Source organism: Natrix helvetica (assembly GCF_964273705.1).
Source record: "Natrix helvetica genome assembly, chromosome: 1".
In the NCBI taxonomy this organism is placed as follows: domain Eukaryota; kingdom Metazoa; phylum Chordata; class Lepidosauria; order Squamata; family Natricidae; genus Natrix; species Natrix helvetica.
In genome coordinates, this window is record NC_138548.1 from 279,780,928 (window position 1) to 279,853,016 (window position 72,089).

General features: G+C 42.1%; 1 protein-coding gene across 1 annotated transcript; it reads right to left on the reverse strand.

The window, feature by feature from the left end:
* Window positions 1–17,198: 17,198 nt before the first annotated feature.
* Window positions 17,199–54,546, reverse strand: PITX1 (paired like homeodomain 1). The gene is made up of 4 exons (XM_081939608.1): window positions 54,497–54,546; window positions 32,851–33,000; window positions 27,700–27,905; window positions 17,199–18,086 (listed from the first exon to the last, which is right to left on the reverse strand). Exons 1-4 carry the CDS (start codon window positions 54,540–54,542, stop codon window positions 17,553–17,555), a joined length of 936 nt encoding a protein of 311 aa, XP_081795734.1. The 5' UTR covers window positions 54,543–54,546; the 3' UTR covers window positions 17,199–17,552.
* Between the last annotated feature and the right edge of the window lie 17,543 nt (window positions 54,547–72,089).

Below are 72,089 nucleotides of genomic sequence, written 5' to 3' on the forward strand. Positions count from 1 at the left end.
TCCACTGTGGTCTTATTCCCTGACTTTCCAGAGCCATCTCTTGACTCATTAAGTGATGAGAAAGCATTGTAAGTCAAGCTTCATCACATGTGAAATACTTATTTACTAAAGGAAGTAAGTCCTTTCAAAATTAAACATGCAAAGGTTTGCACCATATTAATGCAATCCTATGCACATCTATCAGAAGTAAAGCTTTGTTTAATTCAGTGAATAATTATAGAGCTGCAACATAAAGTCCTTAGATTAGTGGTAATATATAAGGTTCTCAAGAACATAAAAATTTGTAAAACAAATTAAAAAGTAATACTGTAATATTTTCTATTGTTTTATTTGGCACATGGTAATGTAGCTTTTAATTTAAAAAATATTGAGCATTCTTATCAGGATTGTGCTGTTTTACATTTGCATTAGTGCAAGCATTACCTTTAAATATATCTTGAAAACTGCTGGCAAATCTTAAGTATTGAGGTTGGATTACTGGATACATGCAGGATGTCCTGATTAGTTTATTAACAGAGTGCAAAATAAAAAGCGATAGAGCTGGATTTCATGTTTCAGCAGTTCTTTTACATGGAGTCTTCATCACAGAAAATTTGACAGACTGTCACTTGAAAAGGCATCAGATTTCAACCATGTAGTACAGTCATAAAAGATCAAAAATAGTAGGGAAGACATGAATGAAGAACTCTTATTTCTCCCCTGCTATAAATCAAGGACCAGGGTGAACATGATGACATGAATAAGTATCAGGTTTAAAATAATTAGGTCATGTAAGCACTTCTGGAACCTACTTTCAAAGCATGTTGTTAAGGCTGTATCATTCAATTCAACACAGATTTAAACAAATTCATAGTGATTAAATGTTTTAGTGGCTGAGAGCCAACATGACTGTGGGATGCAATTTCATACTCAAGTATTTGGAAGTCTCTGCTTTGTCAAAGGGATGAGTGAATGGGAATGGATTATTTCATAATTGTTCTGAAATTTCTGGCACCAACTGTTGCCATATATAGGACACTGAGGTAGATTGTCCATATTTTTTACTCAGTGTGTGATTTTCACTGAAGTGTATATTGTGGCATTGGACCAGAACTGTTCACATGGAATTCTTTTTCTGATTAAGAGAAGTTGTAAAAAACAAAAAGCTAAGAATCATTGCTTCTCCTTTTTCAACCACCTGTAGCATTTTAGAAATCAGGGAATAACTTTAAAATAGCCAGATGGAAGTATTTTTTTTTGAGCAAAAGGGTTTTTGATAAAGACTAAATAAGAGACACAAAACTAATTGTTGAAATGCAAACATACTTGAAATTGCAAAATCCAATCTGGATTTGTCACCGGGATCAGAGATTTTCAGAGTCCAGAACACCAGGGTCTTCCAAGCTTTTGGACTCATGCTGGAGCCCCATCCTTAGGGAACTTCTCTCTCACCAGAATGTCACATTAATAAGACTCCTAATCAAGGATGTTTTATGTCACATTATCAAGAAGTTTTACCAGCCAATTGCATGGAGCAAAAATTTAACATGTAGTGAACAACAACGTAGTTGTAGTGAAAAGGATGAAACAATTTATTATTTGATCAGTGGTTGCAGCAAGCTACAAACTGCTACAAGTAGCATCGTGACCAAATCACCAAAATTACTCACTGATTTTTTTTGCTAGAGGTGCGGATTCAAAGGTAGTAAAAACTACTGAGATATCAAGTCGAGAAGGTGTTAGAGAATCAATGGGTTAAGATTATATTGGACTTTAAGATCCAAACAAACAGGTCTCTGGTTCATAACATGTCAGATATAACAGTTACAGAAAAGAAGAAAGTCTGGTTTATTGATGTTACTATTCCTAGAGAGGTTAGGATTGAGGAAAAAGAATTGGAAACAAATATGAAATATTGGAACTTGCATACCTAAGTTGAATGCTTATGAAAAAAGAAATCCCTCATTATACAATTGTGACTAAAGCCCTTGGAGCACTATCTAAAATATTCCCTTGAAAGCTGGAAACATTGAACTTATCTGACCTGAATATCCTATTTAAAAAACAAACAAACAAACAAACCTGCTTGCAACTGCCTATATTCTTAGACACTATCTTAATAATTTTAGGTCCTTGGTTAGGACTTCAATTATTAAGTTTCTATCAGTCTTAAACTTTGAATCTAACTGTAGATTAACCACACAAAATGATGGAAATATAAAGGAAATAACTGATATGTAATATATAAATGATAACTGAGATATACAAATGATAACTTAGAAGAGTATTAACAGTAGCATTATTGGTCAGCACTGAAACATGCGAACTGACAAGAAATTAATATTTCTTAATTATTTATTTACTTTATTATTATTACCATTAATTTAAATATTTCTTAAATTACCAGAGAAGATTATGGCATATGCAGATTACTAGTAAATAGACAAAGAGTACCACTTTTTAGTGCCCTAAAAAGACCTGGTGCCTATAATAAAGCATGTAAAGGATTAAAATAACACCTATCAAATAGACCAATCAGCTTGACTATTGTACAGCAGTAGTGGTTGCAGAAGAACTGGCTATTTTAATTAGAAAACCAAAACCAAAATCATATTCAAACTCAAAGTGTAAGATCTGACTTGAGGCCAAATAAATAAATAAAGCAAGAAGCAAGTAATTTAAAAAACAGAAGGGAGCAAAAATTAAAGAATGTAAGGATCAAAGAGATAATAATAATAATAATGACTGGAGAGGTGGAGAAAAATGCCAAATCCAGTCTAAACTTCTCACCATCATAATGATAATCACCATCGGCACTGATAAAATCACAATTAGTCAAGTGCAAAAGTTAGCTTTACTTGGAAAAGCTTACATCATTTAATACAATCAAACAACAATTTGGGAAGGACTTGCTAGGTGGATAAAAATGCCAAATCCAGTATAAACATCTGGCTGACACTTTCTTCAAAACTGTAAAACAAGAAAGTGACACAATTGCAACTGCAACTGTGTTATTTTTCTACTGTCTTAAATGTAAGTGATTTTTAGTTTTTTTAAAGGAGATTTTATATAATTATCCATCATCTGTCTGTCTGTCCGTCCATTTGTCCATCCATCATCTATCTTCTATCTATATCTCAAGGCAATTTGAAATCTAGGCATATGAAAGATGTTTTGGAGCAGCCAAAGATATTTTTGTTACTGGACAGATATAAAGCATGTGTAGGAACTGCTTTCTCAGTGTTGTTTGCTAAACACAATTTTTGCTTGCAAAATCACCATGTAATTAAATTTTCAAAATTGAATGAGTAAACCTTGATTTATATGTTAGAATCTCAAGCTGTTTTGAAATTATCGGATTCTTTTTTTCACCCACTATTTGCCAACTAGGATATAACATAACTTCACTGAGTCTTGCTTTAATCAGTAAAGTCTATTTCATTTATATAATTTGAAAATAGAAGCATAAATAGATTTTGAATTGGTACAGTGAGCAGCCAAACCTTCTCTCACCAGATGTTTCTTTTCCTGTTTCCAGAGGTGTTTGGTCCACAGTATTCTTTTTTTTAAATCAGTGCCCTTAAACTGTATTTGCAGAATTGTTTCACATCTTTTGGAGACTACTGAATAAGCAAAGAGTGTGTTCAATAAAGACTTTCTGCTTGTGTAGGAGAAAGTATAATCACAGGTAAATACTTAAGTTTTGTTCCATATTATAATTCAGCATGGAGTCACAGAAGTTCTTAACCTTTACAAAGCAACAATAGAAAGGACTATTTTTCCATTCTACATCTGTTTTGGATTGAGTCACTGTTACTTACCATGCTACATTATTATTTATAATAAAGTATAATATATGAGATGAGGTCTGCCTCCACTCTTTCAGCCTTCCCAAAAGATGTTAAAACCTGGCTCTACCAGTTAGCCTGGGGTCCTGATGGGATCATTCAGTCTGAAGGTTGCTGGTGGTTTAAACTGAGAAGATGCTACCGCCATACCGATCTTGCCTTTTTCCTTCTTGCCTCTGTATTTAATTTTGCAAAATATTTTTGTGTTTATGCTTTTAATTGTAAGCCGCCCAGAGGAACTTTTCAGAGATGGACAGCTCACAAACTTAATAAATAAATGAATGAATGTATATAATTAAAATGGAATTAGTTTTGGTTTCCCTTTAAACAGTGTTTTTTAACTGCAGTGATGCTCACAAATGCTTTTTGAAGGTTTTCAGTGAGAAGTTCAGTTTTGGAAGGGGAATTTTCTGATAATCACTTTTCTTTTCTTTTTTTATACTTTTTTTCTTTTTTTAGTGTAATAATTCCATCTTCCATTAAACAATGTGTCGTCTGGGTACAAATATCTTTGTGCAGTAATAATCAAAATTTACAACAGTATTCATTGTTGTTGTTAGTTGTGAAGTCGTGTCCAACCCTTCACGACCCCATGGACAACGTTGCTCCAGGCCTTCCTGTCCTCTGGAGTCCATTTAAGATCACGCCTACTGCTTTGGTGACTCCATCCAGCCACCTTGTTCTCAGTATTCATTACATTAATATTAATTCTCTGATTTTACAATACGAATGATAAACATTATAAATATACTCACTTCTCCCTCTTAACATACCTTTTAATAAGAATATAATAGTAGTATTAAACATAATAATCTTAATAATCTTAATAATCATCTTAATAATCATCTTAATAATAATAATAATAATAATAATAATAATAATAATAATAATAATAATAATAATAATAATAATAATAGTTTCTGTCTCTCTCTTAACATATTTCTATATTTTGCTGATCTTCTTTTATTCCCCTATTTCTAACTTTCATTCCTATGTCATGTCATATTCAGTTTGTCATTTCTCCTTAATTGCAAGGGTTAATCTATTCGTTTCCGCTCATTCTAACATTTTCCTAATCACATTCTCATCAATAGGGATCTCTTCACTTTTCCAGTTTTGTGCGAATACAATTCTAGCTGCAGTTAATACACGAATAATTAGATATGCATTCCCCTTACTATAGGTTTCAGGTAAAGCTCCCAGCAAAAATATTTCTGGTTTTAAATCAATGTGCTGTTTTATCATCTTTTCCAGGCATATATGTATTTTTGACAAAAATGACTTTTCATTTCTGATTTGTAAAGCGCCAAGTAAAAAAAATGTTATCAACCCACTGGTGGGATTAAATTTTTTTACTACCAGTTCTGTGGGCATGGCTTGGTGGGGTGGCATGGCTTGGTGGGCATGGCAGAGGAAGGATACTGCAAAATCCCCATTTCCTCACAATCAGCTGGGACTCGGGAGGCAGAGAATAGATGGGGGCGGGGCCACTCAGAGGTGGTATTTACCAGTTCTCAAAATTTCTGCTACCAGTTCTCCAGAACTGGTCAGAACCTGCTGAATACCACCTCCATATCAGCCTACCTGGCCTGGGTTGTGCACAACAAGGCCCATTGAGCCACAATAGTATTGATAAGGTGACCAACCGTCCTCCTTTAGGGAGGACAGTCCTTCTTGTTGTATACCGGTGAGCCTGGCCAGCAGAGGGCAGTCGAGAGTAGGGCTCCTCTGATTGGCCCAGGCGCACCGGCCAGCCGGCGGGAGAAATCCTTTGTTCCTATTGGTTCGTCGTCTGACAGCTCCTGATATAAATAGCTGTCAGACGACTAGTTTGCGTTCCTGTCAGTTCTTGTTATAATAAACACGTTGCCTTATATCCGTCTCTGTCTCCTCATTCGAGGCTACAACACTGGCGACGAGGACGGGCGACGTGGAACCCTACACCGTGCCTCCAATGGCTTCTAACGCTGCCTTTTCGCCGTTCCGGCCAGAGGCTGAGGCTTGGGAAGCTTTTCTCGAGAGATTCGAGTGCTTCCTCATAGCCCATGACCTCGTCAGCCTCTCCCAAGAACGAAAGCGCGGCATCTTCCTGAACTACTGCGGGGCAGAGATGTTCGCCACCGCAAGGGCTCTCGCTGCTCCTGATCCAGCCCATTCGCTGTCCTGGGACGAACTCCTGGCTCGCCTCAAGCATCATTACGAGCCTGCCCCGTCTCGTTTTGCCCGGCGGCAATATTTCCGCCGGTGCATTCAAAAGGAGGGCCAAACCATTGCCCAGTACGTTGCCGCTCTCCGCGCTGAGGCAAGTTTATGTGAATTCAGCGACCTGGAAGACGCGCTGCTAGAGCAGTTTATCTATGGGCTACGAGACATTAAACTCCATCGCCGCATCCTAGCTAGACCTGAGTTAACCTTGAAGATTGCGGTCGACGATGCCAGGGCTTACGAAATGGCTGATCAATCCACACCGAATTTCAGCCACCTCAGTCAGCACCCGCATGCTGCTTACTTGCCGCCTTCTCCCTACGCGGCGCCTTCTTCTGCCTACGCTCCATCTACTGCTTCTTCTTTCCGCGCTGAGGTAGACCAAACCGCCGACCGACTCCAAACCCTCTCCACCCGAGATGGACGCCAGTGTCTCAGTTGTGGCGGCCGCCACCAACGCTCCCAATGCAGGTTCCGGCAAGCCCTCTGCCACCAATGCGGCAGGAAGGGCCACCTCGCTGCAGTTTGCCGTTCCGGGCCTCAGAACCGCCGCAGCCCTCTACCTCAGCCTCCTCCGCCCCGTCAGCTGCCTTCCATGGCTTCCCGCCGTCAGCACTCCCTCTCCATGGGGGACCCAGCTGAAGCCTACCCTGAATGGCTTGTAGACTCGGCCTCCTCAACTTTGGAGGGCCGGGGTAAGCTGCACCTCCAAATCTCCATTGAGGGGGTTCCCTGCCCTATGGAGGTGGACACAGGGTCGGCCCGATCTGTAATGTCATGGGCCACCCTTAGCTCCTTACTACCCTGGGTCAGACCTCACCATCTACAACCCCCTGACTGCCGCTTGCGCGACTATCAGGGAAATGTCATAGACCTAATGGGCTGCCGACCCTTTCACGTCTCTTTCGGCTCTCGCAAGGCAAAGCTTCCCTTACTAATTGTAAAAAACCCCCTCGCCTCCCTTCTGGGACTGGACTGGTTTAAGGCCCTCGGCCTATCTATTGCTGGGGTTAACTCTCTTTCACCCCTCCCTCCTGCTTCCCCGCCCTCTATCTCCTCCCTCCTTTCCGACTTCTCCGATGTATTCTCCCCCTCTTTAGGCTGCTACACGGGCTCTCCTATCTCCCTCAACATCGACCCCTCAGTTCCTCCTATCCGCCTGAAGGCCCGCCGGCTTCCCTTTGCTTTAAAAGCAAAAGTCGACGCCGAACTGGACAAACTAATTAGCCAGGGCATTTTAGAACCCGTCGATTTCTCCCCCTGGGAGACCCCCATAGTAGTGCCTTTGAAGTCCGACGGATCGATTAGGATCTGCGCGGACTTCAAATCCACACTCAACAAGGCCCTCCAATCACACCCCTACCCTGTGCCAGTTGTGCAGCACGTCCTGCACACTCTGGGCCAGGGTCGCATCTTCGCAAAGCTGGACCTCGCGCAGGCGTACCAGCAACTGCCTGTCGACGACTCCACCGCGCTTGCGCAGACGATCGTCACTCACCGCGGCGCATTCAAATGCCGCCGCCTTCAGTTTGGCGTGAGCGTGGCCCCGGGCATTTTCCAGGGACTCATGGAGCGTTTGCTCCATGGCATTCCCGGGGTCACACCCTATTTTGATGATGTTCTAATTGCCGCCCCCAACCAATTAGAACTCATCAAAATCCTACGCCTGGTCCTGCAACAGTTCCGTGCCTCCGGCCTGCACCTCAAACCTTCGAAATGCCAGCTCGGCGTACCCTCTGTCACTTTCCTTGGCTTCCTGATCGATGCCAACGGCATCCACCCTGACCCCTCAAAGGTCGAAGCCATTCTCTCCGCCCCCACTCCTTCCAACAAAGTGGAGCTCCAAGCCTTCCTTGGCCTCCTTAATTTCTATTCCTCCTTTATTCCCCACAAAGCTTCCCTGGCCGAACCCCTTCACCGCTTGCTAGACTCTTCCTCTCCATGGGTCTGGTCCAGCCGCGAGGCGCATGCGCTCGCGGCTGTCAAACGCTCGCTCACTGCCCCACCAGTCCTCGCCCAGTATGACGAGCGTTTACCTCTGACCCTGGCATGCGACGCTTCCCCCTTTGGGGTCGGGGCTGTTCTTAGCCATTCTTACCCTGATGGCTCTGAAGCGCCCATAGCCTTTTACTCCCGCACCTTATCCAGAACTGAGCGAAATTACAGCCAGCTGGATAAGGAGGCCCTTGCTGCCGTTGCGGGAGTAAAACGTTTTCATTATTACTTATATGGCCGCCCCTTCTCCCTGATCACCGATCACAAGCCTTTACTGGGCATTATTGCTGGGGACCGTCCCACTCCCCCCATTCTTTCCCCACGCATGTCCCGTTGGGCAGAATTCCTATCGTCCTATTCCTACACGTTGTCCTACAAGCCTGGCGGCCACATTGCTCACGCTGACGCGTTGAGCCGCTGCCCTCTGCCTCTTCCTGTCACTGATCCAGCCCCTGTCCACTCTATTAACCTCCTGGCCGACCTCTCCCTACCGATGTCCGTTTCGGACATCGCTCAGGCCTCCCGGACTGACCCCATCCTTCACCGCGCCATGACCGCTGTCACTCGGGGCTGGTCTGCGGCCTCCAATGATCCCCAACTCTCCCCCTTTTTCCGCAGCCGCCTGGAGCTGTCCGTAATGCAGGATTGCCTCCTATGGGGAAACCGCGTGGTTGTCCCCTCTTCTCTGCGGCCAGCTGTCCTGTCTCGCCTCCATGACGGCCACCCTGGCATAGTCCGTATGAAAAGCTGCGGCCGCGGCTATGTCTGGTGGCCGTCCATGGATGCGGACATCGCCGCCTACGTCCAGCGCTGTCCCCCTTGCCAACAGGTGCGCTCTGCGCCACCTTCTTCCCCACCTAGGGAGTGGGAACTCCCTATGGGCCCATGGAGGCGACTCCACGTCGACTTCATGGGGCCCATTGACGGCCGTGTCTTCTTCCTTCTGGTGGATGCCTGGTCGAAGTGGGTTGAGCTGTTTCCGATGCCCAGCTCAACCTCTTCGGCCACTATCCGCATCTTAGACTCCCTATTTAACACCCATGGCCTTCCGGACGTTATCGTTTCCGATAACGGCCCACAATTTTCCTCCACCGAATTCCAGTCATACCTTGCTTCTTTGGGCATCCGCCATGCCCCAGTTGCCCCCTACCACCCTGCGGGCAACGGCCTTGCCGAACGCGTGGTGCGTTCAGCTAAGGAAGCTCTGGCCCGTATGGCCACCCTTCCCTGGCCGTCCCGCATCTCCACCTACCTCCGTTCCCAGCACTGCACCCCTTGCCCCGCCACGGGCAAAAGCCCTGCAGAGCTATTGGTAGGACGTCGTCTTCGTTCCCTCCTAGACCGTTTCCACCCTCTCTACCACCCATCCTCCCCTGTCGTTCCACCCCCTCCCAGGTCTTTTCTGGTGGGTGAGGGGATATTTGCTCGCAATTACACCGGCGAGCCAAAGTGGCTACCTGGCAGAGTGACTGACATCACGGGGCCCTGTTCTTACAGGGTCCTCCTCGATGATGGCAGACATTGGCGGCGGCACATAAGCCAGTTGCGTCGGCGACCAGAGGGACCTGAACTCAACACACCTGCAGAAAAGCAACCAGGCCCTAACGACGCCGCCTGCCGGCTCGACCGTCCACACGCCACTAGCTCCGACCTCGCAACAGCCCCTCCCGGTGCGCTGGCTCACTTACCATCGGCCGTCGGTGCATTGCCGGGAGGAAGACCCATCCAGGACGCTGCCAGGCCTGTTCGCCACAAGTGCGGAGCCGACACTCCGTCCTCCTCGGGCGAGGCGCCATCTTCTTTGAGACACTCCCAGCGTGTGCGCAGGCGTCCGTCGTACTTAGACGATTACGCCTGCGCAATCCAGGGGAAAGGGGTGTTGTATACCGGTGAGCCTGGCCAGCAGAGGGCAGTCGAGAGTAGGGCTCCTCTGATTGGCCCAGGCGCACCGGCCAGCCGGCGGGAGAAATCCTTTGTTCCTATTGGTTCGTCGTCTGACAGCTCCTGATATAAATAGCTGTCAGACGACTAGTTTGCGTTCCTGTCAGTTCTTGTTATAATAAACACGTTGCCTTATATCCGTCTCTGTCTCCTCATTCGAGGCTACAACACTTCTTTTGTAAGTTCTGTCCTCCCTCGAAAAGTGTCCTCCTACATGTCCTCCTTTTTTATATTTGAAGGCTAATCTGTTGCGCGTTATGTGACGTATTTCATTAAACAGTTTTTAATGGTGTTTTTTTTTTACTTCATCGCAAGTATATTGAACAGATATTGAATCTTGTGTTGAATTTTTATCTAAAGAAATGCTAGACATTAAAATAGACGACAATTGTCTCTTTGAAGAAATTAGAAGACTGAATGTATATTTAAATTCTGAAAAATTAATACAATGGGAAAATCAACATGTTGAAATTGATAAAAGATGGGTGGATATTTTCAGCCATTTCAAAAATGAACATATTCCATGTGAACATTTATTTATACTTGTTCAATTTACGTTGTGCTGCCCTGGAACTAATGCAGCAGTTGAAGGAGTTTTTTTCAATTGCCAATGATTTTTCGACAAGTGAGAAATCGAGATTGAATGTTGATACTCTAGCTGCAGCACTTGCCGTAAAATTTAATATGAAGGATATTTCTTGTTCAGATATTTCCAATATATTGTTAGAAGATGATACATTGACAAAAAATATTAATTCAATGGAAAAGTGCTCATTTAAATAATAATTAACAGGCATGTAAGCATAATTACAATATAAAATGTTGCAAATGTTTTTATTATGCATATATCATATTTTAATGTATTATTGTTGCAATGAATAAAATATTTCTTTTATTTACAATATATTTTTTCCAATTTATTTGTCTTCCTTTTCATTGTAAAAAAGTTGGTCACCTTAGTATTGAGCCATAAACAAAGATTTGCAGGCATAGAGGCCTCTGTGGACTTCACACTGGGATTTCGTAACAGTTATGTTGAGGTTCCATAACAAGTATGCCAGTGCAAGCAATGTGATAGACGCTGAAGTAGTTTATGGTATTCCTTCCTGATTTGCTGCCCGCTTCAGTCATTTAATTAATATAGTTTCTTGGTTAAATGGTTTTTTTGATGAGAAGTTAGATAATTATTTCTTACAATTTATATCATAATTTGATGCTGTAGACTTGACAGAGGTGGAGTTGTAACTCTTTTCTTCTATTAACCATAGAAGATACATTCATCTGCAAGGAAATAAATTTGTTTTGTATATAGTGAGGTTCATTCTTTTGCTAAAATGTGAAGGTTTAAATATAAGTTTCTTCATATGAAGAGCTAATGCTATTTTTTTAAATTAAGCCTGTCCTTTCCCCACCAGCATATTCCCATTCCAAATGTTGTAAATCAATGTCTCTTATTATCTGTCTCTTAATAGCTGAATCTTCCTCCAGTTTCCGCTAGGGGGTCTCCCACCTTGGTTGCATGCTCAGAAAGCTGCTACTGTACTTCAAGTTGGGAATACTTAATTTCTTTCCAAATAGATCAGGCACCCACTTGTGTGTCTATAAAATTGTGCAAAGATAGCCATTGAAAGCTGCCAATATTCTTTTCTTCTTGTTTCATTATAAGCAAGAGTTTTGGTAGAAGAAAACTGTCCTCCAGCAATAAAAATAATTAATTTATATTTATATTTAGTAGCAGCAGTTCCACAAAGCTTATGTTATTATTGCAGATATACTCTGTAATTTAAATAAATGTAACGTACATGTGCACTTAGATATACTCCATATACTTTGAGCTTCCAAATTAGCAATTTTTATAATGTTTGTTTTTATAAAAGCCTACTGGGTAAGCTGGATGTTGGATAGCCATTTGTCTGAAACAGTATAGGGTTTCCTGCCTAGGCAGGGGGTTGGACTAGAAGACCTCCAAGGTCCCTTCCAACTCTGGTATTATATTGTATTGTATTGTAAGCAGGAAATTGTTTTTATTTTAGAGAGAAAGAAGGATCCAAAACAAAAGATCACAACTTGTTCAAGAAGACTTGCTTCTATCTCTATTTTTACCAGCAAAATGTTGAGATGTCTTAGATAGCAAGTAGTTAAAATCTACAAAATATATGAAGATTTCATTTTTAAAAAGTTTCCTTATGTAAAGGACATGTAGTTAAAAAGTCAGTCCAACTTGCTAAAATTAAAGAAAATCTATTTTGTCATCTATTTTATTCTCAACACAATCCTCAACAATAAACTGAAGATGAAGCCACAAGATCATTTCCCACAAGAAATTTCCCGCACTATTGAATTTACTTCTATAGAAAGAAAAAGTATAGGATTACATAATTATTCCCTATTTATTATCCATTCTCTCACTGCTGGGTCACTTTTTATTTTAGGATTATTGGTTTTCAATAATTTTGCCCTATTTGGTTTTAAGTACTGTTATAAATTGTATGTATAAATAGCATGTATGTTAATGAATATATAAATTGCTCTGGGAATAAAAATGGACTTTAGAATGGATCTAAACCAATCTGCCATAAAGTGTTCCATTCTCTTCGGTTCCTTGCTGATTTATCAAAGACATTTACTGCAGTTCTGTTTTATTTTTTTGCTAAAACAACTTTTCAGTGCTTCATGGGAAAACTCAAGGATAACATATTGACTGAAATATCCAAGATTAAGTCAGTGTTCCTTAACACTCCTATCTGTGTGAATGGAGGACCCAGATAAATGTTGTATATGTGGAAGGCCACAAAATAGAAAGATGCACTAAAATATGGGCAGCATTTTCTGTCTTAGTACTAGCTATCCATCAGCACAAATATTTAGCAAAAAAAGGACAAGGCTTCCAAGTCATGCATTTTTCAAAGGAATTAACCATTCACTTCATTTACAATATAAATTCCAGATCACATGTTGACATGTGACTTTTTTTTCCTTGAAAATATTTTATTTTTGTAGAATAGGACAAATATTAACCAGATATGTTTGCAATCATAGTTTGGTACAGAATTCATGTACAGTTATTTGCAGACTCTAGAGACCTTTTCATTGGCGTTTTTTTAAATTGTCTCTTGCAGAACATTAGCATTTCCTCTGCATACAAAAATGTTTTTGTATGTTAAACTAAGGAGAGAGCTGTAAATCCAGGCTATTTTGTGAGCAACCTATTTAGGTCTTAATTGAAAAATAAGAAGCATCTTTTGTGGAAGTAAAAGAATTCATTTTTTATTCTGAGTGTTGTTTAAGTACTTCTCTTACACCTGGGTGGTCTAAAAAGGACTATAATAGTTCTTTGGCAGGCTTCCTCTTTGTAATTGATTTTGTTCAGAAAGAAAACTTTATTGTTGCTTCTTACGCTGCTCACATTCCTCATGACTTTGTGCTTTTATTTTCTTCTGCTTAAAGGGTAAAAATGCATGCTGCTTCCAGTTCTGCTCTTTTGAATTCCCAGGTTGTTTCTGAAGACTTCCTCTTTCCTTTCTGTATCTGTTATCTTAATGCATCTGTTAACTTAACCAGAATACTTTTCTTAACTTTCTCTTTGCTTCAAGGTGGATTCTCGTTGTTCATGGAACCAGGAGTTATTATTAAGAAACATTTGCAAACATATCACTCACCGCCCTAAAATAGAATCCTACTTCAACGCCTTCCCAGAAACCTTCACCAGCCAAACGGCAGCCTTCCCCAGCAGAAGTGGAGAAAGTGCAGCATGCCAAAGGATGCCTGCAAAAACATGCTGGGTCAGTGGGGTGTATCCCAAGAAACGCATTTAGAACTCCCCAGGGAGAAAAGAAGGTTTAGAGTGGGCTAATGGGAAGCGTGGAAAGGATTCTCCCTTTGTTTCTCCACCGGCCTCAAACACCCTTCAGAAATAACAATCACACCTATCTCATGGGCCTTGTGGAAAGATTGCAAAGGCAATATTGCGAAGGATCTGCTCTGAGACAGCAACCTTGAACCAAGATCCTCTGCAAAAAACAATATTGTTTGAAACAAAATAACCCACAGAATAATCTATTCAATGCATTGCAAATGTGTTGTTTCAAAGGTTGGGCAGAGATGGAAAAGGGTAGCCAAAACACAAAAAAAGCAGGCATTGTTTTGGATCTCTCAGATGATTGAGGCCTTGATGGTTGACGCCTTCCTCCGTAGCTCTGACTGAATCGCTTGGCTGCCATTGGTCATCCCGGCGTTTTCTCCTCCTTCTCTTCCCTCCTCATCTTCTCACCATATTAATAATTTGAGGGTGACCAATCATGGATGTGCAGGGCTGCAAAGGTTTAGTTTCTTATTTGAACTTTTAAACTATTTTCTTTTCTCTATGGCATAAGGTTGTGTACTCCCAAATAAGCATGCTCAGTGTCAAGACACAGGCAACTCCCTTGAGAATAACATTCTAATTTACATTCTGATTTACATGAATTTAAAACATGAGTATTTTCTTTCTTTCTTTCATTAGGAATTCCAGTACTTGTCAAGCACAGTTCAGTGAACATGCGGAATAAATCTTGCTATGGGTTTTTCACCAGGGAATAAACTTCACACACACACACACACACACACACACACACACACACACACACACAACCCAAGCTCAGAGAGCACCAAGGACTCTCCCCCCCCCCTTTCCAAGTTCAACCCTGAGCTACAATATTCCATTCTATTGGTATGAATTTTTACCAGTAATAATACACAAACATCTGAAGGGGATTCTGGAAGTCTATTAAATAGAGGAAATTAAAATTAGTTGCATACTGATTGAACTTTTTCTGAAAATACACTTATAGAAGATCCGACAAAAATTAAATAAATCATAATTGTGATTAAAATTTAAATTATGTTGTGTGATTAAATCAAGATTATTGAAAGCCTTACTATCAGGTGTTCATGGATAAAATAGTTCTAAACATGAAATTAGGGTTTGATAGGTGTGTGTATGTGTGTGTGAGGTATGCTTGCTGTATAGTTGACTATACATGCTCACAGATCATTTTGGTTTTTACTAATCTGAATATTTTGTATTATCTTTAAACTTGGCCATCTCAGTGCTCAGCCATAAGTTAAAATAACTTCTGGTTAAGAAGCCCACTAATCCTTGAAAAATACTTTTCAGCTTTGAAAAAAAATATTTATTTCCTTCATCTGTTTTCAGCTTTTAACCAGTTAACAATCCATGACAAGTTCTCTTTTCCAATTTCTTCTAAGTTTACTCATGAGCATTAGATGAGAAACTTTGAAAATCTACATACACAGTCAGTGGAGTTACTGCATGGTCTTCTGCTAAAAATCTGGTCAGGTGGCGTAATCTGAGGCATGCCAAAATGGACCTGGAGAGCCATTTACCCTGGAATATCTCTGCTTCACCTTTCCCTACCTTTCTTTTGGGGCTGTCAAACTATTGAGATCGGAAAGTTCATTCCAGAGACAAATGCTGGATTTCCTTCTTTGAAGCTGGATCCTCCCTATGCTGAGTTTGGAGGGAAAATCCTTGAGGAGATAAGTCAGTATTCTGGCATCCAACCTCATAATTAAATCTATGGTTTCAACAGCAAATAAGTGGATTCACTAGGAAAGTTACTTGACAGCCAGAGATGGGCAACGCACACAATTTTAATATAAAAATAAGAAGTGACCGTATTTTACTTTGTGAACTATCATTTTACTTGATGAACACTATCATTTTATTTCTGTTTAACTGGTAATGTTTACTGTTTGAGATCTCTTTTATGTCTGCATGTGTTGAAAGCATCAAATTATAGCATTAAAGTATCATTGAAAAATATTATCAAAAATGTTTTGTGTGTTTTTAAATTAGATCAATAAGGAACTTCCATCAAATGGAAGATATAAAATATGTATCCTTTATTCATGTCCATGTTCATACTTATACCTGCTATCCTGTATGTTTGACAAACTAATAAATAAAATAAATAAATATGCTGGGCTGTCAACCCCAGTGTCTTCAACCAGCATGATTATATAGGCTGTGGATGATAGGAATTATAATCTGAACACATCTGTTGAGTCCTAAATTGAGGAAGGGTGATCTAGACAGCAATGTAACTATAAAGGAAGACAAAGAGGTTCCAGAAGTTTTTTTTATTCCCATGCTCTTAATTTTCAAAAAAAATCACGAAAACATAACTTATAAAACAATATATATACTGCATCCTCCACAACAGCATTAATGAAACATCCAGCGTAATGGTTACCACAGGTGGGGATACACTGGGAAAGAAGTACCTTGTGCATTTTATATTATGTTTCTTTGTCATCTACAGGTAATAAGTATCAACAGGAAGAAGCAACAAGTATGTCTGCGAGAAAACTTCATATGTGTTTTGTATGCGTATTAATATTTAAAGATCATATTTATCATTTTCATATTTTTTTAAAAATTTCCAACAAAAAAATCCTTTTAAGTATTATCTACACTTAACACATAACTTTTTTTTTAAAGATTTCTTGTTTGGGTTCCTTGTATTGATTCATCTAAATCCAAAGCTGGAGAAACAAAGTAATTTAATCCCCCATCCCAAATTTATTTTACCCATCCATGAGGTCACTTCCTCTCCTTTATTTAAGATGCAGTATTTTCCAACACTCCTTTTCTGTCTTTTTTCTTTCTTTCTTAATAATTTCCCCTATGATTCTCTACGAGAATCCTTTCCTTTTTTAATTTTTAAATAAAAAAAACTCCTTTAAATAAGGACAGACGATAATTTGATTATCAGGGTTAAGACTCTGAAAGCAAAGAAGTGGGGAGGGTCTCTATAAAAGGTCCTTTTTTGTGTGAAGAGAGGCTAGAGGGATTCCGTACTGCAGGCTCGGTAGAGAACGAAGAGGTAGGAAAAGGAACCTTTTCATCCGCGAATTGCTGGGGACGGTAGGATCCCCCCGAAAGACGCTTCCAGCTTGAGAAACAAAATCCCGTCGAGAGTCAAACGCACTGGAGAACCGCGAAGCGCAAGGGGAAAAGCGAAGATAAATAGAGCGCCTCGGAGAAGACGGTTCGCCCCGCGGCTGCGGCGTTGGCTCGGAGGATTCCGTCCTTCCGCTTTGCACCGGCGACCCCTCCCCCTCCGCGCCCAGCCCGAAAGGGGCGAACCCGGAGCCACGCCTCCTTTCCTCCCCGAAGGGCGCTCGGAGCTCCTCAGCAACGTCACTGTTCCATCCCTCTGCCCCCCCTTCCCCCATGCGCGCACACACACACACACACACACGCGCGCGCGCCTCCATCGTTACCGCATCTTCTGGTCGTATAAAGTGGACGATTGTTAGGAAGGAAAGTCCTGTGCAAGTTCAAGTAAACACGCATACAAAACCCGCATCATCCAGAGGAGAAAAAAAAAAAAAAACATTGCAACTCATCCCTGTGTTTTAGGTCCGACCGGGCCCGTCCCTCTCTCTCTCTCTTTCTCCCTCCTCCCCAGCCACGGCTCCTCCGTCCGTCCGTCTGCCCGCTCTTCCCCATTCCTCCTCCGGCGCGTTTCCCTGCCCGAGCGCAGCCGCGGTCCCTTGTCAGGAGGCGGACAAGGCTGGTCAGCTGTTGTACTGGCAGGCGTTGAGAGTGGAGCCGGGGCTCTGCAGGCTGCCGTAGCCGAAGTTCGAGTGCTGCTTGGACTTCAGCCTCAGGCTGGCCAAGCTGGAGTTGCAAGTGTCCCTGTAGACGCTGTAAGGGGAGCCCGGGGGGCCGTAGGGGCAGGCGGGGGTCGACATGGCCGTGTTGAGGGACGAGCCGCTCAGGTTGTTGAGGCCGGAGTTGGCCACGCCGGGCACGGCCGAAGGCCCCATGGAGGAAGGCATGCTCATGGAGGGCAGCGTGCTGGGCGCCGAGAACATGGACTGGGCCGACGACAGCGGGCTCATGGAGTTGAAGAACGTGAAGCTCTTGGAGGAGAGCGGCGCCGGCGCCAGGCTCTTGGCGTGCCAGTAGTTGGACGGGTAGCCCGGATAGACGTCCTCGTAAGGCTGCATCAGGCCGCTGAACTGCGGCACGTAGCCGTTCTTGCAAAGGTCCATCTGCTGGTTGCGTTCCCGCTTCCGCCACTTCGCGCGACGGTTCTTAAACCAGACCTGAGGGGGAAAGGGGCGAGAAAAGACACACAAAAAAAATGGGGCCCGGAGGCTTAGAAACTGCAGACACTGCGCTTGCGCCCGCTCGCGACGCAGACGTTAATGGTGTGTGTGTGGTGGTGGGGGGTGCCTGCCTAAAATGAGCACCTGTCTGCCTAAGGTAAAAGAGGAGGGGGGAGGGGGGAGCCCGCCCACGGTCCACCCTGCAGTCCCTTCCAGGTGAAACTTAGCAAGCTTAGTGTGAGTATTTCTTCAAGGTGGTCCCTGCCCTGCCCCATCATCCTGAAAAGTGTCTGTCTATTAGAACACAACCTGAGGACATCTAAGGTAGGAAGCCTTACTGGAACAGACACCTTGTCATTTCAGCTCCGACAAAGCCATTATGCAATCTGGAGGACCTAAGGAAGCTAAGCAAGGCTGCTTAGTTCTTGGAAATGACATCCCACTCTATAAGGATATTTCAAGACTACTGAGTGGGCCAGACTGGGAAGTTGGAAAAACCTCCTAGATTCAGAAGGCAAAGGCAAATAATTTCAGTGCAGTAATATTGGTAAGGAAACTATCTGATTCACCAGTGGAGTGATGTTGAGGGAGATTTTACCTTTCCTATAGTACGCAAGATAAAAATGCTGGGAAATCATTTGCTATGGTTGTTGGACATTTTTGTGTGTGGTTGTTTTTGTACCCACCTGCCCTAAATTGCAGTGTTGAAATCAATAAAGCTTTGAGTGATCAGGGCTGCATTTTCGTGGGTGCAGGGAGATTTGGGAGATCCCTTCAAGCTCAGACACATAGAGCAAAGTCACGAAATGGGAATTTCTATGTTCAAATGGCACACTTTCATGACACAGTGAAGGGTTCCAAGAAAAACAAGGTTCCTGTGAACTTGAAATTTGCCTAGGCATTATGGCAAGAAACAGAGAGCAATCCCTCAATTAATAATCTGATTAAAGATTCCAACCAGAACTGGGGGGGCCATCATGGCATTGTGGGCTCCAAAGGGCCCACACAGCCAATGGCACAGTCACACTTCCTCTTTAGTTTTAATTATTGTTACTTTAATCTAATTAAGAAAAAGAAGAAGAGGATAGCTAGCTTCAAGGTGGTTAGAGTCTGTTCTAGTAGCAAAGAATACTATACACTAGGAAGAGCCGAAGGACGAGGTTGGGGATAGATCACTGGAGAAAATCTATCTATGTGGTCACTAAAAATCAATCATCACATTGACAGCTGGCATTTTGCAAAGTAAATTGTCCATCTCCAGTATGCCTTAATTTCTAAGAATGCGTCTCCTATCTGTATACAAAATATAAATGGTCAGCAGCTGCAGCCCATTTGGAAATGCTGCTCAAGAAAAAGACAATCTTTTGAAGGAGGCTTTGGGGAAGAGTAAACAAAGACAGTATTCTTTGCCCCCAGTTCTCAAGATTCCATGGCTGCCCACTAGCCCAGGGGCTAGCAATTCCAGATCTACGATCTACATGATTCAGAGATGTCTCGGTTGGCTAGTTAAGGAATCCACTGCTGGATCTTTTGTCAAAACTGAATATGGTACAATCATTTGGAAGGGAAGGGAACCTAATGGAAAAGTTGTTCAGCATTATTTTTCTTTCTGAAAGAAAAGGTGCCAAACTAAATTGCATATCTGTTGAATAGACATTCTTTCTCTTTTTACCATACACAAAGTTGGTTCTGCTAATGTAAGGCAATGTAGCTAATCTAAGGCCATTCTGGGCATCTTTGTTCTCATGTAAATTAAGATCTAGGACTGAAAATACATTCTGGGGTTCAGCCCCTTGAGATTTAAATTAGGTTTGGTGTGTAAAGCTTACCTGAAAATGTCTATTGATATGCTAGATTACCTTAAAAAAATTTATCCATAGAGATGGGGATTTAAAGGATAGGTGGACTGGTGTAAACATAAGGGATAAGTTTGTTACATTGATTTTGTATTCTGTTGCACCATTCTTTGCTTGGGTCTAGATTTCTATTGTCTCTTCAGCCAACTCACCCCTCTGATGCTTTCTCCTAAAAGGTCCTGTAGCAACAAGGGATTGTTGCTCAACATCTCTGATCAGTTTATTTATTACTGGATATCTTAAAGTCCAGATTTTACTCTTTCTGGAGCAGCTATTTATTTATTTATCTATCTATCCATTTATCTGTTTATTTCCCGCCTTTATTATTTTTACGATAAACTCAAAGTGGCAAACATATTCAAAACATCCTCCTTTTATTTCCCCCACAACAACAACCCTGTGAAGTGGATTGGGCTGAGAGAGCTATAAGCAAAACTCTGGTTGCAATCAGTTCAAAGTGATTGACATATAATAAAAAAATGCATTAACTTATTCATTACTCAATACATTAAACAGGCATATTAATTAATATTTCAGTCTGCTTTTGGGGAGTCAATAGGAAAAAGGTACCGATCTTCCTTTTTTTTTTAGCCTCATCCTATGCAACATTCTGGAACTTTTTAATTGTAAGCTATGAGAAATCTGCACTTTTGCACTAGTAAGAAAGACTGCAAATCATTCTAATTGCCTATTTGGGTTATTTGCTGCCATCACAGCTTATACATGCCTGGTCCTGTGTGATTGAAAACAAAGGGATATATTTTAATGTTGATATTAATAAGAATTAATACTTTTAAGAGGATAGTTTTTAAAGGGGGGATAAAATGTTCCAGTCTTGAAAAACAACTTGCCATCATGAAAAGCAACTTGCCATGAAAGAAATTCTCACCTTAAAGACAGGCTGCCCTGGAAAAAGACATCTTAGCAATATTTTCAATAGTTGCCCTTTTATCTCCAAAGCAGATAAAGACTGTCCCAGATAGCATTTAGTTAGATGAATAAGTGGCATTTCTCTCTGGAGATGGCCTTTTCATTTTGCGATTGGGGCCTTGAGAAATTCCTGCTTACAGATTGCTGCCTTGACTTGGCATCTCCTTTGTTTCTCGTTCAAGACCTCTGGATTTCATTTACTTGTTTCCCTCCCATTAACCACTTTCTGGCCAGACCTCTTGCCCAAATTGCTGTTCTCAGACTGATCGTGGTGGCTTTATCCAACTTAAAAAACAAACAAACAAAAATTCCTTACTTCTGGAAATTAGAAATGGATAGGACAAGTATCCCAAAGGTAAGCACAGCAGCAAAGTGGCATCTTCTTTTACACGGAATGTTCAATATTTACAGTTCTGCTGCTAGAAAAAGGGAATCAGATGCCCTGGGGGAAGGGAGGTCTAAGACAGGAGAGAAGCTGATGCAATCTTTGGGAAAATAATCTTTTAGGAAAGGCTTTCAATTTGTTTTCATGAAAAATCCAGGGATTCAACCCCCCCTGAAGAGTATTTCATTCATAACCTGAGGCAGGACACAGTCGCAATCGCAGTGGTTCCACCTCTTCTAAGAGCAGTAGGCCTTAGCTACGCGATTCCTGGGAGAAATGTGGCCAGTGGAACTGCCTGCATTACTGGTAGATTAGGATTTTGATAGGAGTTGGCTACCAACTAAGGCAAGTAGGTGCAAAAAAGTATCTTAAGAGCAAAAACCAGCCAAACTGGGAATCTAACTGCTTTTTCCCCCCTAAAGACACTTTCAAAAACAAAGCAGTGGCCCTGTAATTCTGCAGGGACTACAGTGCAACTCCCCCCTTCCTCTATTGAATCATATCCAGTTCTCAGAAACTCACTGGACAAGTCCCTGAAGTTTCTTTGGCAAAGTTTTTGAGAGGTAGTTTGCCCTTCCTAAGGCTGAGAGGAAGTGACTGGTGCAAAGTGACTCGGTGGGTTTTCTGTCTAAGGCAGGACTAGAATTCATGACCATCCAGTATCTAGTCTGTTGCCTTAAACACAACACCAAATCGGCTCTCAAAAACAAAGCAAGAGCTATTTAATTGGCTATGTAATTCCTAAACCCAACTAAGGCCAGACTACGCTCACAGGATTCTGAAGACCTATTCTGTCCCCTGTTTTAGAAAGTTCTTTGCAGGTCAAACATGCTTGCTAGTTTGGGGAAAGGTTTAACCAAACGAAAGCAAAAATGCAAGTTTCAACAAGAAAGATCAAGAGGAGGAGCTGGGGAGGAAGAATTAGCTGAAACTGCTAGACCTAGAGGAAAAAAATGTGGAAAAAGCCAAAAAGCAGCTTGAAATGTACTTCTAGGAAAGTACTTCCAGACATTAGGGATTTCCCAAAACTGAGGCTAAACATTTTAATGCTGCCTCTAGATATTTTCAAACAAAGTCCTCTTAGCATATTTGGCTGAATTAAAGTTTCAGAAAAATACAACTACAGAAGAGTTTGAGCTAAGATTTGGAAGGAAATGGAGTAATTTATTGGTTTTCCCCTACTTTATAAACAATGGGGGAGGGGCTGAAGGAGGGAATGTGGACTATTGGATTGAACCTCTTGGTGGGGAAATCTAAATTAAAGAATCTCAACCAGATGGATGCCTACCCTTCTGCTTGAAGATATCTAACATCCTACTTTAATTTGGAAGCAATCCTTCCCTACTGAAGCCAAGTCCGGCCTCCACATTAAATGCTTAGGGTCAATAACTTTGTATGAAGTGCTCCTTCCTTACAGTGCAAACTCATTAGGCATCATGGCACGTCAGTGAAAAAACAAAATATACACAGCAGGATTTTAGTTCTGTAGCAATTAATTAGATCATATGCGGAATAATTTGGGGATGGACAGAATGGGCCAAAAGACATCAGTTGCACTTTATTATATAAACTTTGGCTGAATTGTGCCAAAATTAACCCCAAAATGCACATTGCTGCAGTCTTTGTGGAAGTGTATCTCTAGGGATGTACTCCGAATGGGAATTTCTTACTTATCTTGAGAGCAAATGTGATTAGAAGTGTGCTTTTAATTTTTTTGACTTTCAATGTACGTAAAATTTCTTTCAGCATACTAAGTCGTCCCTCCCACCCACCCCATCTTTTATCACAAAAGCACTTTTCCAGGCAATTTTCAAAATGCTTCATTAAGGGGCAGCCCTAAGGCTATGTTAAAAGAGGAATTAATTTAGGCTTTGAAATGATCTGATAGTTTACTATTTTTCCTTTAAGGCAGCATAACTAATCAGCTGAAATATAAAGCTAAACTTAGCGTTTCAGATTTCTCTGCTGACTTCAAGGTACAGAAACAGTGCAGAAAAGAAGATACATAGAATAGAGGTAATGAAGAACTGCTTTGATACGACTTCTGTCCTCAAAGTTTCAGGAAAGTGCTGGGCAGATCCTGAGTTCCCACTAATTTCCTCCCAGTAAGCAGCTGCAGGATTGAAAGCCAAGGTTGTCTTTTTCAGGAAGAGAAAAACTTTATGGAACTTGGTGGATCTTGAAAGACACAGGAATAAGCTAAGGTTCTACTTTGCAGATGATAATAATGAGGAGCCTCTTGATTTCCCTGCAGCCTGATGCCTAAAGCCACTTAAGTCTCTGTTTTCCTGCTAGCATTTGGGGGTGGGTGGGTTGAAGAGGCCTTCTTGGCAAAGCTAAGTTTCGGTAGATCCCATTTGGGGGTGAAATGTGAGGATCATATATCGATTTTAAATAGATGTGAACAACAATCTTAGTGGACTTGATAAAGCTCTGATTTCCTTTCAAATCTAATAAGATCTATGGTATATATAAAAAAGCTAACACTAGGCTGACCTTGGATAACACTTCAGTAGATCTTTTTCCCTGTGGGGCCCAATAAATTATTGGGAATCCTCAATAACTTTTTATCTCTGGAATATTGTCATACCTTTAGGGTAATCTCCATTTTAGAACCTATAAAATCAAGGACTGCCGCATTCATCAACTCAATAGGAATTAAATACACCCACACCTTCAGGAGCGTAGGATTCATTCACCCTCCTGAAAGCATAAAGCAAACTATGACGTTGAGGGAAGGAGACCCAAAACCAATAAACCAAGAATCCAGCATACAAAACAAGCAAAGAGAATGACTAATAAAATGTCAATCCTGTTTGTCTTGCAGGTTATTTCTGACACTGGACCCCTTGAAACAAACTCAAGCAATTCCTGCCATTGAAGGCAGGAAATCCCTGACAATCAGCTCAAGCAGCCATGTCTATCTAGAAGCCCTTAGCTGATTTTGGAATCTCAAATAATCCCATCTCTGATGAATTTAATCTTTCCCTTGTCTATTATTTGGAGGGTCTATTGATTTTAACAAAACCTATTACCCAGCAATTGTTCAAATACAAGTATACACCACTCCATTGCATTGCAGTGATGTATCTTTGTATAATTCATCTTGGCATGAATTGAGGGGGGACAAAAATTCATATATAATAACTGACTGTTAGTATTAAAATGTTCAGTGTATCATTGTTAAGAAGTAGCTAAATATCATTCCAAATACCTGTCTCTCCTCCCCCCCCCATATTATTTTTATTTAATTAATCTTTCTTGGTTATTTTTAAACAATTGGTGCAGTTCTTACACTTGTACAGATAGATAAATTAATACAGCTCTCTGAAAACAACATACCTAAAATGATTTACTTCCATTATAGGGCACAATTCTGCCCAAATTATCAAGTTTATATCCATCTCAGACACAGCAAATTGTGTTTTATTGTATTATTCACTGTCGCATGCATTTGCACAACAGCAATACACAAATCCGAATGATTAGATGTGAACAAAACATTCCATTTCATAGAAATGGAGTTTAATGAAGCATGTTGCAGAAACCTGCTTATACATGTATGACCAGCTTTTCTGTGATTGTAATGGAATTTGTCTGTTCCTGCCTTTACAATGTATGCTGTTAAAGGCTCACTGATTGCTACTCTGTAGTGTAAAATTCTCATTTAACATGGGATTACTATTCAGTGTCACCATGAATAAGATTGCAACTTAACCTGCTCACTGATTTTTTTTTCATTCCAGAACTAGGTACAATTCTTTTGAAATTAAGCCCTACTGACCTCAGAGGACATCTGCTAAAGTGCTTAGAAGTGGCTGGATAACTGCCCAGTGTGTGTGTGTGTGTGTGTGTGTGTGTGTGTGTGTGAGAGAGAGAGAGAGAGAGAGAGAGAGAGAGAGAGGCGTGGGTGGGTGGGTGGGTGGGTGGGGACTGACTCTGCCTGTCAAATCAACCCCAATACTTGCATTTGTTTTACAGCTACACTATTGGCCTTGTCTGGGGTTCAAAAGTTAAAGCCTTGCTATTATAGCTCCATTGAGGGGTCAACCCTTCAGTCATGATGGGAATTTTGGGCTTTTTCTAGTTCTTGCTGACCGTTTTCATGTAACCTGGCCCATTTACCTCTGGCTCACACATAGCTGTTTATTTAACCTTTTCCTATTCACGCTTCTCCCGAAATTTACCGTTTATAGTCAGAACCAATAGAAAGATATCAAAGGCTATAGAAATCAGGGGAGAAACACATTCGCTTTCCCAAAGCTTCCTTGTCAGTTTCCAGAAGTAAGAAATGGGACCAAAACAGTTTCATCCTTCACCCGGCTTTGGGGGATGGGGAATCTGGGGATTTTACACATTTCCACTTCCTGCGAAGCACCAAAGAATTGAGCAAAAGAATTGAGGCCTTTGAACTCTGGTGCTGCAGAAGACTCCTGGGAGTCCCTTGGACTGCAAGGCGATCAAACCCCGTCAGTCCTAGAAGAGGTCAACTCTGACTGCTCTTTAGAAGGCCAGATCCTGAAGATGAAACTCAAATACTTTGGCAACCTAATGAGAAGGACTCATTGGAGAAGAGCCTAATGCTGGGAAAGATTGAGGGCAAAAAAAGAAGGGGATGACAGGAATGAGGTGGCTGGATGGAGTCACTAAAGCAGTAGGAGTGAGCTTGAATGGACTTCAGAGAAGGGTAGAGGTCAGGAAGGCCTGGAGGAACATCGTCTATGGGTTTATGATGGGGCGATGGGTCAGACATGACTTCCTTAACAACAACCTTCCAGTGAAAAAGAGCGCACTCACAAAGCCCATCCACCCAGGAGGCTTGCATCCTCTTTCCTTCCACCCCAAGATGAACTAGAATGGCTGTTGTTATGAAATGGCTGCATTTATAATCAACCCAGAGGAAACAGTAAATCTTGGGCAAGTTTTGTCTATTTGGGGCAAATCCTGCTTTTCCCAGGCCACCAAATAAATAAATAAGCAAAAAGGCTTGGGTGACTCTGTTAGTGTTTTCTTAGCAAGGCGTTCCCTTCAAGATAGAGGGAAGGCAGGGAAGATTGCATTTCAAGCCATTTGAAAAAACGCATCTTTTCCTATCAGGAATTGCAATTAAGATTGCCGTCCAAGATCCGTTTATCCCCAGGCTTTTGAAAACTGCTGGAGGTGGGGGAGCTTAGAGGAATTCTCCGGAGAAAAATTTAAGACCGGTTTGGATGCGCCGCTCAGTTCTGCCGAAGGTCCGCTTTGAAGAGACAGCGGCACTTAGGACTGACCCCTCCACGGAATTGCGCGGCCGAGGTTTAGGAGCACGTGTTGAGCGTCCCTTCCTTTGACGGATCTTTTTAATGAGCGTCCAAAGAGTTGGACCCAACAAATAATAAAGCATCCAACAAGTAATCAAGAAATAATCCTATTTAAGAAAGGACACCCAGAGAAATCAAGGAGATTTAGCTTGTGTGGACAGACAGCTCGGTTTACTGATTTCAGCGGCTCGCCTCTAAACAGAGCTTAAACCTGGATTTAATTCGGGGTGTGTGTGTATTTAAAGTAGCTCCCAGCTTTGCAGTCTTTTCTGTATACATTTATGTACTGGAAAGCAACGGGGAGGCATCGGTAGTCCTTGAGCTTAATTCAAAGAAAGTGGCTTCAGACAGAGTCACACTTGGGAGACTCTGGTTGTTAAGCAAACCTCCACGACATGAGATTCTTCCAATAAAATACGGGGAGACGCCCGAATTTAGGCAGCAATTCAATACGCTCTTGCTTGCGCCCTAATGGAGGCCTGGTAATATGCATGTTGCCAAGCGGGGTGTGTGCGTCTGTCTGTGTGTTACCCCTTAGTTTTGCTCACATACTTGTTGGTTTTGTTTCCTTCTGTGGGATTTTCCAGAACTGAGAACTTGCTTTGCAAAGCGGTGTCTGCAAAGCGAGGGAGAAGTTATGCGGCCTATACGCTTTCCCTGATCAGGCCTCCATCAGGCCTGGGGTCCCTCCGGCCCCCTTCAAACACGGCACAGCGGCTCTTAGCTCCGCTGCTGCAAAGGAGAGGCCTGCAAAGACTTCCGCTCGCGTGCAAAGATCGAGTCCGCGGACCGCCTCAGCGCCCATGTCCTTCCCGCGCGGGGCTCTTTGCCCTTCACGCGTTCCGAACCTTCTACGGACGGAGGAAAACGGCTGCAATTAAGCTTTGGAGCTCTTTGGCTCCCTCCAAATTTCCCTCCTGGCTTTCCTGGTTCCGAGACCCAGCTTACTCAGGGGTTGCTCAGTGGAACGGGATGGGCTCACTCCCAGGCAAGGCCCGCTCAACCCGGGAAAGGCTGCTGAGGACTGCGGGGAAACGATAAGCTCTAAGGAGGGACCTTTGCGTGGTCTGCAAACAGCGGGCAAGAGGGAGGGGGAGAGGACGGAAAGTTTTGGAGAGGCGACCGCGGAGGTGGCTCACCCTGACTCTGGGCTCCGTGAGGTTGGTCCACACCGCGATCTCCTCCCTCATGCTCATGTCCGGGTAGCGGTTCCTCTGGAAAGTGGCCTCCAGTTCCTGCAGTTGCTGGCTGGTAAAATGAGTCCTTTGGCGCCTCTGTTTCTTCTTCTTCGCCGGGTCGTCGGCGCTCCCTTCCTCGCTTTTCTGCGCGCCGCTTGGCTCCTTTTCTACAAAAAGAGAAGGAAAGAGGGCCGAGGAGATCGAGGCCACAATCAGGATCGGTTGGGGTGCGATTAATAGGAGTATTGCAAAGAAAAATCAAAGGACTCCCGCCAGGCCTTTTAACCCAAGACAGCCCGAGCAACCGCCCCCCCCCCGCAAACAAGCTGACTAATACGAAAGTCTGTAACCCAAACCTCTCGTAAATTATACACCGCTCCTCTGTTTCAAAAAGTTTGGAGAACCGAAGGGTTTGTCACTACAAACTACAGAAACAAGGGTCAGAAATGACCTGTGCTGTTCTTCATAGAAGACTCAGAAAGCTAGAAAATAAGCTATGAAACACAGGAGAGGAAAAAAAAGTTAAAAATTATGCTTTTATGTGTAATAGAAAAATCCGGATGAAAATGAAAAGTTTCATTTACAAATCTACATTTGTTCTCTCAAAAAGCAAGCAGTTCGCTGCGCATTTTGATTGTCTTGGGGCATTTTTCTTTTATGCTGAGGACTTAAATTTACAAAAGATAGGATACACAATTCTCCCAGGGGTGATATAACCACTTAGACAACAACTCCAGCCCCCCTCCCCCTCCCCCTAAACTGAAGGAGTGGGAAGAAAAGGACAGGAGCAGCTCTATACCTTGGGAATTTGGAATTTCTACTTTCAGGATGAGTTTTCAAGGATCCTTTTTTATATTTAATTAAAATGACATAACATTAAGAAAACATTTTTGTTTGAACTATTGAGATAGTTTGAACTATTGAGATAGTTTGCAAATTTGGATTTATCTCTGTTCAAAAATACAAAAATCGCATTTGTACACAAACTTCTCTAGAAAGCATAAAGGTTTGTACAAGTTTGAAGCGGCACGTCAATTGGCATGGTCGTTCCTTCGATCTAACCATTCAGGTACATTGGAGAGGGAAGAAATCGGGATTCACTCAAGCCCCAAGTTTTATAGGCTTCAGTGCAAGAAATGTGAGGGCGCTCCTATTTTAAAAATGCATGGCAGTTTCCAGATGCAAACTAATTCACATTAGTTCCCAGCATATACCCACAGGTTAAATGGACTGAAGGGTTCTCCCACTATGCTTTGGAGGGATGAGATATAGTTAAGAATATGAATGCAATTTATTATTTGTGGAACTGAAGTGAATATCTGGAGAACATAAGGGTATTCTTCTGAGACAGTCTTCTATCTCAGTCAGTTTGATATAGACTGGAAACCAGGAAATGGTGAGCTCTAGTCTTGTCTTGGGCACGAAGCCAGCTGAGTGACCTTGGGTCAGTTAATCCCTCTCGGTCCTAGGAAGGAGGCCATGGAAAACCACTTTCCAAATCTTGCCAAGAAACTGCAGGGACCTGCCCACCCAGTGATCAGGAGTCAACACAAAAAGGATAATTCTACCATTCTAAGGCCTAGATCCATGCCTACTGAAGAAAGTGTGGCTGAATTCAAGGGAAGCCACCACTTTGGAAAAGACTTTGCATTCAATTGAACACCTCAGCAATTCAGCTAAATGTCTCTTTATGCTAATACTTTGATAACTAAATTATATTCCAATTGGTCAATTTGTAGTCCATAAATTCTAATTAGTCTAATGAACCTGGAAATACTTCCTGAGTTGATTAAGGGAGGGTCTTCTTGGTCCAAATACTTATAATTAAATTGCTTGTGCAACAGTCACTGAAGTAATTCAGGCTGCAATGTGGTGGAGAGATGGAAGCAACAGTCATTCATCTTCACATGATTCTAGATATGCCATAAATTTCTAAATTGATATTATGAAAGTATTTCAAAAGAGTATTGGAAACTTGTGGATGTGTATCAAATTTGCAGTTTGAATATATTGTAATTGAAACTACACAGAAGATTCTGGGGAGGGATCTGCAGTTGACCTGGCTAATAATCCACGTTGATTGCTTTCTTTAATAGCCTGCTTAAAATAAAATGCATGACTCCGATTAAAGTGTGTAGTAAAGGAATTGTGGGTCTCCGCCGTGTATTTCTGGAAAGTGAGAGGGATTTTTAGAGAGTATTATCTTTTTCTTCCTCCCTCTACAGACATTTAAGAAAGTCGCCTTATTATCTACTATATTTATATGCTTAAACAGACCGACACCCTCCCACATTAATATTTGTACATCCTTTTCATATTGAAAAGTCAATCTGCAGACAGGATCCATCCAAAAATAAGCCCCTTATGTTCCCCTGATTTCAGCGGATTACAAAAGTGCTTTGCCTTTCTTATTGAAAAGAGCGAGGAGCTCAATGGCTTAATTTCGGCAAGATCAGATGCCACATAAAAATGCAGAAATTATTTATGCTTCTTGAAAGAAAGAAAAATGGACAAGGAGCACGTGCAGGCACCGGCAAGATTAAATTCACATCGATCCTTGTACAACAAGCTGCTTCTTGGTGGTGGTGGGGAACCGGACACCCTCCTCCCCATCCCATAAGGTATTAGCCAACTTCATGATATGAATCGACTTGGGAGCCTGTTCTGTACACTGAAAACCTAAATACATGCTCTACAATCTCTCCTCCTTTTAAAGGTCTGGATTTGATATTCTTCTCGAAGGACTCTGATCAGAGAGATTTGTCAGTGTCCAGACCACTGGCAGCCCCCAAAGGACAAATAGATCAGGAGAAGTGAGGCTTTCTTTCAATGCAGCTCAGACAGGAGGGCTGTCTTGGTAGGGAAGCAGTTCACAAAACCCACAAGGCCTGGGTGCTGCCTAAGGAAACTGTAGTCACTTCAAGCTAGGCCCCTTCTCCTCCCTATCCACCAGGGCCTGACCTAGGCCTGTGTATACCCCTCGCGTTTTTCCCAGCAAGGCCATGGAAAAGAGGGCTCAGCTTGGGACTGGTTTGGTGGCCTTGGCTTTTCTTAAGGCTGGACCTGGAGAGGGGGAAGAGTGGGGGAGACTGAGGGCCCCCAAACTACCCTACGTCCCTATCAGTCCTCAAGGGGGGTGGTGAACTTTAACCTTCCTTCGCCAATGGGGTCTCCCCCCACCCCTGCTCCGCCAAAAAGCTGCTTTCTCCCCCAGGCCTAGACTAGGCTCCCACCAGTTTGATGGGCTTTGCACTGTTTTCTACAGGCAAGAAGTGAAAGCTAAGCTGCGGTGGGCCTAAGCAGGGAAGGTGCTGCTTGCTCAGACCCTTTTGGCCATTAGGAACTGGAGCCTGGCACAACCATAAGGACCTCAACTTACACATCCAGCTGTGGTGGTCCTGCCATTTGCAAACCACTCTGGGACTTGGCAAGAAAGTGCTGCATTTTCGCTGGGCTGCTTCTTCCACGTTCCCTCATTTATCTGTGGGCTTGTTAAGAAGCCTAAAATTTATTTCAGAGGAAATCTAAAGGCAAAAGTGTTTTTCAGAGCAATTTGACTTGCCCTTTTGTTGTTCTAATTCCCAGGCTTCTGTTTAATCTTACCCCCTTCTATTAAATATTACCGGTGGGTCCCTGTTTTATTTTTCCTACTTGACGTTACTGTAACTGCGCATTGCATTGCATTGCGTATCTCGGAACCGTGTCTCTTCACTCTTTCCTCTCTGGCTTGGGGAAATTGTTTCTCCAACCGATGCAACCAAATACCTAAACGTTACGAGGGGCTGGTCCCAGGGTAGCACAAGCCTAAATTCCGCAATAAATACTGGGATGGACTTGAAGGGTTGCGTCTTAAATTTATTTCAGTTTGGGTGAACTCGGCCAGAATTATTCGGCAATGCCATTACTTTCCCTTAAGAACAGCTGTCGCATTAAAATGCAGAAATCATCCGGAGTTGGAGAATTAGATTCTACTCTTCTGCCCACTAATTTGAAAGTTAAACCCTTCCCCAAAGAAATAGCTACTAATTTCCCCGAACGCCTCTCTAGACTCGAGTTGCCGTCACTAAATCGCGAGTGTCAAAGAGCCCACTAATACGGCACACCGCGTTCTTGGGTGTTTTAAGTTGCGGTCCACAACATAGTTGCTGGGAAAGGAGAAGTGTGAAGGATTCACTCTGAGGTTACAGTCTGTCATCGAGGCGTTGCTTGTTCTTACTCATTTTTTAGGGAGTTAACTTTCCCAAGATTTGAGCCGCGGAGCACTCGGAGTAACTTTCTCAAGCAAGGAGCGCGGCTGGGCGCTTGCATTTGGCGGCGGCGGCGGCGGCGCATTTTGCAACCCCCTCCTTTGCCCTGAAATCCAAGAGCACCACTTCTTCTTTTTCGTGTATTTACGGAAGGGTTGCCAACGTTGGGCAGCACAACTAGCACAGCACAGCGTTACTTTGGGGTTGGCAACTGACGCTTGTTCACCTGCAAATAGGGCTGACGGAGGGAAGCTGCAGCCGGTGTCCTTTTACACAAGCCCGTCTCCTTAATATGCCTCTCCTCTACAAAGACATCAACGAATTAAAAGCAACGCTGGGCGGAATAAGATGTTTGCGCATATCCTGGCCAGGGCCTGGAAACTTTCCTTCCTTTCTCCTCCACCTTTTTTCTTTCTTTCTTCCCTGCCTGAGTTTTAATGGGTGCCCTCCTCCAGAGAGATCCTTTTACACGTCTACTAGGCTATCCAGACTGGAAAATAAATCCAAACCGGACGTGCCGTGAGTTTGAAACCCGGAGCCCAAATGAAAGGGCTCTCAAAGAAACTCAGGAGCTGCGTATTTTGGGGAAGAAAGAATAAAAAGTGCCAGATAGCCTTGAAAACTTGAGCGCAAACTCCGGCACAGCCGAGAGGGCGCGATGAATCTCACCACCCCTCCCCGTTCCCATGCCGAAACTAAGGAGTTCTGGGGCGCCCTGCTTCTCTTCTGAATGCGGATCCTTTCGCCTGATCGCGCCCTCCTCGATAGGGATGGAAGAGGGCAGGCGGGGGGGGGGGGGAGGGAATCTTTTCTGCTTACTTCCTGTAAACCGCGGGCTCCCCACCGCCCCAAACTGTGGGTTTACCTGGGACTTCGGTGTCCGAAGATTCGCTGGCCGAGTTCTCGATCGGTTCTCTGCCTTCGGAAGATCTCTGCAAATGGAAGCTGGAAGCCATGTCGTGGGACGCCTGCGGGGTTCTCAGGTTGTCGGGAAGCCTTTCCAGATTCATCCCACCTTTAAAGGAATCCATAAGCAAGAAGGAGGCTGAGTCGTATCCTTGCGCGCCTGCCCTTTTTTAGTCTGCGTGCCCTCGCCTTGCAGCGTTTTATGTTCATACAAATTAAGAGGAGAAAGAGAAACTACCAAGCTAAAGAGAATGACAGCGAGAGGCTGCCGAGGAGGGTTCCACCGAAGTCCGCTCTATTGATATTGTTTTTTATAATTTACTTTTAAATCCACTAAGATTCGGCGCAGCTTGACTGTAGGACAGGCACCGCCGAGTTTCCTCGCTGTCCGACTTCCCGGGAAAAAAAGAGCCACGGCGCCCCCCTTCTAGGTAGCGCGCGGGAGGCGGGGGGGGGGGCGAGGAAACCAAGGAGAGCCGCTTGGAGTGGCCGAGATTCAAGTGACCTGCCCTGGAACGAACGCCTGAAAGTTGAAGCAAGACTCCGCCCCTTCTTTCTTCCTTTCCTCCCTCCTCCCTTCCTTCTCTCCCCGCCCCCACCCGCCTAGGAAAGTTCAAAACCTCCCCGTCCTCCTGGCTACTAGATCTCGTCCACTGAGCTCTTTCCTTCGCCTAATGGAGCCTCCTGCGAGTTCTCGGTCTCTGCGAACGAGAGTTCCCGACGGTGGGCTTCGCGCAAGAGACCTCGCCCGCTCCGCGTTGGCTTCTCCTTCCCTTGCGGCTCGCTTCTCCCCCAAGCTAAAAAGCCGAGTTTCAGAACAAAGCTCTTCTCCCCAAAGCCAGTTTGATTCCCACTCTCTCTTGGTTTCTCTCCCCTCTCCGCCCTCCATACGGTGTAGTTCATTCCAAGGTCCGCTTCAGGCAAGGGGACTTCTGTCATTAAAATCACCCGAATGGGGGAGTTGGGGGGAGGAGGAGGAGATCGCTTACTCGAGAATGGTTTCTATGGAAATCCGTCTTACCGGAGCGATCATTCATTCGTCTACTCCCGGCGGATTTTAGCCAGAAAAAGCAATTTGTATCCACCTACGTCCTATATAGAGAAGCTTCCCCAGTGGTTGCTGTGGAAAGTCTCCAGGCTCAGGATGGATGTCACTTCAGGGACTGATGAGGCTTAATTGCAGCGAATTCTGTACAAGGTCGGCCTTCTAGTCCACTGTTTAGCTAGGTGACTCAGGCGGAGTGCAATCCTAAATGCATTTACTAAAAGACCACAGGACACGTTCTCGAAGAAGCAAGCAAAAAACAACAACAACAAAAAAAAAACAACTCTTCCAGTGACTGCATGTGTGCTCAGATTTCGAATAAGTCAGCCAAGTCCTTCCACATTTAATCAGAAGGATTTTTGGTTCCGGTCAACAGGGCTGACTTCGGAGAGCCTTTTAGTAAATTTAATGCGACCGATTTTTGAGTTAGACGTGCAATTTATAAACTACATCAGAGCTTAGAAGCAAATTGCCAGGGAATACTGTAAACGGGATATATTCTGTTTGAAAAGCTACAAGGTGTGTGTGTGTGTGTAACTAACAATGCCTCATGAATGCTTCTCCCAATTTTAGGAGAGGAAAAAACCGTTGAAACATTTGAACAGAGTGGATCTCCCCTTTGCCTTCTGCTAATTTTCTGGTGGCCCTTAAATGCTGGCTCAGGGAAATTTCCCCGTAGTTCTGAGTTTGGGGAGAGGAAATATAATATAGTACGATAGATTGAGAAGAATTTATTTTCATGGATCCCTGCCTGATGTCTTTGGAGGGGATATCGAGACTTCAGGCTTCAGCGCTTTAACCACATCCCTTGGCTTCTTGAGTCCAATTGGAATATTTTTTTCAAACCAAGGTGGAACTGCGTCTACTATTTTGTTTCTTTTAAAAAAAACCAGGAGTTTTTTTAGGTGTCATTATAAACAACTAAGTAAGGTGTCTCCTCCGTCAATATGACTGACGGTCTTAGTGAACAGCCGCCAGATCTCCTTTTGAAATCTCATCTGAGTAATGGAGGACCCTGTGCTTAAATGAGATGTTTTTCAACTCTATAAATCTGGTGACGATGCGACAAATCCATCGAAGTAAATGGGATTTTGCCGGGCTCATAAACAACGCTCCCAAACGTGCAAACTCCAACTCTGGATCCCCGCGGAATTTCCTCTCAAACCGTCTAGCTGCTATTTTAGGCTGCTTTTGCCATTCACTTGCCACCCCCGCCTGCCTTCCAAAGTTTCGCCACAAACTTTTGGGATATTTAGGTAGCGCCGTGCCAAAGCGAAAGCTGCCTGACCCCTCGGCCACAGGACCGACAACTTCAAGAGGAGAGCTCAAGTCTTCGGAGCCATTTTCCTCTTCTGTCCTGGGTAGATCAACACAGATCCTCCTCTCGGCTTTGGTTTTCGCACTACTGGTGTGTGTGTGTGTGTGTGTGTGTGTGTGTGTGTGTGTGTCGAGCTGTGGGTGTGGATTCCAGCCAAAGCGCTGGTCTCCGGCCTGACCTTCCACCCCTCTGTAAGGAAGCTGCTTGCAGACTCTTCAACTTGTTCACGGGGGCGAGAGGGGCGGCTTATCTTCTGGCCACTGCATGCTGGTTTCGCGTTCAATTCAGCCTGGAGGCGGGGAGAAGAAGCCCTGGGGTTTAGACCCGGCCAGGGCGCAGCACAGTGACTCTCAAACCCATGCCAAGCCGCCTTCCCTTTCCTTCTCTCCGGGGGTGGGGTGGGGTGGGGTGTCAGGCTTGGGACGCCGCCGCTGCCTTATGACAGCACCGGCGAGAAGACCGACCATATAAACCGACCTCACCGCTTTTACGGTTCCCATCCTTGCAAGAAACCAGTCGGGAGCATTGGCGGCTGGGCACATCTCTTGCTTTCTCCGGCCACCCGCAAGGTGGATGGGAGCCTCTGGAAGAACCCGCCAGCCACGCTGTGGGATGGGACATCTCCTCTCTTCATTATTGTTCTGTCGCCACTGTACAGCGCTCTAAATCACCGGTATGGAAATACCGCGAAGAGTGCATCGGGTCAGGCTTTCTGCCCACCACCCAGAAAACGGGGCATTAGAGTAGGTGTTAGAGTAGGTATTGAAGAAGAAGTCTGATTTGTCATGTTATTTATACTTCACACACACGCACGCACACACATACACCCACCACACACACCTATGCATCCATATCTATATCCATATATCTATTTCGGATGATGACATACAGAAATGTCTTTCAGGGGGACCTAATGAAAACAGCACACAAGGCCCTTTGGTAAACCGATGGCAACTGTTTAAAATGCTGTTTTAAAGAAAACCGCCACCGTAGTTTCACAACTGCTTGGATACTCCACAACTATCGTTGCCTCTCGAACCGCCTTCAGAGGTTCAGTTCACACATCTTATTAAGCCATGGCTTATTTGAACTGTGGTTTAGTGAATAAATCACAGCTGACACATTTATTCCACAAGAAGCTATGCCATAAATTATGACTCATCAACCACAATGGCAAGATTCATTGAAGCATTTCTAAATAATAATAAAGAAGTGCATGTCTTGTCTTGGTACAGCAAGTCCTGTGAACGTAGCTTTTGGATTGAATTCATATTAAGCGAAATGAACGTAGCTCCTATGGATATCGGTGGATCTTAAATTACACAGCAGCCCTTCAGCAATTGCCATTGCACTACTAATTTCTTTATCATGTGTTATTCAGCACCAAATACATTAATTAGCAGGAAAGATCAAACGATCCGAGCTTGCTGGAAGCTTTCTCTTTAACGGGCTTATTGGGGAGGGAGTGGACACACGACCATTTTTGTTCTGGGGATCTTTTTTCCTTTCCAAGGCTGAAGCACTTGGCTGCAATTCTCCAGGGAGCGATGGCTCTGAAGAACTCGAGTTCCAAGGCTGCCGGACAGGGGCAAACTTCAGGGTCACGCCTCCCCCCCCCCGTTTAAAAAAATGCGAATTACAACCCGGTTCTGCACGGGCAAAACAGACTAAAAGATTCGGCGAAGGTCGGGTGAATTTCTCTATCTGCCTCTTCTGGACTTGGGATGGTGTCATGTTCAGACCGCATTTCTGGGTTGGAGAAATACTACTGATGGAATTTTACAAAGAGGCAGGGAAGAGTGAGGACTCTTTTCTGGAGAAGCCAAATTCTGTCCATCCCATTCTTTCCTTGGCTTCTGCAGTATCCTCTCTTCCCACCCCGCGCGAGGGCTCAGGATGGAGGGGGGCCGGGATGATTTTTCTCGCGCCCACCGCAAAACAAATGGCTTTTTGGAGAGCGCAGTTTAGAGCCGATCCACAGCCTAAGAAGAACCGCCGAGTGAGTTCTTCTCTCTGTCGCCAAGCCCTCCAGACTCCTACATGGCCAGCTTCGGGGATCTTTGCTTTACCCTGCCGGAATCCAGAAGCACTGCCGCAACCGCTCTAGTTAGATCACCACCGTAACTCCCAAACCAGCAGCCTTTGTAGGCTCCCTCCACGTCCCCCTTTCCCACAGGGAGAACTCCAAGGAAAACTGGTGCCAGGACCACATTCCGCTACCAACCGTCAAAGGTGGTTCCACAGTGTTCCCCCAGAGTTCGCCTCGGAAATTGGATTCCCCTCCAACCGATCGAGTGAAGGAATTACACCCCCACCCACCCCCAATTTCCTCTGACAGTCATTCCTGCGCATTAAGGTCCAGCAATTCAAATCCAGACTTTCTGAGCGAACTGAGAAGCCCCTTTAAACTGTAAATAAAGATAGCGTTAAGTCGAACTCGGCTCGGAACTCCCCATAACGGTGCTGCAGCGACAGGGAAAGAGCATTAATCCAGGGAGAGGGGAGAGAGAACCTGAAGCCCTTTAGATGCTAGTCAAACACCACTTCCAGCAGCGACACCTGGCAAGGCAATGGGGCGCAGAATCTCTCTTTGCCCTTTTGATAAAGCACCAGGAAGATCTTGCCCCACTACCGAGATCTTATTCCTAGCAGCTTCTACGCGCTCTCTCCCCTTCCCCCTCTCTCTTTCATCCTCACTCACATACACCCCCATCCCATGTTCAGGCTCCAAAAGGTGACCTCTGAACTTTAACGCTGCCTAATGTTTGTCTATATTGAGCTCAGAGACAAGGAAAACCACCGGGGAGGAGGAGGAGGAGGAGAAGAAGAAACGATTCCTCTGATTGAAGTGCTCAAATAATCAAGAAACCAACCCACCCAACGTCAGTTTCGATTAAACAAACTCCCAAAGTCCAGTCATTTCACGCTGCTCTTATTAGACCTCCTCTATTAATCCCCTCCCCCAAGCGAATAAGTGGGAAATACGTCAAACAAAGACTGAAGATTGGGACACAAGGTTAGCACAGCCTCATCACAATTTTCCTGAAAGACCCCAACTTTACAATGGCTGCTTTCAATGCAACTAATGAAGCTGGATTAGGGTTAGATTCTTCTTTAGGGTTTTTTTTTTTTGGTTTTATTTTGTAAGTGTTATTTTAGGGAGTGGCTTACCGTATTAAGGAAATCCAGAAAATGGATTAATTCAGGAACTTAGTTAGGGTACTACCTTACATTGACTACATTGCGTGTCAACAGTCAGGGCTGGTCTTTGGGATATGTCGAGGCTCCTCTCAATAAATGGAGCAGAGCCCCCACTCCAACATAGCTGCCTTGTTACACCAGAAGTTCCTGAAGTAACAACCCTTTGCTTTTAAAGAGAAAGGTGGGGAGCGGGAGGGCAAACCTGTTACCTAACTGTATCACAGATTAAGCCTGTGGTGCTCTAACCGCTACAGTGAATAAGTTTTCTGAAATGTCATTTGGGAATGCAGCAGAAGACACCAAAGGCTTTTTGGATTTTAGAAACCAGAAAAGCAGCAAGCTGGGGGTGGGTGGGTGGGTGGGTGGGTGGGGAGGCCCAGTACAAAGTTTTGCAGCACAACAACGTTGCTCATCTTTCTCCTAACGTTCAGACAGACTTCCTCTCCCCTTCCTCTCCTCAGAGGACGCTGCTGTTTTCATGAACACTTGTATCTTTGCCAGCAGACCAAATGTCTGGAGGCCTTTAGAAAACAGATGTTCTCCAGCTTGCATTGGCCGATGCCTTCCAGGCCGGTAAACACAGGATCAAGCCACGGTCATATATATCCCCTTTTCTTGGAGAAGGTCCCATTGCAATGAATGGGGCTCTCTTGGGAAGAGACATGTTGGGGCTCATCTGTGCCAAGTTGCAGTTCTATCATTTGCTTTTGTATCAGCCTGAATGGCAAAGTAACAAAAATGCCCCTAAGCAGGTTCAGTGTGCCCTTTTTGTGTGTGACAGCTTTAACCAGCAGGGAAAACAAAACGGCGAGTCTTTTGTTATTGTTGAACCTACTTCCCAGGAGCTGCTATCCGGGAGAGACAAATTTCCTAGCTCTGGATCACAGCTTTGAGGGCAACTCTCTTGCTCCCTTGCCATTCCCCCTCCCACGTTGGAAAGAAGGAACTTTAATTCTTCTTACTTTTCACTCACCATTTAGAACAGAAAATACCTAAAGAGCAATAGCACTTAAACTTATATACCATTTCATAGTGCTTTTACAGCCCTCTCTAAGTGGTTTGCAGAGTTAGCATATTTCCCCCAACAATCTGGGTCCTCATTTTACCGATCTTAGAAGGATGGAAGGCTGAGTGGGACTTGAACTGCCAAACTGCTGGCAGTCGGCAGTCAGCAGAAGTAGCCTGCAGTACTGCACTCTAACCACTACACCACCACGGCTCTAAATGCCGGTTCTAAGCATGGTCTTTCCAGGAAACATAAACACTGACATCCTCAGGATTACCCAGGAGAATCAAGCTGTACCTGTCTTCTCCTCCTTTCTCTCAACTCCAGGCTGCAAAAGTGGCCTGGCTCACCTGTTCCTTTGGGGAGAAGCAAATCGCAGGGCCAGTGGCAGCCTGGGCTGTGGACGATGGTGGAAGGAAAGGTGGAGCCAGGGAAAAGGTGAGCCAAGGAGAAGGCTACAGGGACTGTTGGGGATGACCAGAAAGGCCCTGCAAGGAAGGAAACAGCCTTGAAAGGGTTCCAGTCTAGGGATCAGAAGAGCCAGATGAAAAGATATACTCCACCTAAAGCCAATGTGGCATAGGAGGACCTAGCAACCACAAGTCCCTTATGTTACTTTGCCACTCAAGCCTGGCTGCCAGGTAAGAAACAGGTTCATCAGGATGTATATGAGAGCAGGGTTGAGCAGTTGGTTCTGGATTTGCTTTTTCAAAGAATTTTGTTAACTCTCAGTACTAAACTTCACCCAAGCACAGAGTCAAAAGGTGTGTGTGTGTCAGGCACTATATCTTACAACAAGGGTAGATTTAGATACAGTGCACTCTTCAAGCAGGGCTCCTGTAATGGTTTTCAGTGATGTTTATTGCAGATAATGGGTATTTTAGGTCAATGTATCTGCAGGGCAACAGATTAAGAAACAGCTATGATTGAAGGAGTGGTCATTCAGACCTGATTTGAAATAAAGGTGCTGCTTGTGACCACAGTGAAACTGACTTTGAAGTGCAATCTTGGAGACAAGAATCATTATTATCAGAGTGCCAATGTAAAAGAAAGGGAAGCATTTTTTTAAAAAAGCAAAACAACACATTATGTTAGTGTCAAGTATCAATTCAGGCATTTTTGCAAACAAAATAAGCCCAAAGTGGTTTATTTAAGAGCAAATGGCACTGAGCTCAGAGAGCTTTACTTTACAATACTTGTAATTCAAGTCTGCAGTCTGAATGTATGGGTTGTTTTGTTTTGCTTTGGGTTTTGCTTTATTTTGTTTTTGAAGAGGAAAAACTGTTTTAGTGAAATAAAACAAAGGGCCTAACTATTGAAGATTTCCTCAGTTACTAGTGCGGTCTGCAAGGCTGCCTAGAATTATTTTGGTGGGGAGAAAATCAATATTACGTGCAGCAGGAGGAGGAAATGATTCTCTCAGCAATTATTCCCAAGTAATGATAGTTAATGTAGCGATGGCAATAGCACTTAGACTTATAAACTGCTTCCCAGTCCTCTCTAAGTGGTTTAGAGTCAGCATATTGCCCCTGACAATCTGGGTCCTAATTTTACCGACCTCAGAAGGAGGGAAGGCTGAGACACCCTTGAGAGGTGAGACTTGAACTGCTGAATTGTTGGCAGTTGGCAGTCAGCATAATTAGCCTGCAATGCTGCATTCTAACCACTGCGCCACCACGGCTCCCATATAATATATTTCTTATATTACAAGAATCACACCATGAAGTTGGAAGTTGAAGGAACTCTCTGTCATTTAGAATGATACACAATGGGGGTGTGGGTGGGGAGGAAGTACACATGTGCACGAGCGCACACACATACACAGAGTTGTTGAGTGTTATGAAAAAGCTACACTTGATCTGAAGTATGGACTATTGCAGGTTTGGCTTCCTCAACATGACTGAACCATTACCCTCTGGTGTCATGCCATTCAGCATGACAAAAAGTTCAGGTGAACTCCAAAGCTATAAGTATATTCATTCTTTAGCAGGTAAAAACAGATCTTGGGTGGCACAATTGGAAAGGCTAAAATACACCAGTTTCCCCTGACTTTAGGTCCAGCACAATGTGGTAGGCTTCAACTTTCATGTTCCGTCAGCCAGCATGGCCAATGGTGGATTTAAATCCAACCCCTTTTAGCTCCTAGGTAAGGGAAGGTTTGAGCTGAAATACTGAGTGTGATCAGTTATTTATGTGACTCAATATAAACTAATTTGGGTGGGTTTACATATTTACTATTACTTTAACCTCTTCTACCACTTGATCAAAAAGTTGTCTTCAAATTTTGACAATCATGAAAAGATTGTGGGATAAACAAAAGAGTAGTTATCCTTTCTAATTATATTTTTACACTGTAAAGATAAAGGAATCTTATTCTCACAAAAATTGATTCTAATTCTTTAAACCTAATGGCTGACCATTTTAGGAGAAGTGGAGGGATGCATCATTTGGGGCATTATGCTCTACAAGGACTCATGAATGACCCAATGACCACTGGATCAAGTTAGAATGAAGATAAAAATAAGTGTGGGAGATGAGATATGCATGCCCTTCGTTATTCATGTTTGCTGTAGTTGCTTCCTTCTCTGAGAGGCTACCAATTGCTCTGATTTTGCGTAAATGACCTCAGGATTAATGCTGAAAGATAGACCAGATATGATCTGTTCAGTATAACATTCATAGGGATTCTCTAGATTTCATGATAATGCTATCTGATCAAGGAAGAACAAGCTTGCAAAAGCTGATTATTAAAAATTAGGATCAATGAGAATTAACAGCAACTTAAATCCCAGTAATCCTCTATGTGAAATTAGAAGACAATTGACACCAAAGCCTCAAAGCCGAAGTACAGAATGTACAGAGATATAGGTGGGGCTGAGATACAATTGCATAAAAGTGCCACTGGCTTTATTATTATTATTATACTCTCATTACTGTAAGATGGACAAGACTTTTCTGAAGTGGGAAAAAAAAAGATTTGTCCTCGTTTCCCCTTTATTGACTTTTCTTGCCCATCCATTTCCCCACCATAATAGGATGCTGGGTAGTCAAGCGAAATGTGATGCTAGCTAGTTCCATTCAGAGGTTACACTACCAAATGGTTCAGACAACTGTGCCCCAAATGGGTTCTGAGTTGGTACCTAGCTTCAGTTTCTCCTTCTGATGCCTTCTAAATGGATCCATCAGTTATCCTATTTTTCCAAGGACAGAGATGATATTGAATCAGGTACTCATGTTTTGCCCGAGGGTAATTTTTACTGGGATATTTGTAAGGCACTACTAATACTTCTTTTTAGACCATTTCCTAGATGGACAGAAAGAATTCTATGTACAGCTTCTTTTGGTGCCTAAAGATCCCCAAGGAACTCTTGCTGCTGCTAAGTTTGCAATTGTAGCCTGTAATATTTGTGTTTTGCTAATTGCAAAGTAGCTCAAGCGTGAACACTGCCCCTTTCACTATGTGCATTATATTGTGGGGTTTTTGTTGCTGCTACTGCTGTGCAGCAGGACTCCCTTCCCCTCCTTTTCCAATTGTTCAAAGTTATGCAGCCTTTTCTACTGCTAGACCACTTGTGCGCGTGCACACACACACACACTCATATGTACATACACAGATAGGTCCATGGTTCAGTCTCCCAATATAGCCTCAGGTTTGTGGCTTGGAGAAATGTTCCAAGCTAAACAACAAGAGCAGAACAGTCATTTGGTTTTTACTGAGTTCACCATGCAGAAACAAACTTCAATTGTCAACACAATCCATATCCCTTCTCCCCTACCTGTGGCATTAACAGGTTGCAGTAATTTCTCTAATATGGCATATCCTTAATGTGACATTGCCTTTGTCTTATTCCTAATTCACAGCAGTGGTAACTTAAATTTGTTTTAATTCTTCCTGTTTCAAAGCATTTCCCCTCTTCTCCCAATACGATTTCTGCTATGAACATTCTGGCTTGGCTTCAGTGGCATCTGAAGCAATGCCATGCCTGAACAGTGCTGTTCGAAACATTTCTTAGATTTTATGTGAGCTCCATAGAGACATGGATTTAATGCTTTGGGAAGAGATCGGCTGCACTTTAAACCCAGGTATCCAGTTGGGCTCTATATTTTCCCTACATTCCTACTTTTCCCAACCTCATTTCATCCTGAAGATGCTTGGTCTATGCATGTGTCCTTGAGAAGCAGGCCACCTCACTTCTTACATTTCTGTGTACCTGCAGTTCCATGGATCTTCTGGAAGAAAAGAACCCCGTATGTTACGTTTATCATTTAATATCTGCACCATCTCTCCATTTTGGATATTGGATCACTCTGATGAAGTTATAGACTAGAGTTTAGAACAATGCATTTTATATAAAGAACTGCAAGGACTAGCCAAGGGAGTTATCAGGAGTCAACTCTGACTTGATGGCACCAAAATCAATCAATCAATCAATCAATCAATCAATCAATCAATGAAATATCCCAATCATTTAGAGAGAAGGTTGGATCAACTGGTTTGCAAATAGCTGTTGCTTGTGCTAAGACCCAAGTCGCTTTGCATAATTGGGAATGGCACCCCGTGTAATCACTCACTATGATTGTGCAGTGAGTGTAGATTTCTTAAACACTTTCCTCAATTTGCCGGTAGTGCTTGCCTGAAGTTGGATTACAGTTCCCAGAATCCCGAGCCAACATATTGCTTTAGAATTTAGTGCCATATTGGGAAAGGCTGATTGAAAGGAATTAGACAGATTATTTTGATTCTAGATCGACGCTAGTAAAACCACTTATTATTTCATCTTACGAAGAAGAGAACAAAGATCGCAGGTTGGATTAACGACTTCATCTAGCATGAGGAACGTGGATAATTAAATGATGTCTGCTTGAACCCCAAATGCATGGATTCCCCCCTCCTCCTTAATAATTGTGCCCGGAGAGACCCGACGGTTCATGTGATGAGTCATTTAACCGGGAGCGGGACGCTAGCCTCGGGCTCCGCATCCTGGAGGGCCAGCAAATAAAACGACCACCGATAGGAAAGCTCGAGTAGGGCTGGCCGGTCACCTTCCCCTTGCAAGGGAAGATTCATACGACCGTGCTTTAAGATTGCCCTCCTGCTTTTGCTCTCTGAGGCTGATGATGGCTTGTTAAGAGCCCTCGTTCAAAGGCAGGTAGTGTGCTGGGGAGGCGGGGCCAGAAGAGAGAAATATGGGAGAACACCCGCCACGGTCCTTGGGACTCTTCTTAGAAGGGGCGCGGGGTGATGGTAGCTGGAAGCTGCGGGGGGCAGCGAGAACTGATGATGCCGGGCCTGGGAAAGATGGATTAAATCGACGGGGAGAAAGGAGGGGAAATGAGAGGTCTGCAAGACTGCGTTTGGTACAAAAATCAAAGTAACTTTGCTGGTCTTCCACAATTTGTCTCCCCTTCCCCCAGAATAAACACCAGGACCGCGCCCGGTTTCCAGATCTCCTTCTTAAGGTTGGTTGTATTTTGGAAGCCGTTCTCTTCCCGTTCAAGCTTTTATTGTAGGCACACAAAGCCAGGAGATATTTCAACCTCGCCCCCTCCTGTCCTGTCCCATCCCGTCCTGTCCCAATCCAGTCTTGAGTTCCCTCTCCATTAAACAAAGAAAAGATCCTAGCGCCGCATAGGTTTGTTCATTGCTGCTCAAAAGTCACCAGATTGAATTTAGCGAGTCTTAGAGTTAAGCGAACATGCATAAATTGTGTTGTAGACTAAAAGGCATAGGACAAAATGGAGGTTTTTGTTTTCTTTTGGAGGAGGGGGAAATTAGGTGATTAGAGATCGCGGGATTACTTTCAAGTGAACAGCCGGGACCGGGTTCGATCACTCGGAAATGTGTGTTGGTGGACGTAACTTTTCTGCCTTTCAGGGAACGCACTGAGAACCCAGGAGATCCTGCATTAATATCGTACTAACAGTAGGCACGGAGCCAGAAATCTGCATCCCCCTTCTTCTCCTTCATCCTCATCGCTACTATCACCATCATAAATAATTGTAATCTGATTTGATAAAAGTGTAAACGTCAAACTTCACCAAGGAATCTTCTTGCTCAAGTTAATGCCTACAACCTTTCAGTATCTACTTTTTGTATGGTTCAAAATGGATTCATCAGCATTCATTCAGGTCCCTTTAACTGCTTCGTGGGTCAGATCCATACAAAGGTTAATGCAATCCCATACTTTTTCATGAAAGCTGGGGTTAGCTTGCATTTAAGGTATACCCATGGAATTCCTACAGAAAAATCCCCATTATTCTGACTTGTTTTTAACTATTTACTTGCCTCATAAGTATTACCTCAGACCATTTTATAGCAGGTATCTTTCCCTTGACCCAAATGATTAATGAGATTTTATGAGACTGATACAGCTTGTATTGCCTGAAGTGAAATTTGTCTGTAGACAATTTCAAAAATGTTACTCAAAACCACAATTTTATATAAAAATTAATGAAACAAATTTTATATTCTTCTGATCCTATACTTATGCTTACTGGAAATATATTCTACAGAAGACTGCCATATATATATATATATATATATATATATATATATATATATATATATATATATATATATATATATATATATATATATATATATATATATATATATATATATATATATATATATATATATATATATATATATATATATATATTTGTGTTGTATTTGTGCTGATAAAATAAAGGGAGACTAGTATAGATCCATTTCGAGCTATTTAGCTCTCATCAGCTAGCCATACCCTTACTGGGATTCGAACCTGGCTAGCTGATGAGAGCTAAATAGCTCGAAATGGATCTATACTAGTCTCCCTTTATTTTATCAGCACAAATACAACACAAATATAAAAAGGTAACATTAAAAATAAAAATATGGGTTTCTGCCTGGATGGTTTTCTGTGATGAGCCGAAAGGACAGAAAGAGGGAGGAGTGAGCTCCCTCCCATATTAGGTCATACCAGGGGTTGTAACACACACACACACACACACACACACACACACACACATATATATTCACTCATGTAATTGGTTACATTTGCATGCAATTATTTATGAGTAAAGGTAATAGAATTTCTCTTATCTAATGTTCACAACATTGTGATATATCTATGTCATTTCTTAAGTGGTATATTTATAAAGATGGTAAGAGTATAAATATTCTATAATGTATAAAACAAGGGACATTCACAAAGAACCAATAGTGGATCATTTATCATTCTGGATCATTCAGCTCAAACTGAAATCTGAGCTTAAAGTAGATTAACTAAATTATTAAATTCAATTAACAAATGTTTAGAATCGACATAACATTTGCATTAATTAATTAATAGAGAGCAGAGAAAAACCACAAACTTTTAAATGCAATTGCTTGGGTTGGGCAATTTTGAACTTTGGAAAAGGAAATCTCGCTATTAAAAAACAACAGCTAAACCAGTCTGTACCTGGTAGAAGTTCAGTAAAACTTCTACCTACATTAACGATCGATCAGATTTTCTCCTCCCTCCCTTCAGGAAGCTAGGTTAAAATATGACAAGCCAGTCTGAAATGTCTACCATTCCATGGGAAAAAATGGGCCTGGATGAGCACTCAAACAGAGTGATCCAGATAAAAACCATCTGTTCCCAACAAACCCAGAAGAGACGAATGTGTGGTTGCAAATCTAACCTTATCTAGTATCAGTCAGTTTAAAAAAAAAAGGGAAGAAAGAACAACTCTGATGCAATGTGTCTATCTTTCACGCATGCATACCAGTTGTGGGAGCCTGGGAGCAAACGGCTTAAAAACAGCGGAGTTGTGGTGAACATGTTTTATCCTTGCGTTTATCTGTATCTCTATCTGCATCTTCATAAGAAAATGACCATCTTATGCAATTCACTTCCCTGGTAGGGCACTACTAGACTCCCTGCCTGGGCTGGTTTTGTACAGCTTTATTAATGCTACAGAAGCTCATATTTCACTGATAAATTATAGAGAATTGTTAACTTGTAAATGATGCCATTTCCTAATTAATGCTGAAGCCTATTATAATGAACTGCTAATTAAAAACAAACAAACAAAGGTGGTAGACTCTCTTCTGAGATGATTGCTTCTTTATTGCTTCATGTTATGATCTTTTTAAAGGAATTTAATAAGCCATTCTATGTGCGCCCCCCCTTCACATGGTGGCATGGTCTCTAGAAGACAAAGTCTTAACCGGGTGGGATAGAGGAGGCTCCATTGCAAGGGCCAGTAGGACCATCACATCATTCTGTCATGCAGATATACCAATATCCAAGTTGATAATGAAATTGATCTGGCTTGGAGGGAAGGGCTTTGTGCAAACTTGCAGGTTTTATTCCACACAAGTGAAAGTCTCTTAAAAAAAAAAAGTCTTGAACTGCAACTTTGCCAAGTGTTATTTTGTGCCCTTGAGATGGGCAAGCCTGCAATTCCCTCCTGTGTCCCAGCCGGCATAATCACTGGTTAGTGGACTATGGGAGTTGTAATCCAAGATAACTGAAAGGCGCCAACTTAAAGCTTGGCCTAGAATAAAGGGCATCTGAGAAGCTATGAGAAGGGGCTTTGACTTCTTATCATGGAAGGAAGGTTTGCTCCCCCTTCTATGTCAGGCTCCTGAGCTGGACTTCATTGTGTGCCCTTTGACAACACAAAGTGACACTGGGATTTCTATGGGAAATATGTAACTATTTTATCAGAGGACAATGAATCCCTGTGCGGCATGGAATGACGATGTGCCCATCAGCCTCTTGCAGACAAGAAGAAAAGAACAATGGCTATTTTCTATCTTGTGGAGAAAAGATAAGTTCTATCTAAAAATCCGCAATGGGACAAGTCATTGGCTTAATGAATGCACAATACTTTCTTCAAGGGTGCAGCTAAAAAGGTGGAGGCTGGAGAGAGAAGGAAACATGCAGTAAAAGGGAAAAATACCCAAGAAGTGACAAAATCTACCCGCAAAAGCTCTTCACTCTTAAGAGCTTTTCTTAAACTTTAATTCAGCTTCTCCCAAAATAATATCTGCTCGGAATATAACACCATAGCCTTGCTTGCCAGGAAAATGGTGGTGGTAGTTCCAAACAGCTGGAGCACACCATATTGTAGAAGATGCCTGTTAGTTTTTCAATGTTGTCGGTAGGAACCGCCTTCCACAACATTCCACCAGCAAAACAAATGAGCAAGTCTGCAATTAAAATGGACTCTGCCCCAAGTATCTTCTTACTACCATGGTCATAGCAGTGGACATTCAAGAAAAGAAGAGAGAAAATCTTCTGGCCCCCGGCCTTATATTCAAACTTAACAGGCCTTATCCTTCCCAAATTTAATGGCACTTACATTGAATTGGCATTCTTTTGAATGTTCTAGATAGTGGCTCCAGTTGTAACAGAGATCTATTTCTCGCAATAAAAGACCTCCAAACATTATGGCTTTTGATATCAGAGTAAAAATATTTTACAATATTTGAACAAAAATCACCAGCAGATTTTACACCTACATGTAAAAGTTGGGACTGATCTACTGCTACATTCCATTACTTTAGTGGGAGAGGTGGATATGTATCCTAGCATGGACAGAGGACTGTCTATTCAGACATAGGTCCTCTTGAATGCAAGAGGGGTGGGGGTTGCTTCCTTGTAAATTTGTTTAGGATTGTGTTGCACTTCTTTCATTAGCAATGGATTTATTGAGGTCATTCTTAATGTCTTTCCCCCTAGGTTTTAGGGTCGTAACATCGAATTTCATGTCTATTTTATATAACCCCATGTAATCGCTCATTGTCTTAATCTCTGGGGAAACTGAGAAACCCTTCCATAGTATCCATGTTTATCCTCAGGAATCTTATAATACTGCACACTGCTAATTTTTGTAGATTTCTTAGCTGCTTCTATGCACATATATACATACACATACCTACACACACACACACACACACACACTATATGTGTGTGTGTGTGTGTGTGTTGTATTTGTACTGATAAAGAAAGAGGGAGTAGTGACCTTCCTCCCATATTTAGGCATACCAGGGGTTGTAACACATGTATGTATGTATGTATGTATGTATGTATGTATGTATGTATGTATGTATACACACACTTGGTATACACAACATATACACACAATACACACACACACTTCATAGTGCACTGATAGCCTCCTGTTCAATCACACCATTGATATTTAAATCTATCAAATTCCAGTTGGGTTAAAGGCATGGAATGTGAATTCATTCCTTTGGGTAGTTTACTCAGTTATTCACATTCTGTTTAGAGTTCTTCATATAGTACTTACATACATGCCCACCACACTATTCCTTTGGGATAAGCAGCCAGAATAATTAAAGGGTTGGAGAAAGGAAACATAGCTAAAATCAGTATATGTATATCAGTCCCAATTCCTCTCCATACCTTCCCCAAACTATCCTTGCTTCCATTATCCATGTATCCACACTTGCACGCTTATATTATAGCTTATCATAATGCATGGGTTTGTGCGTGTGCAAATTCTGCAGTATTAGCAGAACACACACAACATGCTAAATTAATGTTGCAAACTCCACCCACCCATCTTTACTTTGATAGATAGGACACACTGTAATGAAATTGATTAAAGGCATGGCATCTGTAGTTTGCACGCCCTCGTGCACACAAACTCAAAACAGGCCCCTGAAACTTAAGACAGCCCCGTGAAAATAAAGCAAAGGATCCACCTCACGCTATTGAACGAAGAGGAAAAGCGGCCTTTGCCTAGTCGCCACTCGAAGCGGGGCAAAAATGAACCACCTCTGCAGGCGTCTGCACGTCCAGCAGGGCACAAAGACAAATCACCCCCTCCTCCCTTCAAACTGCCACCTTAACTACTCCCATTCTTTCTATTCTCTCCGGGGCCGGGAAGTAGATTTGCAAAATGAAGCCTTTAGGTGGGATTAGACGGGAGAAAGCCCCCCCCCGCCCCACCTCCAAGGAACACGCAGACTAAACGCGTGTTCGTGGCGAGGATCCTTAGGGCAGGCAGCCCGCTCGGCGCGGGTGGCCGCGGCTTTCGGAGCCCGGTTCCTCCCAAGGCGGCTCAAAGTTGACCGCCCCGCCCCGAGGATCTTGGCCTGCGAGACGGCGGGAGCTGGAGGGGGTCCCGTCCAGGCGATCGCCGTCAGCGCAGGCAGGCAGCCAGGACTTTTCCCTTCAGGCGTACTGGGAAGAGCCAAGCGGAAGAGCTTTCCGAGGCCCACGGCGACCGACCCGAAAGTGATCCTTGGCGGTTCTCCGTCGAAGCCGCTTGCCAGATAAGCAGCGGTGGTGATTCCGGAGCCAGGAGGGCTCCTTTTGACTGTTTGGCCTGGCTCGCCCTCGGCTGCTTGCACGGTCCACACCCGCTGTAGAGCCTGCTCATAACGGCTGGGCAAAATCACCCGGGGAAAGAAAAGAGGGAAGGCAATCGCGGTGCCGGGCTTCTTGTGGGAGCGCCAAGGCTCTGGATCTCACTGGCGACTGGCCGCCCTCTTTCCAGCCCAGGAGTTCAACTTCTCCAGTGAACCTTGGAAGCCCCCGAGTTTTAGAAGGCGCGCTCCCGGAGGCAGGGAAGGAAGGAAAGGGGGCATCCTCTGGCCGACTCAGCAGTCCAGGTGCCGTTGCTAGCCGAAGATGGTCAGATCAGTAACGATTAAAGAACAAAATGGGTCTAAAGGAGCACCTTCCCACCTTCCCGCTTTCGGGCTGGTCAGGAGCCCTTCGGCACACCTCACCTCCGCATCACAAGCCGGGAGCTTTCCTCCTTTCCTCTTGCAGGAATATCAAGGAAAGCGGGAGGAAGTCCTGAGGAAGCGTGGATGGAAAGAGGAGCAACCCTGAGCATGTAGAGTCTTCCATTTAGGTCTGCTCCGACGGGACGGGGAGGGGTGGAGAACGAGATTTTTAATAATACACTCGCAGCCCCGAAAAAGGTCTGGGGAGAGGATGTCTAACAGAAACAGCAAGGGCTAAGAAATAGGAAGTTTAAGACAAACGACACCCAAAAGCTTATTTTCGAAGGACAAACGGCCGGCTGCGCTGGTCCGCCTTCACTTGGGCCGCCTCAGCCACTCAGCCGAGGCGGCCCTAACCAGCGCTTGGATAGGGACCTTCTGGTTAGACCAGGAAGTCTCAAAACAAACAAACAAGCAAGCAAACAAACAGAAAGGCGCCTCAAAAGAAGGCAACCAGCGACACCTTTACCTTTACAGCGGTCAGTTTCTACCGGGAGACTAAGCAATTATGAACATCCTAAGGTCCGGGCCCTTGCTGCAGGCCATTTCCAGAGCGCTCCGATGAAAAACAAAAAACAAAAACCCAACCATCCTTCCTGAAACCTGAAGGAGGGTGGCCAGGCCGAAAAGTTTGGGGGAAAAGATCTACAGAGGCCTGGACCACTCATTCTTTTTTTTTTTAAGACAGAAAACAAAGAGAAGGTGAGAAAACATCTAAGGGGTGATTCCTCTCCCAGTAAGACTTAGCAACAGGAAAGTGAGCTAATCAAAAGGTCCAATTACTGAAATTTCCTAGGTGAGTTGGAAAATATTCCAGAATCCGGTCTGAAATGCGGAAGAACAACTGCGTGTACGGACTTGGGAGTTCTTGGGATGGGCATTAGTTCCCATCATGCCCATCAGCTATGTTGGCTGAGCATGAGAGGAGTTGAAGCACAAAACACCTAGAAGGCAGCAGCAGCTGTATAGATAGAGATATGGGATGTAATTTGGTAAAATCATTTGCTGACGTTCCATTCAGTAGGCTAGAGGTTGCTTCAAAGAAAAGTCCAAGTTTAAATATGGGCAAACAGGCCTAACATGATAGCCTTCCACTTCCCTCTTGGATAATTTGTAAATGATCTCAAATAGGATTAACACTACAAACCTGACCCCCCTTTTAATGGGACACCTAGGAAGTAGTATTAAGCAGAAGGCGTCATTGACGCATTGCCAGAACAATGTCAAGGTGATGCTATAAATTGCTGACATAAAAATGCGGTCAATGAAGAATTGTTATTAGAAGGAAAGCAAAGGACACCTTTTCACTCAGTGGAAAAATAAGACCAAACCCTCCGTGGAGGTACCAATTGATGGCAAAGCTTGTTGGCATCAAATCCTTCCGAATTTGGTTTTAACCTGCTTAGAAACTCAGCTTCAGATTATGAGGCTACCCTTTTGGGTCTACTTGCTCCTGGTTGCAGAGTCCAATTCCATGGAGCCAAGAGTCTCACTAAAAGACACCAACCAACTAGTCTTCAATGAAAAGCACAGCCTTAGGGCCACAGCAGCCAACCCGTTTGCTCAGATCAGCTTCATTGGTCTATTTTGGGCATGGTTTCCAGGGACCTCCCAGACTTGGGACCACGCAATCTGTAATGGAGCCGAAGGAAGAAATAATTGCATACATGAGAAAGTAATCACGTGAACAGGGTTTAATGTGAATTCCATGCAAATGAAACCGAACCCCATGTAGTTCTTGCCTCGGTTCCACACAGGCAATTTCCTACCCACCACTCCGGGGCCAACAGCGGTCCTTGGCTGAGCCAGTGATGCGTAGAGGAGAAGGGGCTTCTGGAGCGAAGGGGTGGGAAGGAGAGGGAGAGTGGGGAAAAAAGGACAGCAGGATCGGGAGCCCTGGAGAATTCTTGGCTTTCCCCCACGGAGAGCATGCCTTTTAGATTAATTGCATGCATGGAGAAAAGGGGGCAGAGAGTTTGTTAAGCGGGCTGCTCAGGTTACTCGGGGCATCTCTGAACTTGGAGCGCCTTTGTGGGCGTAGGGGGTATGTGTTGAATTAACAGTCTCTCTCTGATCCAGTGTAATCAAAGGCCGAAGAGCCAGCTTTTCCCTTTCGTTAGGGCCCTTTCCCAGGCTGAAAAGAAAGGCGACAGGACCTCTAGAGATTATATGTCCCTTTTGGGACTATCTCTCCATCCCCTCCACCATCCTTCTTATACATGTTTAATTCGAGCAGCCTCTTAATTGCTGGCATATTCGGAGTTGGGTGGGAGTGGGGAAGAAGTTCTCTCTTAACGGGACATTTCCTGAATAGCTGAAGTCTTCTAATAATGCCCAGTGTTTTAATATGCTCAGGGTAAATTCGAGGCTTGGGAGAGCCAGCGTATTTCCTGCCCCAAGCAGATAAATAATTAAGCTTCGTCCCGAACCGGCTCAATTTTGTGGGGAGGAGAAAAACTTAAGACGTTATATAAAAAGAAGCTGAGAAAATAAGTTTCTGATCGGGACAAAACGCAAGATAAAAACTCATAAAGGTCAATGATAGACATTTCCCCAAACTTCAGTTGCATGACCTCCGAGTAAAAACGTCGCCTCAAAGAAAACAATCATTTAAACGAAAACAAGCACAAACACAAATCTAGCTCAGGCAGTTCGATCACTGGGCAACTAAGCTAGGCGATTTACCGAGAAAATAGGCTTAATTAACCCCAACTCCGCGACAGTCCAGTGGGCATTTCCGCTAACCAATCTGATTCGGACTTCGCCGGATTTTGCCCTTCGCTGCGGGAAAAAACTGGAAACTTCATCCCAGGCAGGGTCACCCACCCCAGAGGGCACTGCAAACCGGGTCGCACCGCCGATAAATCCCAGCTAACATACATTTCCCTTGAGATAAATAAGCTCTTTTCAGATCGCCTGACCCGGGTCATTAGACCCGGTGTGTCACTTGGGCGCCTCTAGTCCCGGAAGCAACAGCCCCGGAGAGCCAAAACCGTGACAAAAAACAGGGTTGCTTCTGCCCCACTCGTTTCTGTGGTTACATTGTTAAAAAAAAAAAAAACCGCTTGATCTTAATATAGGTAAATACTCGCTAAAGGACTGGGGAAGCGGAGGAAGAGCCGGGACACTCAGCCCCTGACACCGGCCTGTGGAATCGGGAGACTGGAAGCAAATATAAGCAACGAATTTGAATCACGTCTGAGCTTTATTAGGGCACGAAAGGAATCGCGGCTCTCATACTTCGAAACCCCTTTGCCCCACTCCGCCCAACTGCGAAAATGTCCCATCTTCTTACCTAAATCCGCATAGGGAGTGATACTTTTGGACCGACCGAGCTCCATGGCACAGACTCTGTGAACAACAAAACACACCGTGATTAAATAGCTATTTTATAGGATTTGCTTTGCCAGAAATAATAATATAAACGCCAAATCCCCCACTTTTTTTTTTAAAAGAAGGGTATGTCTCGAAGATTCCTTTTTAACTGAAATACCCTGAAAAGGCCAACATTCAATAAAGTACATTTTGAGATGGGGGGGGGGGGGTAGGGAGACACTCTCCATTTTTATTGCTGAATTTAAGTCCTTCTTAGGCCATTTGCTCACGTAACAACCATCTTTCTGCAGCTATGAGGGAGCCAACTGTCCTAAACAAAAAACGGCTCAGTTGTCCCTCTGATGTCTATCGGTTTCAGTTCGATTTGGCGGAAGACAAGGGGACGTGGAAGTGTTCTGCCCAAATTTTATCTGGCAAGGAAAGCCAGTGCTGTTAGTGAAACGGGAGGCCAATATCCTGTTTTAAAACGGCTGTGGCAAGTCTCTTACCAGCAATTCCTTTTGAATCTCTGTCACAGGGAAATCCCCTACAAGCACCACCAAATCTGCAGACCTATGCTCACTTTATTCGGAAGGGGTATATTTTGAGAATTATATCAATGCTACGTACAATTAAATTTTCACTTTCAATTATTTGTCAACCTTAGGTTCCAAAGAGTAGAAAATTCCTGGATTTCCCCCCAGGAATACCTAATGGAGTATTAATGGAGAGGGAGTTAGAACAGCTTTTCAGAAAACTTGCAGACTATGGGAACCTAGTGGAGTAATTCTGAACTAGGTGATAGTCAGAAAATATAAAATAAAGCAAAAGTGAACAATTGAAACTAAAAACTGTAAATATTATATAATGCCAAAGGCAGGCAGAAAAAGCTAATATTATAACAGCAGACTCCAGTTTATCTTAAAACCAATATTGGAAACATTATATGTCTCAGTGCATTGATATGAAAGTGTTCCCCTTCTTCCAATGTAAAGATTAATGTCATATACTGTCAGCGTATGTGCAATTTTTAGATCAGCATGAACAGATTGAAAACTGTGTCACAGAAGGGCACATATTGAGATATACAGCTTTGGGGAGTGGGTTGGGAAGCAAACTGTCCTATTCCAAAGAAACATGTCAATTGTTGATTGGCTACAATAATTGCTTGTGTACTTGTTTTATTTCAAGGAAAGAAGTATTTTAAATCCACAGTCCATTTAAGCCAGAGTTTTGTTTGGATTTAAACTGATTGTGGGATTGGCACTCCAATTTGAAACATATGTTTGTTAAAAAGCAAGTACCCTTGATAGAAATGGGATTTACTTCCAAGTAAATCTGTATTCCTACACAAACAAATATGGATCCATCGAAATAATGCCAAGTTGTACTATCAACATGTGTATGTTTTAAGTTAAAGCGAATGATTTAAATCTAAATCTGCTTAAATATAAGTATTCTGTCTTAAACTATATGTAGGATCCAAAAAGCCAAACTAAGAGGAATTTTTATTATAAGGAACAGTATTTTAACATGACAGCAATTTCTGTCAAACTTTGAATTCTGGAATCAACTTATTTCTGTTCTTATTAGTACCATAATTTCTATTTAGACTTTTAATTTAAATAAGGAAAGTTTGATTTCTTCCATATAAATAAATACTTTTTATTAACTTTTAAGTTTACCTGAGCCTTTGTATTTTCTTAATTAAAATGATGTTTCTTATTAAGTAATGTTAACAAAGACTAATTTCTCTTTATTAAAATGGTCTTTGCAAGGGATGAACCTTCTTCTTTATTTCCATTTGGGGTTAATACATGTTATATTTTATTTGGCTTATAAAAATCAACATTGAGCAAATTATCAGAATCTGGCAAAACATTGGTTGTCTGCAAGAAAATCATTTCGATTCCCATAACTTCTAGAAAAACACACCTGTGAAATATTAGATTAAATTAGTCTTTTCCCACTGCAAAACACTCGAATGTGTGTTAGAAATATACATAATCCCATACTCCAAGATCAAGTAGCTGTTGCCATAAAAGAAAATCGAATTCCATAAAAATATAACATTTATTAGCGACGTCCTAGCGTGCTCCTTGTTACGCTGATCCAGCGGGAGCAGCAGGGAATAAAATAGTTCTTCACAACCTTGACGCTAGACAGCCCCATCCAGAGTCTCCCCTAAGCAAAGGCGTTCTGGTTTGATTTCAGACTTCGCCTTATGCAAAATGAGGTAACCCCCTTGGAATTATATTTTTCGGGTATATTTGTCAGCTTTGACGAAGCGCAGGAACCTTCGAGAATTTATACAAGGTATAAAGATGTCAAGGACTTGCAACTTCAAGGCTAAGCCCAGGCTGCAATTAGGGAAGCCGCGGCGACTTGGAGTGAGGGGGAAAAGTGCTGAGGCAAGGGAAGGGAGAGGAGGGCGGCGTGCGAACCGGGTTGCCCAGCCGATCCGTAGCTCCTCTCACTGGGGAGGAGATTGCCAAGCTCTGGCGCGACTAGACGGGACGCTAAGCAACTTCTCTCGGAGGGGTTTAAAGGAGAATTTCTCCTGGTCGCGGACTAGTTCTAGCCGCGGAGATCCTCTTGAAGTATGACAGGAAGAAAAAAAACCAGTAAACAACCCCCTTCCCAAGTCCCCGTACCCCATAAGCCAGTGGGGTTCGAGCACTGCCCTGTGGGGTTAGGAGACGGAGCTTAAGTAGGGAGGGGATACAAGGACTAGGATCGGGCGGGTCGCGGGGGCAAACGAGAGCTGTTCCCAAGAACTCCAAACAACTAGTGGATAAATCCAACTTCCCCGGAATCCCGCAGTTCTCCCTTCAGTCCGTTCTTTGCGCCCGCCTGGCCCGAGAAGCGCTTACCAGGTGTCTCGATCTTCTCGTTCGCCGACGATATTCCCAGCCAAGAAAAGATTGGTTCGCCTCCGCTCAGAGCGCTCTAGCTCTACTCCCGAGGTCCCATGTAGACTCCGCTCGCGGAGCCCTGCGTGAGGAGAGCGGCGGGTCGGCGATCGGGAGGCCCTTCCCTTTCGCTCCCTCTCGTGGCCCTGCAGCGCCTGGCCCCGCCTTGCTCCTGTCCGAGAGCCCACCAGTCAGGTATGCGCTGGCCGAGCAGGGAGCTTTTAGGGTTTTTCCTGCGGGAGATCTTCACTGTTTCTTCTGACGTCAAGCAGGGTGGTGAACGCTGTCGAGGGGGAGCGAGCCAGAGACGCACCGAGATTTGGGCGTTTGGGGGTGGGGGTGGTGAAGCCTGGCCCACTTTAACTGATCCTGCCGCAGCTAAGCTGCACCCGCCGCCCTTCTTTCGCCTGCCGCCCCGTCACCGGAGATCGCCTCCGGAGGGATCCGGCTTCCGGGATGTCTCGACCCCAGCAAAGAGGTGTGCCTGTTCCCAATGGAAAAAGCATCAGCCGCGGCCTCGCCTGAGAGGATTTCCTTCTCTTTACAGCCGGAGAATCCTCCTCCAGGGAAGGAAGGAGGGTTGCCCGTCCATCCAGCAGCGGCCTTCCTCTGACCAGCGCACCCACTCCCTCCCTTCCTCCCTCCCGCAACTGCTCTCCCGATTGTTATCCTGACCCCGGGCCGCCTCCTCCCCTCCCCCTCCCCTGTCCGACGGCCTTCTTGTATTCCCCCCCTCCCGCCACTTCCCAATCAGAAACCAAACGTGGAGGCCCCGAGCGGCCCTGACGAGGCGCAGGTTCTACAAATTGGCTGCCTTCGTTTCCTTCCCTCTTGGCGCGCTTAAATTGCCCCCTTCCCCCCCCCCCTCCCCGCGCCCTGCCACAATTGCCGGCTCGTTCTCGGCTCCCTATTGCTAGTGACAGACCTATTAACATTTCCCTCCTTTTGCTTGCTGGGGGAAATGATGATTACGGAGAGCCTCACCCGGGCAGCGGATAACAAGCTCTTTGCCTGGGGATTTGCAGGCGAGGATGCCTTTCCCTCGCTAGGCCTAATCCTCCTCCACCACCACCACCTCCTCTTTCTCAAGTTAGCGAGACCTTTTGCTAAAGCGCTCAATGACAGGAGGCGGGAACCCAGGAGGCGAAAGAGGAAGCCTAAGCGGCCGGGCCAAAAAGTGGGGTCCGGGGAGAGAGGAGAAAAGGGCTGCCTTGATGGGTTCCCAGGCTCGGAGTCTCTCATGCTAACCTTGCTTTGGCTGTGCACCGATACAATTAGTGCCCGAGTCTACTTAAAATAAGCTAAACTCCTAAGCGGGTCCTTTTTTCCTGGGTCACCGGGCACAGTTTGCCCTTCTCTGCCCTCCTTCGCCCGTCGGCCACTTCTTTGGCGAAGCTGATTTATTTTACAGTGCTTTGGTGAGGTGAAAGGAAGTTCCCTTTCTAGTCCAACCTGCCCCACGAACCAATCCTTTTCGCGGTGACAAGTGGGCCTGGAAGGAATCGGCGTCCCATACAATAAAGAGTGCTTTGTAGTTAAATCGCGTCGCTTGATCTCGCGATAAGAAGGGCGAGGGTGAACTGAGACGGAAAGAGATGATTCTGCAAAGTTGGGAGAAGGCCTGGGTTAATGCCTGGCTTGGCGGCGGGGAGTGGGTGGGAGGAGGTCAGGCGAACGGGGTGAGGCCTTTTTGTACAAAGGTAGTTTAAAGAAAATCTGAATTTGGCATGAATGTGAGAACAAAGACCACATATTGCCACAAATTCAGATATTGAATCTGAACCTTTTTAAAAATTCATTTGCGCTCACTTGCAACATATCCATGAAACTGCTAGCTGTCCTGATGCCACCCAGGTGTCTTAGATTACACTTTGCAGAGTCTCACGTCATTGATAATGTTTGTGAGGTTTATGAGAGATGTAGTTTAAAGGATCTGGTGTAAGAACCAGACCAGTTTGCCCATTACATATTTCTTAGGAAGTAAATCCATCTTATACTAAGATAAATCCATTGTACACTGAAACTGGTTGCCAAATTGTATTATGGATTAAATGCATTTGTAAATAATGGAATTAAAAATCTTGTCCCTGCCCCTCATTTTGTCATATCAGTTCGGTAACTGTCCAACAGGATAATCTGTACAAAGATGAAAGCTGGGTTGACACAATCTGCTAAACTAAAATGTGCAGCGAATTTCAAATTTGAGCAGATGACCTAATTCATTGTTTATGAATTTCAGAGAATAATTCAGGAAATAATGTATGTGTACAGCTGGAAACATAATATATGAAAGAGATTCTAGAACAATAGAATATACTATATGAAAGATTCTAGAAAGATCAGTTCCAGTAGCGGATATTATGGATTTAGACTGATTTTGTCCATACAGCATTTTTTAAATATAGGAGCTGGCATTCTGTTCATCCCACACTGGGGTAATCTATATCCATTGAAATAAATCACAAATCTAGGTTAAATGAAAGAGGAGCACACCGATAATTGGAAATAAGACAAACTAAAATAAGAAAAAACACATGCTCATAATTGCCAGAATCTATAATATAACCAACTTTCTTAGTTTGTGCCTAATCTGATGCTGATCTGTATTCAGAACAGTAAGGTTCAGGATATGAATTATTATAAACCCAAGAATGTAAAATTACTGTCTTGTATTCATTCACATGGAGCTATAATTTATTGAACTTGCTATGGACATCGATCTAAGAAACACACCAGACAGACATCTCTATAACTGGATTTGAAAATTCTCATTGAATGTAATTTGATTAAAGAATACTGCAAGATTATCTGAGAAAGTAATACATCTATATGGTCACAATTAATAGAAATATTGTTTACAATGGCAATGGAAAGTAAACAGTCATATAATTATAGTTACACTATTTGACTTTTGGATGGTGTAGAATACATATAATGATATAGTACTATAAAATGAATTAACTATTGCAATCTGCTTAATCCCTTAGAAAACAATCTGCAATCTGCCAGAATATGAGGTTGGTGTGTATCGTAGAAGCATGCATAGGAAAAACAGCATTTTCGAATCTACTGTGGCATGCTAGATAGCAAGTTGTTTCGTGTTTTGAGGTGACTTCGCATTTTTGGTCATTTTCCAAAGCTTTGAATACCAAAAATCAACAAACATCTATATCTACTTTCATTTAAGTTTTTAGATACAGTTCTACTGTTTAAATTCCAAAGGGTCTAAGTTAGTTCCTTTTGTCACTGTAGCATTGTATGAGCTTTCATTTCATTTCTCTATAAGTTTAACATTGTCATGCATAATATGGAAGATAAAATGAGTGTAATTTTTGGGTGGTCCCTGCGATTAAGAATGGATGTATTCAGGAAAAGGGTGTAACCCATTTAACTATAGGCATCAATAAGAAGTGAATGTCCCAGATATGCTTAGATTAAAAATATATTAATTTTAAGATTGATCACAGTCTCAGAAATGATCAACACGTTTCTCTATTTATGGTTTCTGATCACTCAAGCATTTACAAATATCAGGAAGTTTCTCCATGGAATTGAATATATACACAAATGCTTACAAAAAACCTCTCATATTTATTGAGGAATTCATAATAAAATTAGAATTTTCCAGATTCCCTACATGTAAAATAACATGTAGGTATCAAATATGGAATGGATTAAAGAGGCTAAATGAGAATTATAGCCTTACCATTTGGTCCAGAAGTAAGAAGTAGGGCATTAATTCACATGTAGGACATTAATCAATTGTTAAATGGATTGATGATATTAATATTAGTATTAACTTGGGCTGTTCAGGCTTTCAAATGTGACTGAAGGAATGAAGGTTGATTTGGGTTAACATAACCTTGTCTGAGAGATTTTGGCACAAGAACCAACCCAGTACATCAGAGCTGTATGAAGGTCACTAAAACAGCTCATAAATTAATACTTTCTACTAGTTTAAGGCAGACAGCTAGTGATGTATTTCCTGCACAGCTACATGTGCAAGTTGCAATGGGGCAGCTGTTTCAAAGGGGCTGTGAAGTTAAAGAGAGCAAAAGAGAATTGCATGAAAATCAGTATCTAATAACAGGTTATCAGGAAGGTTTTTTAAAATATATTGCTTCCTTTCTTCTTCCTCGTGAAATTATAACACACAAACATCTACTGAGAAGCAAAGGAGGATTATTCTTAATGCAGTCTGGGATCCCGGGAACTTGGTGGGGAAAAAATGGGTGCCAGAAGAAAAGCATCCAGGAAAGATAAGCAAAGAACAGTTTTTACAGCTAACAAATTTGGTACTTTTTGGTAGTACCTTTGCGTTCAGAGTTGGAACAAGAAAGATTAAGCCATTCAAGAACATTACACAGGAGACACACAGATATGAATTGGACTGTGCCTTTAACTAAAATATGTTTAGGACTGAGGTGCATCAAATGGAGCTCATCTATATGCTTTGTCCATCCAGTTGAAATTGATACTCATTTTCTCCTTTTGGTTGTTGATTGTCTGTTAGATACATGTTTAGGTGAAAAGAATCCCCTCCCCAACATATACAAGACCTGGCATGACTTGCTATAGGTTTTCTGTGCACTGTTTAAGACAATAGTGGAGAAGAGATGTCTGGAACAGAATAATAATTTCACTTGAAGCTAGATCTCTGAAATTAAGCTTGAAGTAAGATTTTTCTTGTCTGCAATGAATATGAATCCCATTCAATCATGTACTGAAAACAAACTTTGGCTTCAGAATATTTTAATTCTAAGCACATGTATTTTGCAGCAGGCGATGGATTGTGGATTTTGGAATTTAAAAAAAAATAAAGTAAGCCTGAACTCTAGACATCCTTGCTCTAGAGTGGTGTTAAAGTTGCTGAAGTTGAGAAACATTACTCTAGAGAAGGTGATGTCATATTTTGGTAAAGCTTATATTTTTATTACTTAACAGGAAGCATCTGTAACTTCTGTATAACAGATAATTATCTACTAGCAGATTAATCACACATGCCCAGCCACAAAGAATCTTACCAAGGACTCTCTTTGCTGCATTTCACAAATGAATAAATGTAGCTCTTTTGCATATTGTGTATCTGATCTGACTTTGTGATGCAGTCACTGAAGTGATTAAAAAAAATGACACGTACGTATTTTGTATGATGATACAATTAAGGAGGGCTTGATAGTAAGGTTTCTAATTTCTTCCCCACACACCAGGGAATCCTCTTGTATTTAGTAATCCTTTTTTTCTTGTTCTTCTTGTCCATAATGAGCAACGTAATCCTTAACTCCAGCCCCCAGGACCTTTAATGGCTCCAGTGGAATTTTTCCTTTTCTCAATTACTGTGTACTGGGAAATTTTGTAAATTAGCTCTAGGGAAGGCTGGCTTAATAATCAGTAGTTAAGGTACATTTCCAAATGGAGAGTGCATGGTGGCTTAGTGCCACAGTTAAGAGAAAGCTGTAACTGCACTATCATTTAAACAGCAACATTCCTGCGTTCACATTCTAAAGATTCCATCTTGGGATCTGTTTATTTTAAAGTTAGATTTCATGCTCAGGATAGATATGCTTGATATAGACATGTAAGTGAAGCAACTGAAATACATTGGTCCTTCATACTAAAGCAACACAAATATATTGCAATAATGAAAAATTACTAGTAAGACGAGGAACTGTTCTCTCCTTCCCTTCCAATGATAATCATACTTTGTGGACTTTTTGGAAGATAGTTGTGGTAAAGGATTCTTACTGAAACAGACCCATTAAACTTCTGGAAAGTTTGATAATATGATCTTGAGAAGCTTTGGGTGACAATAAAAAAGAGTTGGGAGCCTATGTGCCACTGGTGGCCGCTGATTTATTCTGTATTGTTTATTCTGTTTGGTAATCCATATTCACTGAAGGGGGAATTCCTCCCCATCCATTGCTTACTGATTCTTTTAATTGGGGATGCTTACCTACCAGGTAGCAAACCTGGGATTTTCAGCATATAGTGCACATGCTCTATCATTTCACACAAAGTAAATCTCTTTCAAAAAAACATTGCTATTCTGCTGCTATATGATATAAATCTGGGAACAGTTATTAACTCAGCATTCAAAACATTATTTTGCTTTTTTCTTTTACTAATGAGATCTTTGCTATTAAGAAAATATTTTCTGCCACCATAAAAAAGGTAAATCCTGCTATTATGGTTGCAAAGGGAAATTTACAAATAATATTGAAGAAAGGAAGAAAATGTAAATGAATGGAATACTGAGAAGATCCTCATTAATCAGAGACGGGACTTTAAAATTATTCCCAGTTTCTGGTACTCTATGACTCTAAGAAGGAATTTTAAAGTAGTGTAGCAACATCTGCATGAAACCATGTTTCCTTTAATTAAGAGATTAAGGCATGTACTATTTGAAATCAAATATAAGTGATATGTACAAGTTAGACTTGAACTGCATTTCGTCCTTGAGCATCCTTTACCCCAAATAAACTAGAACTGAACTAATTTATTTAGTCATCTAGGGAGGCAAAATACTGTTTGTGTGCAAATAATTACTTATTTGTTTTACTCCATTTCTATGCTACCCTAATCAAAATGATAAATTTGACTGGTAATACATGACAATAGCAATATCCCTATGAATTACAGATCAAAACCCTGGAAAAACCAAATTGTGTTTACATCCCTACTGAATGTTAACAGAGAGAGGGTCATTCTTTTATTGGGATGAATGATATAGACTAATTGGTAAGGATAGGTTGGCACAAAAAACAAACTTCTTGGTTCCCCACACCCAGAGCTTCACGGCGGTAGAATATGCAGCATTCTTTCTCCACTCAAATGTGTAGGATAGCAAAAATCTACCTGCAATAGATGGTCTTGAAAATAATTGGACTCAAGATGTAAAGGGCTTTATAGGTGATGGATAACATTTTGAATTGTACTTGGAACCATAGGTAACAAGTGAAGCAATACAAGAAAATATATTATTTTGCTGAATTGATTGTAGTAAGTTTCATTTTGAAGGCAGTCCTTAAGTAAAGTGCATTATAGTAGTGTGATAGTGGCAGTGGGGATGATGATAACAAGCATATTTTAAGGTGGCTGTGAGCCCAAGAAGCTCTCGCTAGAAATTTTGTATAGATGTATGTTCGGAAGGTATCTGTGGAGATGGCTAGAAGACTGGTGAGAAACGAAGAATTCCAATATTAAAAAAGGACAAGAGGAAAGGCCCAAGAAACTATGGTCACAGTCAACTGCAACTTTTTACACCTGGACTTCTGTGAATGTTCAATGCAATATTTAGATTAACTTGAACTAGAAAATTTGGTGAAGTTATTAAGTACTTAATATGGCTGTTTTTTTAAAGTTGCTGATTAATTCAAGATATTTTTTTCTTTTAAAACAAATGTTCAGGTTTTCTAATTCTAATTCCCAATTCCAAATTGGAAAGTTGAAAGCTGGCTCTTTCAAATATATGTATAAGATAGATAGATAGAACTGTGGTTACACTAGTCATTCTTCATAATTTTGTTGAGTTCTGCTGTATCATAGTAAGTTAATTGTGCTTTCTACAAAAAATCCCAAATGCCCTGTGCATTTTTTGTAGAGAAAGTCTCTATATGAAAAGGTTTTTCCCCCTGCATTTTCTACACACACACACACACACACACACACACACACACACACACACACACACAGAGAGAGAGAGAGAGAGAGAGAGAGAGAGAGAGAGAGAGAGAGAGAGAGAGACTATATTTTCTTTCTTGCATATGCCTTTTATTGCAAGATTAGTCTTTGTTTCTTGGTTAATTTGCACCTTGTCTCTAGAAACACATCCAAAGCCACCTATTTATTATAACATCTTTCATTTGCCCTCCTAAATAGTTAGGTAGCACTTGGGAAACTAGCAACAGTCCTGGGATAAAATGCATGAAGGATTTGGAAAGCATGAAATGTGCTGGATACTAATGAGCAGTTGTTGCTGCTGTTGTTGTGAGACAATTTTCTATCACTAGCAATCCCAAGGGTGATTTTGGAAATAACCGTACAGATCTCTGTCTGCTTTTGCTTTTCAGACAAAGGATAGGATTTTATGGATTTAAGCATTTGTCCAAAGAACTGGAGCGTAGACATTGATCTATCTATCTATAAAATGTCATGCAATGTTTAGACAGAAACTTTCTTAGCAGCTATTAAGCATTATATGGAGTTTGATTGTGCTTAGTAACTGTTAACCATTCAATACCATTACAAGTATCACCATTGCTGTCCTGAAAACAGCTCATAAAAGCACTTTGGTTTTATATAAGAATCAGCTGAATGGTCCATGCTAAGGTGTGGATGCTTTGATTGCAATTACACTGTGTTTGTAGCATCCTTTTGAAATCTATTTGCAATAAACAGATTGTTGAATTATTTATTTATGCCAATCATGCACTTTCTCCAAAGGATATAAAATTTGCAGTTTAGTTTTAAATGCTGCAGAAATAACTGCTGGATGATGACACAAGGTAATAAACGGGTAGTAGTACATAAATCAGCAGTTTGTACTGAGGCAAATCTGCATAAGCAAAGAGACCAGTAAATCGGGTACCCTTTTTTAAAAAAAGCAAAATTAATTTCCATCTCCAACATTTCTTGAGAGTTGTTTCCAATAGACTTTTCCTTCTCTTTGTAGCCCTGGGAAATGAATATAGAAATTTCTGACCTGTTGGAGACTGACAATAGAGGAAATAGAGACATGGGAATAAGAATCATAATGTTCGGAAGCTGTGAAACACAAATTTTGAGCTAACACATTTAGCAGGTCCATGGAAATCTAGTTTACGCTAAACGGCATTATATTTTGCTTCCAGCATTTTAAAAAAGAAATCATTTATATAATAGTCCAAATGTCCATAATTACCACATGAATTTGAAATATATAAGCATTTTTCAAAGCTCTACTTTAAGGCAGATCCAACTTGGAATACATGATGAATACACTGAGAGCAATATCACTGAAGAGCTGTCCTTCTTTCCTTCTATTGGGAATGGAGCGGCCATAATCCCTACATGGATTTGCAATAGGACCCTTTGATTAATTTTATGCACTGTATTAAACTATGGTTTACTGAACTAACTGGAGTTGTCTTGGTCTACACAATGTGAAACTCTAAATTATGATTTGTAAAACACAATGATTTAATTCACACACTATTCTAAGCCCAAGTAAATTATATTTCTGTTTAACACTGTTTTGTCTGTTATGGAAAACAAGTATGATTCTAAGTGTATGATTCAATCTTGGTTTTGCTGTGAAGAAAGGAGGATGATTTCACCAATAAAGTTTACCTGGAAAAGGAGAGAAACTGGAGACTTTGTAATAATCAATAGAAAAAGTCCAATAGAGTATACAATAGATACAAACTCAAGGTAAACAGCTCCAAACTCAATTGCAGAAAATAGGACTTCAGCAACAGAGTGGTCAATGCCTGAAATGCACTATCTGACTCTGTTGTTACATCCTCAAACCCACTTAACTTTAACCTTAAACTGTCTACTGTAGACCTCACCCCATTCCTAAGAGGTCAGTAAGGGCATGCATAAGCGCACCAGCGTGCCTAATGTCCCTGTCCTACTGTTCCCATTTATTTGTATCCATTTTCTGTGTTCTTATTCATGTTTATTCTTTCCTGTTATCTTGTACATGAGTGACAAACTAAATAAATAAAATAAAATAAAGAGAAATTCTGTACTGTATCTTCCCAATGCTTTGTTCTCTACCAGGATTCCTTTTGTGCTGTTCTTCTGCTAAGGCTCCTATTTGGATCCCATTTATCATCAAAATGACACTGTTTTGCATATCCAGATGCTCACTAGATACGATAGCAAAGAGATACAGAAGTTCTTTGCAGTTTTCTAATAGTGTTTGCAACCAGATTTGGTAGATTTACCATGCATGATCATGTTTGTTGAAACTATAGGACAAGCAGTTGATGGCAAAAGGGAATGTTATAGGTCCACCAGCCAGTGGGACCAAAGGCAGCTGCCTCTTCTGCCTTTACTACATTTATGAAGTAATATCTCTGAGTCTTTGAGTAAGGAGACCCAGGTTCAAGATTCAATATCTTCTATTTAATTTCATCAAAATATTGTGAAGGTATGTGGGTGGGCTAATCTAGGTTACTAATTCTATATACACATACAGACATTTGGATGGGGGTTTTAACCAGATCAAGACTTGGAGTTTTATCCTAAGACAGAGCGGCATATAATGTAAATTTCTAGTACTCTATGTAAAGCCTTCAAAGATCTTCAAAAGTTGTGATCAAATTGAAACTTTCAATGCAGGAGAAGAGAATTTTATAATATGTGACTGAATAGTAGTCACAGTAGTTCTATACAATTTTAATTAAATAAATATGTAAATGAAATCAAATAAAAACTTTGTCCTGGCCCTGCCCAGTATTTCTTGGGGTATGTTCCCTGGCCTGCCATTTAGTATTAGCATGGCCCTTTGTCCCTGGTAAATTGTTACCTTGCAAACCAGAAAAAGAGAAAGAGAGAGAAAAATAATCCATACAGCATGGTGATTTTTGCTTGATTTAGGAAAGGACAAGTTTTTTTCAAAAACTATCTGGAGATGATAGCCATAGAAAAATACAGACTAGGCACTTTATACATGCTATTATATATATTATGCATACATAAATGACTGCTTTTACACATGCATAGACATACATGAATATGTATAATTTATTAGAAACGTTTTACCACTCATCTGAATTCTTAGTGTTGTTGGCTTAACTTAAACTAATGTGTTCCACCCATTATAAATTCTTTGTCCTTTCATTAAAGATGCAAACACTGCAAAAAAAATGGATGCATTGGTTTGGGTAATGAGTTGGTGACTATCAGAAACATTGTCCTGAAGAAACCATGTTATTCTTCATCATCTCTGATCAAGTTGCCAAAACTATTTAAGATGTGTATTTTTTTGGATTAACTACTGATTTAAATGTTTGTCTTTAAAGCCTCAGGTTTATTCTACTTTATATTTAAGTAAACAAATGGACATAATAGGAGCTTTCATTAATTAAAAACCAAAACAGACAATATGTCTGGTCCATCAGATCTAAATCCTACCTTCTCTGGCAGAGATCCATATCCTGAATTTTAGAGGAAAATCTTCCAGCCATAATACATCAAGCAAACTGAAAAGGAATTAAGGTGTATCTACTTTATATGCCTATATACTGTATAATGTACATAGTTGATTTCTTAGAAGCTATCTGGCCTCTGGCTGCATTGTGCATTTTCATTAATACATATTCTTTTTAATGTATCAAATTTAGAATGTAACTTTTCTCCTCAACAAACCCAGTGTGTTTTCATTAAAAAAATGGCCTCAGTTAGAATGGCCAATGTAGCCATAGCAGCCAGAAGCCAAAAATAGTTGTTATTTTCATGCAAAACAAAAAACTGAAAAAAACTGAAAGCAGATTTATTACAGTAGTTTAGACAAATGTTTACGATGGTCATAAGTAGAGGTAATTTATTATACTATGCATCAGGATGTTTTTATTAATATGAATCATACATGTAAAAATATGCAAATCAAAATCAGCAAATGATTCTATTAAACCATCACTTTTTATATATGAATAATATGAATAAACAATAACATAAATAAAAATAACCAAGACATATTAAACAAACAGCAAACATTGTACTTTTATTTATTATTTTAGCTCTGCATTTTTAAACTTGTTGACTTTATGGAGGACCCCGACTGAATTTTCTGAGATAGTTTATATTTGATTATAAACCTGTTTTTTTTTTAATGGAATCTCAGTTGCATTCTAGAGTCTGGCTCATCCTGGAAACCTTAGTCTAGAACGGAACCTACATTTGTGAGTACTTAGTTCTTTCACTAATTCCTAATTTAGTTAATTTGGTAGGTTGCTGGAATGTTTTATATTTGTATGCTTAAAATAATTTCAAAACAGTTCTGAATTATAATATAGTTCTGTTTCTTCCTTTTGGTTCTGTACTGTGATATGTTTTTTTTCTGAAGGAGAATTACTCAGGTTTTCTTTAGATTACCACCGTTCTTATATTTCATGAAAAGTCTGTTTATATAGATCATGCCTGGGAAAAGTCATTCATCATAAAGTGCCAAGCAATGTATTTCAGATTTAGACTCTCATTTATAGATGGGTTAGAGCATTATTATCCAACTTGGCCTCCTCCAATTTGGCGATGCTGGCTGAGGTTGGTGTGGCTTGTAGTCTAACACATATGAAAGAAAGCTTAGTGAAAACAGAATGAATGATTTAGCTCAATTGGCTTTTTCTGTTTTTTGTCTATAACCTTTCAAAGTGACCCTCAGGATCTGTCCTCATCTTAAGAGGTACTTCCAAACAGCAGCAAATAGAAATGTTAATAACTAAGGGATGGGTGGCAATGGCTGTTCTATGTCTATGTCTATTGAAAAATGCCTAAAGTGTAGGCAATCATGATGTCAGCATTATCAAAGGTAACTAGATGGACAACTTATTTCATTAGGTGTGCGCAGCTAGAATAGCTTTCAGGCACTCCCTGCAGCATATAGGGTTCTGAGGTCAGCAAGGTAACAAGATTGCACAAGATTGGCTTCAGTGTCTGATTAGAAATGGTAAAAAAGACAGGATTACCTATTTTTTAATATGAAAATGCAAGCCTTTTCAGAGGATATTTAGAACTTCAAGTAATTCTATTTTCTATTTATCTGAAGCCTACATACATCTAACCAACCAATTTAAAATGGGTCCTGCATGCTATGTTGGTTTTGTTGTGAGGCATGGATCAGGAGAAAGTAAGAAATAAACCACAAAGAACTCAATGTAGAGGAAATTTTCTGGAAGACTGAAGCAATATTCTATAGAGCCCTTCATTACCTGTTCATTAAAAGAACAGGGAGACCTAGAAGTCCATTGGGTATTATTTATTACATGTATATTGTTTACTACATTGCTAACTACAGGTGTACTTCTTTCAATTCCATGCAGGAATAGTCTCACAGGTCACAATACAATCTATTCTGCAAACTGGAACACGGTTTACAATCTACAGAGCAGATAACATCAAGACTGTTCAATTGAAACATTATTGAAAGAAAAACAGAATCTCCCTCTCCCTCTCTTATCTTTGTCTTCATGATTTTATATTGATTTACCTATCTATTTTGTGTCAATGTTGACTCCTGGCAACTGCCTGGACTAATCCTTGCAGTTTTCTTGGTAAGATTTTTCATGACTAGTTTGCCATTGCCTTCTTTTCCCTAGGATTGAGTGAGTGTGAATGGCCCAAATTCATCCAGTTGGCTTCTTGCTTAAGGCAGAACCAGAACTCAAAGTCTTCTGGTTCCTAGCCTGGTGCCTTTGACAATGGCATCAAACTGGCTCTCATCCTGTTATCCCTCTCTCTTCCCCTCCCTCACTCTCAGAAAATTTTATGGCATTAAAGATATATTCTCATATTCTTTCAAAGGATCTTCCAGTTGCCCTGTAAATGAAATGAAAGATAATGATCTTATCCATTTCCTATTTCTGTGGCTTTTGATTGTACAAAATTGCAGTGCAAAGAAAGCAAAAATATAGATCATTTAATATTTGCACTTTACCTACTTGCTTGTTTACTTATTTTTCACATTTCTGATCCTCCCATCTCCCTCAAAGAGTATTAAATATACTCCTGGTGGAGAGCAGGAAAAAAGGAAAACGCAGGATTGTAGGGGTTAAGTAGTTTGCCAAGACCAAGACATACAATAAGTGAAATATTACTGCTCCACATGAGAACACTACACAAAAGCTCTATAAAAGTTGCAGGTCAGAAACATTCATCATTTTTCATGTATTTCTCCACATCACAAAGGCTAAAATGTGTTTAAGTTCTCTCAAGATCTGAAGGCATGTTGGGAGGTAAGGTACGCCAATGCTCTGAACTGTGATCCCAGCAATAAAAACATTTAGGGCTTCTGTGTATATATTCTACTTTTCTTGTCAGATCAGAAAGAGATAAGCTCAGACCTGAAGCTGTTTTTTTTAAAGTGATATATTTAGAGACTTACAAGACAAGTTATTGCAAAATGAACCAGAAGGCTAATTTTTATTGTGTTCAATGGTTGGAATTGGTCAAAATCTTACTAAGAATGATTCATATTGATTAATGAATATTAACTAGTCCTTTTCATCAGCAAATGACTGGATTTTCAATTACAGCATAATGACATTTTTGCTTTAAAAAAAATTTTTTTTAATTGAAATTCTTGTTTTATAGAACTGAAAGCAATGCAGGTCCTGTGCTCCCCACTTACAATCAGTGAGATGTTAAGTAGGCTCATTATTAAATAGACTTTTGTTTGGGTAGTAATTTCTGTATGTAATTAGTTTTCCTGATCATTCCCCCCCCACACACTTTATGTAGCAGTTGCGCCATCCAGACTCTAGCTAACAAGATATATCCAAAATCATCAGAAGAGGCCATGCCAATATTATGAGCTCCTGGTAAACAGACTAAGTTTTCTTTTCCCCCAAAACAGAAAAAATGATGAATATTAAGCACATTCTGAAGGAATCTGAGCCATTTCTAATTAAATAACATGCAAATAACCCAAGAATGTACAAAAGTAAAGGGAGGAGAGGA

Bases quoted from the DNA above. Each gene is read 5' to 3' on its own strand.
- PITX1 (XM_081939608.1), bottom strand. From the start codon at position 54,542: ATGGAGCTCGGTCGGTCCAAAAGTATCACTCCCTATGCGGATTTAG. The intron at 27,906-32,850 runs GTAAACCCACAG...CTCTTTTTGTAG, and splicing joins TTCGGACACCGAAGTCCCAG to AAAAGGAGCCAAGCGGCGCG. The intron at 18,087-27,699 runs GTGAGCCACCTC...TTTCCCCCTCAG, and splicing joins TCACGGAGCCCAGAGTCAGG to GTCTGGTTTAAGAACCGTCG.